This window comes from Camelina sativa, chromosome 17, assembly GCF_030686135.1.
Source record: "Camelina sativa cultivar CO46 ecotype springtype chromosome 17, ASM3068613v1".
In the NCBI taxonomy this organism is placed as follows: Eukaryota; Viridiplantae; Streptophyta; class Magnoliopsida; order Brassicales; family Brassicaceae; genus Camelina; species Camelina sativa.
In genome coordinates, this window is record NC_141896.1 from 25505095 (window position 1) to 25575164 (window position 70070).

The 70070-nt window shown below is 32.7% G+C and overlaps 13 protein-coding genes across 13 annotated transcripts in view; 2 read left to right on the plus strand and 11 right to left on the minus strand.

The window, feature by feature from the left end:
• Nucleotides 1–2796: 2796 nt before the first annotated feature.
• On the plus strand, nucleotides 2797–3990 carry LOC147924313 (uncharacterized). Its single transcript, XM_087494345.1, has one exon. The coding sequence runs from the start codon at nucleotides 2797–2799 to the stop codon at nucleotides 3988–3990; it is 1194 nt and encodes a 397-aa protein (XP_087350471.1).
• Nucleotides 3991–5553: 1563 nt separating this feature from the next.
• Nucleotides 5554–7484, minus strand: LOC147924314 (uncharacterized). Its single transcript, XM_087496715.1, has one exon. It carries the CDS (start codon nucleotides 6982–6984, stop codon nucleotides 5554–5556), a length of 1431 nt encoding a protein of 476 aa, XP_087352841.1. The 5' UTR covers nucleotides 6985–7484.
• Nucleotides 7485–9117: 1633 nt separating this feature from the next.
• On the minus strand, nucleotides 9118–10311 carry LOC147924315 (uncharacterized). The gene has a single exon (XM_087494127.1). It carries the CDS (start codon nucleotides 10309–10311, stop codon nucleotides 9118–9120), a length of 1194 nt encoding a protein of 397 aa, XP_087350253.1.
• Nucleotides 10312–16749: 6438 nt separating this feature from the next.
• LOC147924316 (uncharacterized) lies at nucleotides 16750–17943 on the minus strand. Its single transcript, XM_087494128.1, has one exon. The coding sequence runs from the start codon at nucleotides 17941–17943 to the stop codon at nucleotides 16750–16752; it is 1194 nt and encodes a 397-aa protein (XP_087350254.1).
• A 2103-nt stretch (nucleotides 17944–20046) lies between these two features.
• Nucleotides 20047–22135, minus strand: LOC147924317 (uncharacterized). The gene is made up of 2 exons (XM_087496716.1): nucleotides 20240–22135; nucleotides 20047–20079 (listed from the first exon to the last, which is right to left on the minus strand). The coding sequence occupies exons 1-2, from the start codon at nucleotides 22133–22135 to the stop codon at nucleotides 20047–20049; spliced, it is 1929 nt and encodes a 642-aa protein (XP_087352842.1).
• A 799-nt stretch (nucleotides 22136–22934) lies between these two features.
• Nucleotides 22935–24128, minus strand: LOC147924318 (uncharacterized). Its single transcript, XM_087494120.1, has one exon. It carries the CDS (start codon nucleotides 24126–24128, stop codon nucleotides 22935–22937), a length of 1194 nt encoding a protein of 397 aa, XP_087350246.1.
• A 2103-nt stretch (nucleotides 24129–26231) lies between these two features.
• Nucleotides 26232–28820, minus strand: LOC147924319 (uncharacterized). The gene is made up of 2 exons (XM_087496717.1): nucleotides 26425–28820; nucleotides 26232–26264 (listed from the first exon to the last, which is right to left on the minus strand). Exons 1-2 carry the CDS (start codon nucleotides 28318–28320, stop codon nucleotides 26232–26234), a joined length of 1929 nt encoding a protein of 642 aa, XP_087352843.1. The 5' UTR covers nucleotides 28321–28820.
• Nucleotides 28821–30397: 1577 nt separating this feature from the next.
• Nucleotides 30398–31591, minus strand: LOC147924320 (uncharacterized). The gene has a single exon (XM_087496718.1). The coding sequence runs from the start codon at nucleotides 31589–31591 to the stop codon at nucleotides 30398–30400; it is 1194 nt and encodes a 397-aa protein (XP_087352844.1).
• Nucleotides 31592–33694: 2103 nt separating this feature from the next.
• On the minus strand, nucleotides 33695–35862 carry LOC147924321 (uncharacterized). The gene is made up of 2 exons (XM_087496719.1): nucleotides 33888–35862; nucleotides 33695–33727 (listed from the first exon to the last, which is right to left on the minus strand). The coding sequence occupies exons 1-2, from the start codon at nucleotides 35781–35783 to the stop codon at nucleotides 33695–33697; spliced, it is 1929 nt and encodes a 642-aa protein (XP_087352845.1). The 5' UTR covers nucleotides 35784–35862.
• Nucleotides 35863–37955: 2093 nt separating this feature from the next.
• Nucleotides 37956–39149, minus strand: LOC147924322 (uncharacterized). Its single transcript, XM_087493603.1, has one exon. It carries the CDS (start codon nucleotides 39147–39149, stop codon nucleotides 37956–37958), a length of 1194 nt encoding a protein of 397 aa, XP_087349729.1.
• A 5484-nt stretch (nucleotides 39150–44633) lies between these two features.
• Nucleotides 44634–45827, minus strand: LOC147924323 (uncharacterized). The gene has a single exon (XM_087493604.1). It carries the CDS (start codon nucleotides 45825–45827, stop codon nucleotides 44634–44636), a length of 1194 nt encoding a protein of 397 aa, XP_087349730.1.
• Nucleotides 45828–47930: 2103 nt separating this feature from the next.
• On the minus strand, nucleotides 47931–50519 carry LOC147924324 (uncharacterized). The gene is made up of 2 exons (XM_087496720.1): nucleotides 48124–50519; nucleotides 47931–47963 (listed from the first exon to the last, which is right to left on the minus strand). The coding sequence occupies exons 1-2, from the start codon at nucleotides 50017–50019 to the stop codon at nucleotides 47931–47933; spliced, it is 1929 nt and encodes a 642-aa protein (XP_087352846.1). The 5' UTR covers nucleotides 50020–50519.
• A 16815-nt stretch (nucleotides 50520–67334) lies between these two features.
• The window catches only part of LOC147924325 (uncharacterized), a 4700-nt gene continuing 1964 nt past the window's right edge, over nucleotides 67335–70070 (plus strand). Inside the window, exon 1 of the mRNA XM_087496721.1 lies at nucleotides 67335–69730. Coding sequence (XP_087352847.1) covers nucleotides 67835–69730 — 1896 coding nt within the window. The 5' untranslated portion in view covers nucleotides 67335–67834. The remainder of the gene's footprint in view (nucleotides 69731–70070) is intronic.

Consider the following 70070-nt stretch of genomic DNA (forward strand, 5'->3'; position numbering starts at 1 on the left):
CTTCTAGAGAAAGAAGAAAACTACGCAAACAAAATAAAACTTTTTATCCACAACCTTATAATAAAAGTAAAAGATTTACAAAGAAATTTTTTAACTCATACTATACAAAAAACAAAAATCCCAGAGAACCATCTAAAAAAGAAAGAATTATATGCTGGAACTGTAAACGGCCAGGACATAAATCTACAGATTGTAAAATGAAAAGAAAAATCAATGAAATATTTCACGATCAACAAGACATTAAAGAAAAATTAGAAAAATTACTTCTTTCAGAAACTGAAAATTCAGAAGAACTCAGTAGCGACCCTTCTCTAGACATAATAGAAGATGAAAGTGATACATCCTCTCAAAATTCTGAAAATATCTCAGATGGCATATGCAATTGTAAAACAATAAACGTAATTACAAAAGACATTGACAAACAATTTTTAATAGATATTATAGATAAAATAGATGATCACGAAACCAAAAAGGAATATTTATTAAAATTAAAAGATTTAGTGCAACGAGAAAATCAATTATTAACTCCACAACCTTTTAGTCTTAACAAAATAATAGAAAAATATCCCTCTCCAACACTTTTTAAACAAGTAACCACTGGTGAATTACAAGGAGAAGTTAAAAATTTAAAAACACAAATAAAAGAATTACAACAAATAGTTCACCAACATCAACTTCATCAATTGCAAGTAGACGCTAGATTAGCCCTTATAGAACCAAAAGTCCATGAATCTCCACCCACAACAATGGACAAACCCTCCACAAGCAACCCTGAAAACCATAAACAAACAAAAGAAGAAGAAGAATATATCCAGATAATAAACAAAACAAACTATCAAAAATGGTATACAAAAATCACAATACACATAGGGTATGATTTTAAACTAGAAACAATAGCACTTCTAGATACAGGAGCTGACTATAATTGTATTAGAGAAGGAATAGTTCCTACAAAATTCTATGAAAAAACATATGAAAAACTTAGTGGTGCAAACGGAAGTAGTTTGAAGGTCAACTACAAATTACCTAAAGCAAAAATCTGTAACAAAAATTATTGTTTTAAAACTCAATTTATCCTTGTAAAAAACTTAAGCCAAGAAGTTATACTAGGAACACCATTTTTTACACAAATTTATCCGTTTAAAGTTACAGAACTAGGGATTACCACAAAAATTGTAGGAGAGAAAATAATGTTTGAATTTCTATCCCCAATGAAAACAAAAGAAATCTTAGCCTTACAAAATTCAACAATAGAAAAATCTATAAATTTAATAGACGGGAAACAAAAACATATACAATATTTACAACAAGAAATAAAATACCAACATATAGAACAACAACTAAGTGATCCACAAGTGACAAATAAAATAAAAACTTTAGAAGTTGAACTACTACACCAAATATGTTCTGAACTCCCAAATGCCTTTTGGGAAAGAAAAAAACATATTGTTGAAATACCCTACGAAAAAGATTTTAACGAAAAAAATATTCCAACTAAAGCTAGACCTATTCAAATGAATCAAGAACTTTTAGAATATTGCAAAAAAGAAATACAAGAATTACTAGATAAGAACTTAATAAGAAAATCTAAATCTCCTTGGAGTTGTTCAGCATTTTATGTTAACAACCAAGCTGAAAAAGAAAGAGGAGTACCACGCTTAGTAATCAACTATAAACCCTTAAACAATGTAATACAATGGATAAGATACCCAATACCAAACAAAAGAGATCTATTAAAACGATTATATGACGCCTGTATATTCTCTAAATTTGACATGAAAAGTGGATTTTGGCAAATACAAATTGCCGAGAAGGATAAATATAAAACAGCATTCACAGTGCCTTTTGGGCATTACGAATGGAATGTTATGCCTTTCGGTTTAAAAAACGCACCATCCGAATTTCAAAATATAATGAACGAAATATTTAACCCTTACTCCACCTTCTCTATTGTATACATAGATGATGTGTTAATATATTCAAAATCCATCGACCAACACTTTAAACATCTATACACCTTTTTAAACATTGTTAAAAAGCATGGACTAGTAGTATCCGCAAAAAAGATGCAAATATTTCAAACAAAAATACGTTTTCTAGGCCACAACATATATCAAGGTACTATAACACCTATATCTAGATCTATAGAATTTGCAAATAAATTTCCAGATGAAATAAAAGAAAAATCACAATTACAAAGATTTTTAGGTTGCCTAAACTACATATCTGATTTTCTACCTAATCTACGAAAAACTATTCAACCATTGTTTCAAAGATTACAAAAGAACCCCATACCATGGTCAAGTCTGCATACTAGTCTAGTCCAGGATATCAAGAAAAAGGTTATAACACTACCATGTCTAGTCATCCCACACCCCAATGCATTCATGATAGTAGAGACAGATGCATCAGAAATAGGTTACGGGGGGATCCTTAAACAGAAAATGCCAGAGTCAACCCAAGAGTCTATAGTTCGTTTCCACTCAGGAGTATGGCTTGGACCACAAAAGAATTACTCTACAGTTAAAAAAGAAGTTTTATCTATAGTAAACTGTATTTCTAAATTTCAAGATGATTTAATAAACAAAAAGTTTTTACTACGTGTCGATTGCAAATCGGCGAAAGAGATTTTACAAAAGGATGTTAAAAACTTAGTCTCTAAACAAATATTTGCTAGATGGCAAGCTATTTTATCTGTTTTTGATTTTGATATACAATATATAAAAGGGGAAAATAATTCTTTACCTGATTTTCTAACAAGGGAGTACTTACAGGGAAAATCTCAGGATCACCAAAATGAGTGAAACACAAAAGAAACCAATGAGTGCATCAGACTACGTCAAGAATCAACCACATTTACAAGGAAAGCAATTAACCACTAGCAACCAATTCTCTGCCTTGGCGGAATTTCCTCCTTTATCCTACGCAAAAGCCGTCAACCCCCAGCCACAAAAAATATCCAATCCATCCTCCTCACAAAAAACCATAGATCAAAAATCGTCCTACTTCCTTAAACCACAACGCCAACACCTTATTACAACCTCATTTACCAAACCAATATCCCTTAAAGATCTAACCCAATATACCAACCGCATATTTTACGAAGAAAGTCAATACCTTACCGATAACCTTACCAAAAACCGCACATTCTACGAATTCATTCTCGTAGACACCAAATCAGTAGAAATAACCCACCATACCGACAAGAATGACCCAAACCTTATTTCCTACTCCACCTGCAAAATCCTCAAAGTATGCAATCCCCAAGATCTCGGATTCATAAACCTGCACACCGCAAAAGAATTCTCCATCCCGGGGTTCCATATTCCAAGATTTACCTACATAGATTACCAGAAGGCCTTTTTCCACACCCTTTACTTACGAACCTATGATCACTCCTGGTTCCTTTCCTTTGACTTTCATTGCCCCAAGACAATACCAGGATGGTTCTACGAATGGTGGTACTGGTTTGGCCCAACCGATGACATATATCCACCCCAAATACCCAAGGTTTCACTACCCTACTACACTAAACACGAAAAACACCAACTCATCGGCCCTTTACCAAAGATAGCCTTCCACATAGATATGGGAATACCCTGGATACTATCTTGGCACTACAACCTTCTACCCTTCTTACCAGAGATGCCATATTCACTAGTCCGCGAATTCAGAATCAAATGGTGGGACAAATATAACCTCGACCGCTGCTCTTTATCCAACTTGGAGAAATGGATCCAGACACATCAACAAATAAAGCAATCCATAGCTACAGTATCCCGAGCATTACCACCTATTCAAACAAAAAATTCGCCACACAAACCACCAAGTCCTACAGAATCAACAACTTCGTCCTCCGGATCCAAGAAAAGTAAAGGCAAAGAAAAACTCAAGAAACTCCTCGAGACAATAGCTATGCAAATATCCTCCTCAGACGACGAAGATGATATAACACAAGACAACAATACGCAAGACGACGATCCATTCTAAAAAAAAAAAAAAAAAAAAAAAAAAAAAAAAAAAAAAAAAAAAAAAAAAAAAAAAAAAACGTGAAAGTATCATGGTAGCAGAGCCAAAAGAATTTCGGCTTATAGTATGATATATGTTTTTCTTAAAACATCCAAGCCAAACGACGACATGTTTATTATAAACCTAAGCCTAGTGTTAAAAACCAACCTACCAGAACCTTGTCGGGAGCGTTGATAGCGTAGGTGTTCCAGGCCGTAAGACCAGAAGGCAGTGAGTCCGTTGGTAAGCCCATGCGTCTTTCGTCATCGATAAGAGTGGTTAGTTTGCATTTTTAGCATTAGATTAAGTATAATTTAAACATGGCATCTACGGTTAGGAAGTTGTTTAAGTCTAAGCATGCATCATCTTCTACATCTCAAAAAACAATTAATTCAAGAGAAATTATGTCAAAAATCACAACCTTTAATCAAGAAATATCAAAAGATCAACTACCGCATGTTAATCCACAAAATATATATCAAATAGGAACTTTTGATTTTAGAACTGCATATTCAATTAAAGAACATGAACAAACTTTATCATTACAAAATGAATTTGAAGAAATTAAACTACTTTCTTCTATGGCTTTAGAAAACTATAAAAGAAAAAACTTTAATTATATTCATTTTGGCCTAATACAATTAGCAATCAAACCTTTATCTAGAACAGGGATTGATTCCCCAATACTCATGTTATTAAGAGATAAAACACTTTTAAAATTTGAAGACTCCTTATTAGGGGCAGTACAATCAAATTTATGCAACGGAGCTATATATTTTAATTGTGCACCAAATTTTCAAGTAAGCTTACATGACCCTACAATATTTAATACTTTAGTTTTAAACGTACACTTGCCTGAAATTAAATTTCAGCAAGAAAGACATGGCTATTTGTTGTTGTATCGTCTTTACTTTAAGCAATCTACATCTGAGTTCAACCCACGATGTTTATTGCAAGATGATAAAGGCGAAACAACAATATTGGCTGCACATGGTAAAGACACACCAACCTCTACATATACACCTAAACAATTAAAATGGACAGAAATTACAATTCCTGATCAATGGAAAATTAATATTACTCAACCACCAAGAAATTTTGAACAAAGAACTATTACGAGTATAACAGAACAATATGATGGAAAAATATTATTAAACTTCGGTTCTTTCAGAGATCCACCATCATTAAAATTTAGTTCATTCCACCCACGTTCATCTTTCTCTGAGTACAGAACTGGCCAAGCTAGCACTGAATCAGAGGAAAGTGTAGAACAAATTTTAACAAAAAGCCAAGGGAAAAAACCTATTATTTTTCAAGCACCAATAGCTGAACCAGTTCAACAGTCAGAAGTGGGATCGTCTAACTTTCCTACTTCCCCAACAACTTCAGATTTTAAATCAATAAATGTTATCATAAAAACATTTACAATAGACAAAGATTACCTTAAAGAAGAATTCTTATCAGATAAAAACAAGGATAAAAGAAAATGGTACTTTCAAGCTTTTAATAAAGAAAAACTTACAATCTAGAAATAATCTATATATTTTAAACCCAGGATAGTTTTCTTCTTTCTCTAGAAGGTGGAGTGAGACGATTGTAACCATATTGTTCACAAAATGAACCCATAGTTTCTGCAAATTTAAATTTGTTACTTTGCTTTTTATCTTTGTGTTCTTGACATATTTGTAGACCTTCCTTTTTAATAAAGGCAAACAATTGACCATAGGTTATGGTATCCCATGGGATTGGTTGTCCTCCAGAATAATCTTTTAGTTTATTAATTAATCGTTCTGCGAAAAATGATGGTAATCCTGCGATGAACCGTTCTTTCCAGAAGGGTTGGTTGCAGTCGTGTCTTTGAAATATGTTGGTTACAAATATATCTTTATACCATTTAAAGTCCCCTAGTGTTGGACATCTAAGATTTGTTAAAATAAGTTTTTTACTTGTTAGTTCTTCCGAAGGGTTTCCTACAAAGTGCATGGTCATGGTGTGGAGTAATACTTCTACAGCATTTTGAACTTGGTCTTCTTCATAAAAACCATCTTCTCCTTCTACTCTTCTAGTTTCAGTATGGTTTAGAATAGAATTTTGAGTTTCTACGCCTAAAGCATTATCCCACCAAAATTTCAGGGCTCCATTGAAGCCCGAGATTAGCATGACACATGCTTGGTGGTCTGACATTCCTTTAGCTTTATAGGATAGGGTTGCCATCCCCATTTCTTGAAATAAATTCATCATTTCATATTCGGATCTACCATCTATATTCCATTCATATATGCCTTCTCCGTTGTAAAAGTTCGTTGAGGGAAATTTATGATGTTCTTCAAATAATAAGTCGGGTGGTGAGTGCCTTGGATAATATGGTTTTTTGGATGGTTGAAAGTTTCTTTTTATTCTATTTATTTCTATATCGGTTTCAGATCGAATGTTTTCGTCAATATTATTTATCCCCTTGGCTTTATCTAGTCTATCCAGTCTAGTTGAAATTGATTTTAAAATTTCATTTTCAGGAAATTTAATGGATTTTGTTAATGGTTTGAAGAGAGGTGGTGAGATTGCAGTAAAGGGTGAAGATAACGGCTGAGAGTTTGTTGTTATGTTTTTTTCGTCCTTTTCTAGTTTGTTATCAAGATTATCTATTTGTCGTGAAATAGTATGTAATATTTGACTTTGATAATTATTTTGTTCATATACTATCTTAATGTCTGCCATATATATTGAATCTTTATCATCTCGGTTTGCCCCGGTTCTAAAAGGTGTAGCGATTACTTGTCTTTGGGGAGTGTGAATTTTGATGTCTTTCAAAGGTGGATGAACTGATTTGTGTATTTCTCCGTTAGTCATTTCCCATGTGTGGTACAATGTGGAACTAGTGTTTATTGATTCATTTTTATATGGGTAGCATATGTTATTTTCTAAAGCATATGTTTCAAACCATGTGAAAAATGGAATATTTACTTCTATATTTTCCATGTAGTTATACCATATTTCTCTAAAAGTTGTAAGTTTTTCTTTATTAAAAGCTTGAAAGTACCATTTTCTTTTATCCTTGTTTTTATCTGATAAGAATTCTTCTTTAAGGTAATCTTTGTCTATTGTAAATGTTTTTATGATAACATTTATTGATTTAAAATCTGAAGTTGTTGGGGAAGTAGGAAAGTTAGACGATCCCACTTCTGACTGTTGAACTGGTTCAGCTATTGGTGCTTGAAAAATAATAGGTTTTTTCCCTTGGCTTTTTGTTAAAATTTGTTCTACACTTTCCTCTGATTCAGTGCTAGCTTGGCCAGTTCTGTACTCAGAGAAAGATGAACGTGGGTGGAATGAACTAAATTTTAATGATGGTGGATCTCTGAAAGAACCGAAGTTTAATAATATTTTTCCATCATATTGTTCTGTTATACTCGTAATAGTTCTTTGTTCAAAATTTCTTGGTGGTTGAGTAATATTAATTTTCCATTGATCAGGAATTGTAATTTCTGTCCATTTTAATTGTTTAGGTGTATATGTAGAGGTTGGTGTGTCTTTACCATGTGCAGCCAATATTGTTGTTTCGCCTTTATCATCTTGCAATAAACATCGTGGGTTGAACTCAGATGTAGATTGCTTAAAGTAAATACGATACAACAACAAATAGCCATGTCTTTCTTGCTGAAATTTAATTTCAGGCAAGTGTACGTTTAAAACTAAAGTATTAAATATTGTAGGGTCATGTAAGCTTACTTGAAAATTTGGTGCACAATTAAAATATATAGCTCCGTTGCATAAATTTGATTGTACTGCCCCTAATAAGGAGTCTTCAAATTTTAAAAGTGTTTTATCTCTTAATAACATGAGTATTGGGGAATCAATCCCTGTTCTAGATAAAGGTTTGATTGCTAATTGTATTAGGCCAAAATGAATATAATTAAAGTTTTTTCTTTTATAGTTTTCTAAAGCCATAGAAGAAAGTAGTTTAATTTCTTCAAATTCATTTTGTAATGATAAAGTTTGTTCATGTTCTTTAATTGAATATGCAGTTCTAAAATCAAAAGTTCCTATTTGATATATATTTTGTGGATTAACATGCGGTAGTTGATCTTTTGATATTTCTTGATTAAAGGTTGTGATTTTTGACATAATTTCTCTTGAATTAATTGTTTTTTGAGATGTAGAAGATGATGCATGCTTAGACTTAAACAACTTCCTAACCGTAGATGCCATGTTTAAATTATACTTAATCTAATGCTAAAAATGCAAACTAACCACTCTTATCGATGACGAAAGACGCATGGGCTTACCAACGGACTCACTGCCTTCTGGTCTTACGGCCTGGAACACCTACGCTATCAACGCTCCCGACAAGGTTCTGGTAGGTTGGTTTTTAACACTAGGCTTAGGTTTATAATAAACATGTCGTCGTTTGGCTTGGATGTTTTAAGAAAAACATATATCATACTATAAGCCGAAATTCTTTTGGCTCTGCTACCATACGTTCTTTAACAAAACCCAGGATAAAATATATAGATTATTTTTTCTAGATTGTAATATAACTAGAGTAAAACCAGTGTATAAATAAGCAAATTAACTTAAAATATAGATAAGAGGGATGATTAAACTTACTTTATTTAAACTTGGTTAAAATACAAGAGTAAAGATACAAACTTTGAAAACAAACTTATGAAAATTGGAGAGTAGGATGTATAGGGAATTTGTGAATGATCGCTAAAAACACTCTGCCCTCTCCTATTCCTCTCACTTCCTTATTTATACAAAGCTGTGTGAAGTTGCGTAAGTTGTTGTCGACGTGTCCTATTTTTGACATTGCGAGAGATGAGTAATCCTTTGTTGATTGAAGTCTTTGTCTTGTTATAATACTGAAGTCTTCATTTCTTGGTCTTGAAGTCTTGTATTGATAGTTGAGCTGTTGCATAATTGTCTTTTTGTCTTCATCTTGTCTTGAAAATTGGAGTGTTGATGGAGTCGGTGGAAGAGGTAGCTTCTACAAAACTATATACTGAATATATATGTATTTATATTACAAGCACATAACTTAAAGATATAATAAAAGAGCTCTACCATGATACTTTCACGTTTTTTTTTTTTTTTTTTTTTTTTTTTTTTTTTTTAGAATGGATCGTCGTCTTGCGTATTGTTGTCTTGTGTTATATCATCTTCGTCGTCTGAGGAGGATATTTGCATAGCTATTGTCTCGAGGAGTTTCTTGAGTTTTTCTTTGCCTTTACTTTTCTTGGATCCGGAGGACGAAGTTGTTGATTCTGTAGGACTTGGTGGTTTGTGTGGCGAATTTTTTGTTTGAATAGGTGGTAATGCTCGGGATACTGTAGCTATGGATTGCTTTATTTGTTGATGTGTCTGGATCCATTTCTCCAAGTTGGATAAAGAGCAGCGGTCGAGGTTATATTTGTCCCACCATTTGATTCTGAATTCGCGGACTAGTGAATATGGCATCTCTGGTAAGAAGGGTAGAAGGTTGTAGTGCCAAGATAGTATCCAGGGTATTCCCATATCTATGTGGAAGGCTATCTTTGGTAAAGGGCCGATGAGTTGGTGTTTTTCGTGTTTAGTGTAGTAGGGTAGTGAAACCTTGGGTATTTGGGGTGGATATATGTCATCGGTTGGGCCAAACCAGTACCACCATTCGTAGAACCATCCTGGTATTGTCTTGGGGCAATGAAAGTCAAAGGAAAGGAACCAGGAGTGATCATAGGTTCGTAAGTAAAGGGTGTGGAAAAAGGCCTTCTGGTAATCTATGTAGGTAAATCTTGGAATATGGAACCCCGGGATGGAGAATTCTTTTGCGGTGTGCAGGTTTATGAATCCGAGATCTTGGGGATTGCATACTTTGAGGATTTTGCAGGTGGAGTAGGAAATAAGGTTTGGGTCATTCTTGTCGGTATGGTGGGTTATTTCTACTGATTTGGTGTCTACGAGAATGAATTCGTAGAATGTGCGGTTTTTGGTAAGGTTATCGGTAAGGTATTGACTTTCTTCGTAAAATATGCGGTTGGTATATTGGGTTAGATCTTTAAGGGATATTGGTTTGGTAAATGAGGTTGTAATAAGGTGTTGGCGTTGTGGTTTAAGGAAGTAGGACGATTTTTGATCTATGGTTTTTTGTGAGGAGGATGGATTGGATATTTTTTGTGGCTGGGGGTTGACGGCTTTTGCGTAGGATAAAGGAGGAAATTCCGCCAAGGCAGAGAATTGGTTGCTAGTGGTTAATTGCTTTCCTTGTAAATGTGGTTGATTCTTGACGTAGTCTGATGCACTCATTGGTTTCTTTTGTGTTTCACTCATTTTGGTGATCCTGAGATTTTCCCTGTAAGTACTCCCTTGTTAGAAAATCAGGTAAAGAATTATTTTCCCCTTTTATATATTGTATATCAAAATCAAAAACAGATAAAATAGCTTGCCATCTAGCAAATATTTGTTTAGAGACTAAGTTTTTAACATCCTTTTGTAAAATCTCTTTCGCCGATTTGCAATCGACACGTAGTAAAAACTTTTTGTTTATTAAATCATCTTGAAATTTAGAAATACAGTTTACTATAGATAAAACTTCTTTTTTAACTGTAGAGTAATTCTTTTGTGGTCCAAGCCATACTCCTGAGTGGAAACGAACTATAGACTCTTGGGTTGACTCTGGCATTTTCTGTTTAAGGATCCCCCCGTAACCTATTTCTGATGCATCTGTCTCTACTATCATGAATGCATTGGGGTGTGGGATGACTAGACATGGTAGTGTTATAACCTTTTTCTTGATATCCTGGACTAGACTAGTATGCAGACTTGACCATGGTATGGGGTTCTTTTGTAATCTTTGAAACAATGGTTGAATAGTTTTTCGTAGATTAGGTAGAAAATCAGATATGTAGTTTAGGCAACCTAAAAATCTTTGTAATTGTGATTTTTCTTTTATTTCATCTGGAAATTTATTTGCAAATTCTATAGATCTAGATATAGGTGTTATAGTACCTTGATATATGTTGTGGCCTAGAAAACGTATTTTTGTTTGAAATATTTGCATCTTTTTTGCGGATACTACTAGTCCATGCTTTTTAACAATGTTTAAAAAGGTGTATAGATGTTTAAAGTGTTGGTCGATGGATTTTGAATATATTAACACATCATCTATGTATACAATAGAGAAGGTGGAGTAAGGGTTAAATATTTCGTTCATTATATTTTGAAATTCGGATGGTGCGTTTTTTAAACCGAAAGGCATAACATTCCATTCGTAATGCCCAAAAGGCACTGTGAATGCTGTTTTATATTTATCCTTCTCGGCAATTTGTATTTGCCAAAATCCACTTTTCATGTCAAATTTAGAGAATATACAGGCGTCATATAATCGTTTTAATAGATCTCTTTTGTTTGGTATTGGGTATCTTATCCATTGTATTACATTGTTTAAGGGTTTATAGTTGATTACTAAGCGTGGTACTCCTCTTTCTTTTTCAGCTTGGTTGTTAACATAAAATGCTGAACAACTCCAAGGAGATTTAGATTTTCTTATTAAGTTCTTATCTAGTAATTCTTGTATTTCTTTTTTGCAATATTCTAAAAGTTCTTGATTCATTTGAATAGGTCTAGCTTTAGTTGGAATATTTTTTTCGTTAAAATCTTTTTCGTAGGGTATTTCAACAATATGTTTTTTTCTTTCCCAAAAGGCATTTGGGAGTTCAGAACATATTTGGTGTAGTAGTTCAACTTCTAAAGTTTTTATTTTATTTGTCACTTGTGGATCACTTAGTTGTTGTTCTATATGTTGGTATTTTATTTCTTGTTGTAAATATTGTATATGTTTTTGTTTCCCGTCTATTAAATTTATAGATTTTTCTATTGTTGAATTTTGTAAGGCTAAGATTTCTTTTGTTTTCATTGGGGATAGAAATTCAAACATTATTTTCTCTCCTACAATTTTTGTGGTAATCCCTAGTTCTGTAACTTTAAACGGATAAATTTGTGTAAAAAATGGTGTTCCTAGTATAACTTCTTGGCTTAAGTTTTTTACAAGGATAAATTGAGTTTTAAAACAATAATTTTTGTTACAGATTTTTGCTTTAGGTAATTTGTAGTTGACCTTCAAACTACTTCCGTTTGCACCACTAAGTTTTTCATATGTTTTTTCATAGAATTTTGTAGGAACTATTCCTTCTCTAATACAATTATAGTCAGCTCCTGTATCTAGAAGTGCTATTGTTTCTAGTTTAAAATCATACCCTATGTGTATTGTGATTTTTGTATACCATTTTTGATAGTTTATTTTGTTTATTATCTGGATATATTCTTCTTCTTCTTTTGTTTGTTTATGGTTTTCAGGGTTGCTTGTGGAGGGTTTGTCCATTGTTGTGGGTGGAGATTCATGGACTTTTGGTTCTATAAGGGCTAATCTAGCGTCTACTTGCAATTGATGAAGTTGATGTTGGTGAACTATTTGTTGTAATTCTTTTATTTGTGTTTTTAAATTTTTAACTTCTCCTTGTAATTCACCAGTGGTTACTTGTTTAAAAAGTGTTGGAGAGGGATATTTTTCTATTATTTTGTTAAGACTAAAAGGTTGTGGAGTTAATAATTGATTTTCTCGTTGCACTAAATCTTTTAATTTTAATAAATATTCCTTTTTGGTTTCGTGATCATCTATTTTATCTATAATATCTATTAAAAATTGTTTGTCAATGTCTTTTGTAATTACGTTTATTGTTTTACAATTGCATATGCCATCTGAGATATTTTCAGAATTTTGAGAGGATGTATCACTTTCATCTTCTATTATGTCTAGAGAAGGGTCGCTACTGAGTTCTTCTGAATTTTCAGTTTCTGAAAGAAGTAATTTTTCTAATTTTTCTTTAATGTCTTGTTGATCGTGAAATATTTCATTGATTTTTCTTTTCATTTTACAATCTGTAGATTTATGTCCTGGCCGTTTACAGTTCCAGCATATAATTCTTTCTTTTTTAGATGGTTCTCTGGGATTTTTGTTTTTTGTATAGTATGAGTTAAAAAATTTCTTTGTAAATCTTTTACTTTTATTATAAGGTTGTGGATAAAAAGTTTTATTTTGTTTGCGTAGTTTTCTTCTTTCTCTAGAAGGTGGAGTGAGACGATTGTAACCATATTGTTCACAAAATGAACCCATAGTTTCTGCAAATTTAAATTTGTTACTTTGCTTTTTATCTTTGTGTTCTTGACATATTTGTAGACCTTCCTTTTTAATAAAGGCAAACAATTGACCATAGGTTATGGTATCCCATGGGATTGGTTGTCCTCCAGAATAATCTTTTAGTTTATTAATTAATCGTTCTGCGAAAAATGATGGTAATCCTGCGATGAACCGTTCTTTCCAGAAGGGTTGGTTGCAGTCGTGTCTTTGAAATATGTTGGTTACAAATATATCTTTATACCATTTAAAGTCCCCTAGTGTTGGACATCTAAGATTTGTTAAAATAAGTTTTTTACTTGTTAGTTCTTCCGAAGGGTTTCCTACAAAGTGCATGGTCATGGTGTGGAGTAATACTTCTACAGCATTTTGAACTTGGTCTTCTTCATAAAAACCATCTTCTCCTTCTACTCTTCTAGTTTCAGTATGGTTTAGAATAGAATTTTGAGTTTCTACGCCTAAAGCATTATCCCACCAAAATTTCAGGGCTCCATTGAAGCCCGAGATTAGCATGACACATGCTTGGTGGTCTGACATTCCTTTAGCTTTATAGGATAGGGTTGCCATCCCCATTTCTTGAAATAAATTCATCATTTCATATTCGGATCTACCATCTATATTCCATTCATATATGCCTTCTTCGTTGTAAAAGTTCGTTGAGGGAAATTTATGATGTTCTTCAAATAATAAGTCGGGTGGTGAGTGCCTTGGATAATATGGTTTTTTGGATGGTTGAAAGTTTCTTTTTATTCTATTTATTTCTATATCGGTTTCAGATCGAATGTTTTCGTCAATATTATTTATCCCCTTGGCTTTATCTAGTCTATCCAGTCTAGTTGAAATTGATTTTAAAATTTCATTTTCAGGAAATTTAATGGATTTTGTTAATGGTTTGAAGAGAGGTGGTGAGATTGCAGTAAAGGGTGAAGATAACGGCTGAGAGTTTGTTGTTATGTTTTTTTCGTCCTTTTCTAGTTTGTTATCAAGATTATCTATTTGTCGTGAAATAGTATGTAATATTTGACTTTGATAATTATTTTGTTCATATACTATCTTAATGTCTGCCATATATATTGAATCTTTATCATCTCGGTTTGCCCCGGTTCTAAAAGGTGTAGCGATTACTTGTCTTTGGGGAGTGTGAATTTTGATGTCTTTCAAAGGTGGATGAACTGATTTGTGTATTTCTCCGTTAGTCATTTCCCATGTGTGGTACAATGTGGAACTAGTGTTTATTGATTCATTTTTATATGGGTAGCATATGTTATTTTCTAAAGCATATGTTTCAAACCATGTGAAAAATGGAATATTTACTTCTATATTTTCCATGTAGTTATACCATATTTCTCTAAAAGTTGTAAGTTTTTCTTTATTAAAAGCTTGAAAGTACCATTTTCTTTTATCCTTGTTTTTATCTGATAAGAATTCTTCTTTAAGGTAATCTTTGTCTATTGTAAATGTTTTTATGATAACATTTATTGATTTAAAATCTGAAGTTGTTGGGGAAGTAGGAAAGTTAGACGATCCCACTTCTGACTGTTGAACTGGTTCAGCTATTGGTGCTTGAAAAATAATAGGTTTTTTCCCTTGGCTTTTTGTTAAAATTTGTTCTACACTTTCCTCTGATTCAGTGCTAGCTTGGCCAGTTCTGTACTCAGAGAAAGATGAACGTGGGTGGAATGAACTAAATTTTAATGATGGTGGATCTCTGAAAGAACCGAAGTTTAATAATATTTTTCCATCATATTGTTCTGTTATACTCGTAATAGTTCTTTGTTCAAAATTTCTTGGTGGTTGAGTAATATTAATTTTCCATTGATCAGGAATTGTAATTTCTGTCCATTTTAATTGTTTAGGTGTATATGTAGAGGTTGGTGTGTCTTTACCATGTGCAGCCAATATTGTTGTTTCGCCTTTATCATCTTGCAATAAACATCGTGGGTTGAACTCAGATGTAGATTGCTTAAAGTAAATACGATACAACAACAAATAGCCATGTCTTTCTTGCTGAAATTTAATTTCAGGCAAGTGTACGTTTAAAACTAAAGTATTAAATATTGTAGGGTCATGTAAGCTTACTTGAAAATTTGGTGCACAATTAAAATATATAGCTCCGTTGCATAAATTTGATTGTACTGCCCCTAATAAGGAGTCTTCAAATTTTAAAAGTGTTTTATCTCTTAATAACATGAGTATTGGGGAATCAATCCCTGTTCTAGATAAAGGTTTGATTGCTAATTGTATTAGGCCAAAATGAATATAATTAAAGTTTTTTCTTTTATAGTTTTCTAAAGCCATAGAAGAAAGTAGTTTAATTTCTTCAAATTCATTTTGTAATGATAAAGTTTGTTCATGTTCTTTAATTGAATATGCAGTTCTAAAATCAAAAGTTCCTATTTGATATATATTTTGTGGATTAACATGCGGTAGTTGATCTTTTGATATTTCTTGATTAAAGGTTGTGATTTTTGACATAATTTCTCTTGAATTAATTGTTTTTTGAGATGTAGAAGATGATGCATGCTTAGACTTAAACAACTTCCTAACCGTAGATGCCATGTTTAAATTATACTTAATCTAATGCTAAAAATGCAAACTAACCACTCTTATCGATGACGAAAGACGCATGGGCTTACCAACGGACTCACTGCCTTCTGGTCTTACGGCCTGGAACACCTACGCTATCAACGCTCCCGACAAGGTTCTGGTAGGTTGGTTTTTAACACTAGGCTTAGGTTTATAATAAACATGTCGTCGTTTGGCTTGGATGTTTTAAGAAAAACATATATCATACTATAAGCCGAAATTCTTTTGGCTCTGATACCATACGTTCTTTTTTTTTCTCGGTTTTAGCCTGTTTCGGGACAAAATGGGTATAAGTGTTGTCTAAACACTCCTAATTCAACCCGAACTCCTATAATTAGTCAAATGCATTGGATTGCAACATATTTTGAACCCAGGATAAAATATATAGATTATTTTTTCTAGATTGTAATATAACTAGAGTAAAACCAGTGTATAAATAAGCAAATTAACTTAAAATATAGATAAGAGGGATGATTAAACTTACTTTATTTAAACTTGGTTAAAATACAAGAGTAAAGATACAAACTTTGAAAACAAACTTATGAAAATTGGAGAGTAGGATGTATAGGGAATTTGTGAATGATCGCTAAAAACACTCTGCCCTCTCCTATTCCTCTCACTTCCTTATTTATACAAAGCTGTGTGAAGTTGCGTAAGTTGTTGTCGACGTGTCCTATTTTTGACATTGCGAGAGATGAGTAATCCTTTGTTGATTGAAGTCTTTGTCTTGTTATAATACTGAAGTCTTCATTTCTTGGTCTTGAAGTCTTGTATTGATAGTTGAGCTGTTGCATAATTGTCTTTTTGTCTTCATCTTGTCTTGAAAATTGGAGTGTTGATGGAGTCGGTGGAAGAGGTAGCTTCTACAAAACTATATACTGAATATATATGTATTTATATTACAAGCACATAACTTAAAGATATAATAAAAGAGCTCTACCATGATACTTTCACGTTTTTTTTTTTTTTTTTTTTTTTTTTTTTTTTTTTTAGAATGGATCGTCGTCTTGCGTATTGTTGTCTTGTGTTATATCATCTTCGTCGTCTGAGGAGGATATTTGCATAGCTATTGTCTCGAGGAGTTTCTTGAGTTTTTCTTTGCCTTTACTTTTCTTGGATCCGGAGGACGAAGTTGTTGATTCTGTAGGACTTGGTGGTTTGTGTGGCGAATTTTTTGTTTGAATAGGTGGTAATGCTCGGGATACTGTAGCTATGGATTGCTTTATTTGTTGATGTGTCTGGATCCATTTCTCCAAGTTGGATAAAGAGCAGCGGTCGAGGTTATATTTGTCCCACCATTTGATTCTGAATTCGCGGACTAGTGAATATGGCATCTCTGGTAAGAAGGGTAGAAGGTTGTAGTGCCAAGATAGTATCCAGGGTATTCCCATATCTATGTGGAAGGCTATCTTTGGTAAAGGGCCGATGAGTTGGTGTTTTTCGTGTTTAGTGTAGTAGGGTAGTGAAACCTTGGGTATTTGGGGTGGATATATGTCATCGGTTGGGCCAAACCAGTACCACCATTCGTAGAACCATCCTGGTATTGTCTTGGGGCAATGAAAGTCAAAGGAAAGGAACCAGGAGTGATCATAGGTTCGTAAGTAAAGGGTGTGGAAAAAGGCCTTCTGGTAATCTATGTAGGTAAATCTTGGAATATGGAACCCCGGGATGGAGAATTCTTTTGCGGTGTGCAGGTTTATGAATCCGAGATCTTGGGGATTGCATACTTTGAGGATTTTGCAGGTGGAGTAGGAAATAAGGTTTGGGTCATTCTTGTCGGTATGGTGGGTTATTTCTACTGATTTGGTGTCTACGAGAATGAATTCGTAGAATGTGCGGTTTTTGGTAAGGTTATCGGTAAGGTATTGACTTTCTTCGTAAAATATGCGGTTGGTATATTGGGTTAGATCTTTAAGGGATATTGGTTTGGTAAATGAGGTTGTAATAAGGTGTTGGCGTTGTGGTTTAAGGAAGTAGGACGATTTTTGATCTATGGTTTTTTGTGAGGAGGATGGATTGGATATTTTTTGTGGCTGGGGGTTGACGGCTTTTGCGTAGGATAAAGGAGGAAATTCCGCCAAGGCAGAGAATTGGTTGCTAGTGGTTAATTGCTTTCCTTGTAAATGTGGTTGATTCTTGACGTAGTCTGATGCACTCATTGGTTTCTTTTGTGTTTCACTCATTTTGGTGATCCTGAGATTTTCCCTGTAAGTACTCCCTTGTTAGAAAATCAGGTAAAGAATTATTTTCCCCTTTTATATATTGTATATCAAAATCAAAAACAGATAAAATAGCTTGCCATCTAGCAAATATTTGTTTAGAGACTAAGTTTTTAACATCCTTTTGTAAAATCTCTTTCGCCGATTTGCAATCGACACGTAGTAAAAACTTTTTGTTTATTAAATCATCTTGAAATTTAGAAATACAGTTTACTATAGATAAAACTTCTTTTTTAACTGTAGAGTAATTCTTTTGTGGTCCAAGCCATACTCCTGAGTGGAAACGAACTATAGACTCTTGGGTTGACTCTGGCATTTTCTGTTTAAGGATCCCCCCGTAACCTATTTCTGATGCATCTGTCTCTACTATCATGAATGCATTGGGGTGTGGGATGACTAGACATGGTAGTGTTATAACCTTTTTCTTGATATCCTGGACTAGACTAGTATGCAGACTTGACCATGGTATGGGGTTCTTTTGTAATCCTTGAAACAATGGTTGAATAGTTTTTCGTAGATTAGGTAGAAAATCAGATATGTAGTTTAGGCAACCTAAAAATCTTTGTAATTGTGATTTTTCTTTTATTTCATCTGGAAATTTATTTGCAAATTCTATAGATCTAGATATAGGTGTTATAGTACCTTGATATATGTTGTGGCCTAGAAAACGTATTTTTGTTTGAAATATTTGCATCTTTTTTGCGGATACTACTAGTCCATGCTTTTTAACAATGTTTAAAAAGGTGTATAGATGTTTAAAGTGTTGGTCGATGGATTTTGAATATATTAACACATCATCTATGTATACAATAGAGAAGGTGGAGTAAGGGTTAAATATTTCGTTCATTATATTTTGAAATTCGGATGGTGCGTTTTTTAAACCGAAAGGCATAACATTCCATTCGTAATGCCCAAAAGGCACTGTGAATGCTGTTTTATATTTATCCTTCTCGGCAATTTGTATTTGCCAAAATCCACTTTTCATGTCAAATTTAGAGAATATACAGGCGTCATATAATCGTTTTAATAGATCTCTTTTGTTTGGTATTGGGTATCTTATCCATTGTATTACATTGTTTAAGGGTTTATAGTTGATTACTAAGCGTGGTACTCCTCTTTCTTTTTCAGCTTGGTTGTTAACATAAAATGCTGAACAACTCCAAGGAGATTTAGATTTTCTTATTAAGTTCTTATCTAGTAATTCTTGTATTTCTTTTTTGCAATATTCTAAAAGTTCTTGATTCATTTGAATAGGTCTAGCTTTAGTTGGAATATTTTTTTCGTTAAAATCTTTTTCGTAGGGTATTTCAACAATATGTTTTTTTCTTTCCCAAAAGGCATTTGGGAGTTCAGAACATATTTGGTGTAGTAGTTCAACTTCTAAAGTTTTTATTTTATTTGTCACTTGTGGATCACTTAGTTGTTGTTCTATATGTTGGTATTTTATTTCTTGTTGTAAATATTGTATATGTTTTTGTTTCCCGTCTATTAAATTTATAGATTTTTCTATTGTTGAATTTTGTAAGGCTAAGATTTCTTTTGTTTTCATTGGGGATAGAAATTCAAACATTATTTTCTCTCCTACAATTTTTGTGGTAATCCCTAGTTCTGTAACTTTAAACGGATAAATTTGTGTAAAAAATGGTGTTCCTAGTATAACTTCTTGGCTTAAGTTTTTTACAAGGATAAATTGAGTTTTAAAACAATAATTTTTGTTACAGATTTTTGCTTTAGGTAATTTGTAGTTGACCTTCAAACTACTTCCGTTTGCACCACTAAGTTTTTCATATGTTTTTTCATAGAATTTTGTAGGAACTATTCCTTCTCTAATACAATTATAGTCAGCTCCTGTATCTAGAAGTGCTATTGTTTCTAGTTTAAAATCATACCCTATGTGTATTGTGATTTTTGTATACCATTTTTGATAGTTTATTTTGTTTATTATCTGGATATATTCTTCTTCTTCTTTTGTTTGTTTATGGTTTTCAGGGTTGCTTGTGGAGGGTTTGTCCATTGTTGTGGGTGGAGATTCATGGACTTTTGGTTCTATAAGGGCTAATCTAGCGTCTACTTGCAATTGATGAAGTTGATGTTGGTGAACTATTTGTTGTAATTCTTTTATTTGTGTTTTTAAATTTTTAACTTCTCCTTGTAATTCACCAGTGGTTACTTGTTTAAAAAGTGTTGGAGAGGGATATTTTTCTATTATTTTGTTAAGACTAAAAGGTTGTGGAGTTAATAATTGATTTTCTCGTTGCACTAAATCTTTTAATTTTAATAAATATTCCTTTTTGGTTTCGTGATCATCTATTTTATCTATAATATCTATTAAAAATTGTTTGTCAATGTCTTTTGTAATTACGTTTATTGTTTTACAATTGCATATGCCATCTGAGATATTTTCAGAATTTTGAGAGGATGTATCACTTTCATCTTCTATTATGTCTAGAGAAGGGTCGCTACTGAGTTCTTCTGAATTTTCAGTTTCTGAAAGAAGTAATTTTTCTAATTTTTCTTTAATGTCTTGTTGATCGTGAAATATTTCATTGATTTTTCTTTTCATTTTACAATCTGTAGATTTATGTCCTGGCCGTTTACAGTTCCAGCATATAATTCTTTCTTTTTTAGATGGTTCTCTGGGATTTTTGTTTTTTGTATAGTATGAGTTAAAAAATTTCTTTGTAAATCTTTTACTTTTATTATAAGGTTGTGGATAAAAAGTTTTATTTTGTTTGCGTAGTTTTCTTCTTTCTCTAGAAGGTGGAGTGAGACGATTGTAACCATATTGTTCACAAAATGAACCCATAGTTTCTGCAAATTTAAATTTGTTACTTTGCTTTTTATCTTTGTGTTCTTGACATATTTGTAGACCTTCCTTTTTAATAAAGGCAAACAATTGACCATAGGTTATGGTATCCCATGGGATTGGTTGTCCTCCAGAATAATCTTTTAGTTTATTAATTAATCGTTCTGCGAAAAATGATGGTAATCCTGCGATGAACCGTTCTTTCCAGAAGGGTTGGTTGCAGTCGTGTCTTTGAAATATGTTGGTTACAAATATATCTTTATACCATTTAAAGTCCCCTAGTGTTGGACATCTAAGATTTGTTAAAATAAGTTTTTTACTTGTTAGTTCTTCCGAAGGGTTTCCTACAAAGTGCATGGTCATGGTGTGGAGTAATACTTCTACAGCATTTTGAACTTGGTCTTCTTCATAAAAACCATCTTCTCCTTCTACTCTTCTAGTTTCAGTATGGTTTAGAATAGAATTTTGAGTTTCTACGCCTAAAGCATTATCCCACCAAAATTTCAGGGCTCCATTGAAGCCCGAGATTAGCATGACACATGCTTGGTGGTCTGACATTCCTTTAGCTTTATAGGATAGGGTTGCCATCCCCATTTCTTGAAATAAATTCATCATTTCATATTCGGATCTACCATCTATATTCCATTCATATATGCCTTCTCCGTTGTAAAAGTTCGTTGAGGGAAATTTATGATGTTCTTCAAATAATAAGTCGGGTGGTGAGTGCCTTGGATAATATGGTTTTTTGGATGGTTGAAAGTTTCTTTTTATTCTATTTATTTCTATATCGGTTTCAGATCGAATGTTTTCGTCAATATTATTTATCCCCTTGGCTTTATCTAGTCTATCCAGTCTAGTTGAAATTGATTTTAAAATTTCATTTTCAGGAAATTTAATGGATTTTGTTAATGGTTTGAAGAGAGGTGGTGAGATTGCAGTAAAGGGTGAAGATAACGGCTGAGAGTTTGTTGTTATGTTTTTTTCGTCCTTTTCTAGTTTGTTATCAAGATTATCTATTTGTCGTGAAATAGTATGTAATATTTGACTTTGATAATTATTTTGTTCATATACTATCTTAATGTCTGCCATATATATTGAATCTTTATCATCTCGGTTTGCCCCGGTTCTAAAAGGTGTAGCGATTACTTGTCTTTGGGGAGTGTGAATTTTGATGTCTTTCAAAGGTGGATGAACTGATTTGTGTATTTCTCCGTTAGTCATTTCCCATGTGTGGTACAATGTGGAACTAGTGTTTATTGATTCATTTTTATATGGGTAGCATATGTTATTTTCTAAAGCATATGTTTCAAACCATGTGAAAAATGGAATATTTACTTCTATATTTTCCATGTAGTTATACCATATTTCTCTAAAAGTTGTAAGTTTTTCTTTATTAAAAGCTTGAAAGTACCATTTTCTTTTATCCTACGCAAAAGCCGTGAAAGAAAAACATATATCATACTATAAGCCGAAATTCTTTTGGCTCTGATACCATACGTTCTTTAACAAAACCCAGGATAAAATATATAGATTATTTTTTCTAGATTGTAATATAACTAGAGTAAAACCAGTGTATAAATAAGCAAATTAACTTAAAATATAGATAAGAGGGATGATTAAACTTACTTTATTTAAACTTGGTTAAAATACAAGAGTAAAGATACAAACTTTGAAAACAAACTTATGAAAATTGGAGAGTAGGATGTATAGGGAATTTGTGAATGATCGCTAAAAACACTCTGCCCTCTCCTATTCCTCTCACTTCCTTATTTATACAAAGCTGTGTGAAGTTGCGTAAGTTGTTGTCGACGTGTCCTATTTTTGACATTGCGAGAGATGAGTAATCCTTTGTTGATTGAAGTCTTTGTCTTGTTATAATACTGAAGTCTTCATTTCTTGGTCTTGAAGTCTTGTATTGATAGTTGAGCTGTTGCATAATTGTCTTTTTGTCTTCATCTTGTCTTGAAAATTGGAGTGTTGATGGAGTCGGTGGAAGAGGTAGCTTCTACAAAACTATATACTGAATACATATGTATTTATATTACAAGCACATAACTTAAAGATATAATAAAAGAGCTCTACCATGATACTTTCACGTTTTTTTTTTTTTTTTTTTTTTTTTTTTTTTTTTTTTTTTTTTTTTTTTTTTTTAGAATGGATCGTCGTCTTGCGTATTGTTGTCTTGTGTTATATCATCTTCGTCGTCTGAGGAGGATATTTGCATAGCTATTGTCTCGAGGAGTTTCTTGAGTTTTTCTTTGCCTTTACTTTTCTTGGATCCGGAGGACGAAGTTGTTGATTCTGTAGGACTTGGTGGTTTGTGTGGCGAATTTTTTGTTTGAATAGGTGGTAATGCTCGGGATACTGTAGCTATGGATTGCTTTATTTGTTGATGTGTCTGGATCCATTTCTCCAAGTTGGATAAAGAGCAGCGGTCGAGGTTATATTTGTCCCACCATTTGATTCTGAATTCGCGGACTAGTGAATATGGCATCTCTGGTAAGAAGGGTAGAAGGTTGTAGTGCCAAGATAGTATCCAGGGTATTCCCATATCTATGTGGAAGGCTATCTTTGGTAAAGGGCCGATGAGTTGGTGTTTTTCGTGTTTAGTGTAGTAGGGTAGTGAAACCTTGGGTATTTGGGGTGGATATATGTCATCGGTTGGGCCAAACCAGTACCACCATTCGTAGAACCATCCTGGTATTGTCTTGGGGCAATGAAAGTCAAAGGAAAGGAACCAGGAGTGATCATAGGTTCGTAAGTAAAGGGTGTGGAAAAAGGCCTTCTGGTAATCTATGTAGGTAAATCTTGGAATATGGAACCCCGGGATGGAGAATTCTTTTGCGGTGTGCAGGTTTATGAATCCGAGATCTTGGGGATTGCATACTTTGAGGATTTTGCAGGTGGAGTAGGAAATAAGGTTTGGGTCATTCTTGTCGGTATGGTGGGTTATTTCTACTGATTTGGTGTCTACGAGAATGAATTCGTAGAATGTGCGGTTTTTGGTAAGGTTATCGGTAAGGTATTGACTTTCTTCGTAAAATATGCGGTTGGTATATTGGGTTAGATCTTTAAGGGATATTGGTTTGGTAAATGAGGTTGTAATAAGGTGTTGGCGTTGTGGTTTAAGGAAGTAGGACGATTTTTGATCTATGGTTTTTTGTGAGGAGGATGGATTGGATATTTTTTGTGGCTGGGGGTTGACGGCTTTTGCGTAGGATAAAGGAGGAAATTCCGCCAAGGCAGAGAATTGGTTGCTAGTGGTTAATTGCTTTCCTTGTAAATGTGGTTGATTCTTGACGTAGTCTGATGCACTCATTGGTTTCTTTTGTGTTTCACTCATTTTGGTGATCCTGAGATTTTCCCTGTAAGTACTCCCTTGTTAGAAAATCAGGTAAAGAATTATTTTCCCCTTTTATATATTGTATATCAAAATCAAAAACAGATAAAATAGCTTGCCATCTAGCAAATATTTGTTTAGAGACTAAGTTTTTAACATCCTTTTGTAAAATCTCTTTCGCCGATTTGCAATCGACACGTAGTAAAAACTTTTTGTTTATTAAATCATCTTGAAATTTAGAAATACAGTTTACTATAGATAAAACTTCTTTTTTAACTGTAGAGTAATTCTTTTGTGGTCCAAGCCATACTCCTGAGTGGAAACGAACTATAGACTCTTGGGTTGACTCTGGCATTTTCTGTTTAAGGATCCCCCCGTAACCTATTTCTGATGCATCTGTCTCTACTATCATGAATGCATTGGGGTGTGGGATGACTAGACATGGTAGTGTTATAACCTTTTTCTTGATATCCTGGACTAGACTAGTATGCAGACTTGACCATGGTATGGGGTTCTTTTGTAATCTTTGAAACAATGGTTGAATAGTTTTTCGTAGATTAGGTAGAAAATCAGATATGTAGTTTAGGCAACCTAAAAATCTTTGTAATTGTGATTTTTCTTTTATTTCATCTGGAAATTTATTTGCAAATTCTATAGATCTAGATATAGGTGTTATAGTACCTTGATATATGTTGTGGCCTAGAAAACGTATTTTTGTTTGAAATATTTGCATCTTTTTTGCGGATACTACTAGTCCATGCTTTTTAACAATGTTTAAAAAGGTGTATAGATGTTTAAAGTGTTGGTCGATGGATTTTGAATATATTAACACATCATCTATGTATACAATAGAGAAGGTGGAGTAAGGGTTAAATATTTCGTTCATTATATTTTGAAATTCGGATGGTGCGTTTTTTAAACCGAAAGGCATAACATTCCATTCGTAATGCCCAAAAGGCACTGTGAATGCTGTTTTATATTTATCCTTCTCGGCAATTTGTATTTGCCAAAATCCACTTTTCATGTCAAATTTAGAGAATATACAGGCGTCATATAATCGTTTTAATAGATCTCTTTTGTTTGGTATTGGGTATCTTATCCATTGTATTACATTGTTTAAGAGTTTATAGTTGATTACTAAGCGTGGTACTCCTCTTTCTTTTTCAGCTTGGTTGTTAACATAAAATGCTGAACAACTCCAAGGAGATTTAGATTTTCTTATTAAGTTCTTATCTAGTAATTCTTGTATTTCTTTTTTGCAATATTCTAAAAGTTCTTGATTCATTTGAATAGGTCTAGCTTTAGTTGGAATATTTTTTTCGTTAAAATCTTTTTCGTAGGGTATTTCAACAATATGTTTTTTTCTTTCCCAAAAGGCATTTGGGAGTTCAGAACATATTTGGTGTAGTAGTTCAACTTCTAAAGTTTTTATTTTATTTGTCACTTGTGGATCACTTAGTTGTTGTTCTATATGTTGGTATTTTATTTCTTGTTGTAAATATTGTATATGTTTTTGTTTCCCGTCTATTAAATTTATAGATTTTTCTATTGTTGAATTTTGTAAGGCTAAGATTTCTTTTGTTTTCATTGGGGATAGAAATTCAAACATTATTTTCTCTCCTACAATTTTTGTGGTAATCCCTAGTTCTGTAACTTTAAACGGATAAATTTGTGTAAAAAATGGTGTTCCTAGTATAACTTCTTGGCTTAAGTTTTTTACAAGGATAAATTGAGTTTTAAAACAATAATTTTTGTTACAGATTTTTGCTTTAGGTAATTTGTAGTTGACCTTCAAACTACTTCCGTTTGCACCACTAAGTTTTTCATATGTTTTTTCATAGAATTTTGTAGGAACTATTCCTTCTCTAATACAATTATAGTCAGCTCCTGTATCTAGAAGTGCTATTGTTTCTAGTTTAAAATCATACCCTATGTGTATTGTGATTTTTGTATACCATTTTTGATAGTTTATTTTGTTTATTATCTGGATATATTCTTCTTCTTCTTTTGTTTGTTTATGGTTTTCAGGGTTGCTTGTGGAGGGTTTGTCCATTGTTGTGGGTGGAGATTCATGGACTTTTGGTTCTATAAGGGCTAATCTAGCGTCTACTTGCAATTGATGAAGTTGATGTTGGTGAACTATTTGTTGTAATTCTTTTATTTGTGTTTTTAAATTTTTAACTTCTCCTTGTAATTCACCAGTGGTTACTTGTTTAAAAAGTGTTGGAGAGGGATATTTTTCTATTATTTTGTTAAGACTAAAAGGTTGTGGAGTTAATAATTGATTTTCTCGTTGCACTAAATCTTTTAATTTTAATAAATATTCCTTTTTGGTTTCGTGATCATCTATTTTATCTATAATATCTATTAAAAATTGTTTGTCAATGTCTTTTGTAATTACGTTTATTGTTTTACAATTGCATATGCCATCTGAGATATTTTCAGAATTTTGAGAGGATGTATCACTTTCATCTTCTATTATGTCTAGAGAAGGGTCGCTACTGAGTTCTTCTGAATTTTCAGTTTCTGAAAGAAGTAATTTTTCTAATTTTTCTTTAATGTCTTGTTGATCGTGAAATATTTCATTGATTTTTCTTTTCATTTTACAATCTGTAGATTTATGTCCTGGCCGTTTACAGTTCCAGCATATAATTCTTTCTTTTTTAGATGGTTCTCTGGGATTTTTGTTTTTTGTATAGTATGAGTTAAAAAATTTCTTTGTAAATCTTTTACTTTTATTATAAGGTTGTGGATAAAAAGTTTTATTTTGTTTGCGTAGTTTTCTTCTTTCTCTAGAAGGTGGAGTGAGACGATTGTAACCATATTGTTCACAAAATGAACCCATAGTTTCTGCAAATTTAAATTTGTTACTTTGCTTTTTATCTTTGTGTTCTTGACATATTTGTAGACCTTCCTTTTTAATAAAGGCAAACAATTGACCATAGGTTATGGTATCCCATGGGATTGGTTGTCCTCCAGAATAATCTTTTAGTTTATTAATTAATCGTTCTGCGAAAAATGATGGTAATCCTGCGATGAACCGTTCTTTCCAGAAGGGTTGGTTGCAGTCGTGTCTTTGAAATATGTTGGTTACAAATATATCTTTATACCATTTAAAGTCCCCTAGTGTTGGACATCTAAGATTTGTTAAAATAAGTTTTTTACTTGTTAGTTCTTCCGAAGGGTTTCCTACAAAGTGCATGGTCATGGTGTGGAGTAATACTTCTACAGCATTTTGAACTTGGTCTTCTTCATAAAAACCATCTTCTCCTTCTACTCTTCTAGTTTCAGTATGGTTTAGAATAGAATTTTGAGTTTCTACGCCTAAAGCATTATCCCACCAAAATTTCAGGGCTCCATTGAAGCCCGAGATTAGCATGACACATGCTTGGTGGTCTGACATTCCTTTAGCTTTATAGGATAGGGTTGCCATCCCCATTTCTTGAAATAAATTCATCATTTCATATTCGGATCTACCATCTATATTCCATTCATATATGCCTTCTCCGTTGTAAAAGTTCGTTGAGGGAAATTTATGATGTTCTTCAAATAATAAGTCGGGTGGTGAGTGCCTTGGATAATATGGTTTTTTGGATGGTTGAAAGTTTCTTTTTATTCTATTTATTTCTATATCGGTTTCAGATCGAATGTTTTCGTCAATATTATTTATCCCCTTGGCTTTATCTAGTCTATCCAGTCTAGTTGAAATTGATTTTAAAATTTCATTTTCAGGAAATTTAATGGATTTTGTTAATGGTTTGAAGAGAGGTGGTGAGATTGCAGTAAAGGGTGAAGATAACGGCTGAGAGTTTGTTGTTATGTTTTTTTCGTCCTTTTCTAGTTTGTTATCAAGATTATCTATTTGTCGTGAAATAGTATGTAATATTTGACTTTGATAATTATTTTGTTCATATACTATCTTAATGTCTGCCATATATATTGAATCTTTATCATCTCGGTTTGCCCCGGTTCTAAAAGGTGTAGCGATTACTTGTCTTTGGGGAGTGTGAATTTTGATGTCTTTCAAAGGTGGATGAACTGATTTGTGTATTTCTCCGTTAGTCATTTCCCATGTGTGGTACAATGTGGAACTAGTGTTTATTGATTCATTTTTATATGGGTAGCATATGTTATTTTCTAAAGCATATGTTTCAAACCATGTGAAAAATGGAATATTTACTTCTATATTTTCCATGTAGTTATACCATATTTCTCTAAAAGTTGTAAGTTTTTCTTTATTAAAAGCTTGAAAGTACCATTTTCTTTTATCCTTGTTTTTATCTGATAAGAATTCTTCTTTAAGGTAATCTTTGTCTATTGTAAATGTTTTTATGATAACATTTATTGATTTAAAATCTGAAGTTGTTGGGGAAGTAGGAAAGTTAGACGATCCCACTTCTGACTGTTGAACTGGTTCAGCTATTGGTGCTTGAAAAATAATAGGTTTTTTCCCTTGGCTTTTTGTTAAAATTTGTTCTACACTTTCCTCTGATTCAGTGCTAGCTTGGCCAGTTCTGTACTCAGAGAAAGATGAACGTGGGTGGAATGAACTAAATTTTAATGATGGTGGATCTCTGAAAGAACCGAAGTTTAATAATATTTTTCCATCATATTGTTCTGTTATACTCGTAATAGTTCTTTGTTCAAAATTTCTTGGTGGTTGAGTAATATTAATTTTCCATTGATCAGGAATTGTAATTTCTGTCCATTTTAATTGTTTAGGTGTATATGTAGAGGTTGGTGTGTCTTTACCATGTGCAGCCAATATTGTTGTTTCGCCTTTATCATCTTGCAATAAACATCGTGGGTTGAACTCAGATGTAGATTGCTTAAAGTAAATACGATACAACAACAAATAGCCATGTCTTTCTTGCTGAAATTTAATTTCAGGCAAGTGTACGTTTAAAACTAAAGTATTAAATATTGTAGGGTCATGTAAGCTTACTTGAAAATTTGGTGCACAATTAAAATATATAGCTCCGTTGCATAAATTTGATTGTACTGCCCCTAATAAGGAGTCTTCAAATTTTAAAAGTGTTTTATCTCTTAATAACATGAGTATTGGGGAATCAATCCCTGTTCTAGATAAAGGTTTGATTGCTAATTGTATTAGGCCAAAATGAATATAATTAAAGTTTTTTCTTTTATAGTTTTCTAAAGCCATAGAAGAAAGTAGTTTAATTTCTTCAAATTCATTTTGTAATGATAAAGTTTGTTCATGTTCTTTAATTGAATATGCAGTTCTAAAATCAAAAGTTCCTATTTGATATATATTTTGTGGATTAACATGCGGTAGTTGATCTTTTGATATTTCTTGATTAAAGGTTGTGATTTTTGACATAATTTCTCTTGAATTAATTGTTTTTTGAGATGTAGAAGATGATGCATGCTTAGACTTAAACAACTTCCTAACCGTAGATGCCATGTTTAAATTATACTTAATCTAATGCTAAAAATGCAAACTAACCACTCTTATCGATGACGAAAGACGCATGGGCTTACCAACGGACTCACTGCCTTCTGGTCTTACGGCCTGGAACACCTACGCTATCAACGCTCCCGACAAGGTTCTGGTAGGTTGGTTTTTAACCCACCATACCGACAAGAGTAAAACCAGTGTATAAATAAGCAAAACCCAGGATAAAATATATAGATTATTTTTTCTAGATTGTAATATAACTAGAGTAAAACCAGTGTATAAATAAGCAAATTAACTTAAAATATAGATAAGAGGGATGATTAAACTTACTTTATTTAAACTTGGTTAAAATACAAGAGTAAAGATACAAACTTTGAAAACAAACTTATGAAAATTGGAGAGTAGGATGTATAGGGAATTTGTGAATGATCGCTAAAAACACTCTGCCCTCTCCTATTCCTCTCACTTCCTTATTTATACAAAGCTGTGTGAAGTTGCGTAAGTTGTTGTCGACGTGTCCTATTTTTGACATTGCGAGAGATGAGTAATCCTTTGTTGATTGAAGTCTTTGTCTTGTTATAATACTGAAGTCTTCATTTCTTGGTCTTGAAGTCTTGTATTGATAGTTGAGCTGTTGCATAATTGTCTTTTTGTCTTCATCTTGTCTTGAAAATTGGAGTGTTGATGGAGTCGGTGGAAGAGGTAGCTTCTACAAAACTATATACTGAATATATATGTATTTATATTACAAGCACATAACTTAAAGATATAATAAAAGAGCTCTACCATGATACTTTCACGTTTTTTTTTTTTTTTTTTTTTTTTTTTTTTTTTTTTTTTTTTTTTTTTTTTTTTAAAATGGATCGTCGTCTTGCGTATTGTTGTCTTGTGTTATATCATCTTCGTCGTCTGAGGAGGATATTTGCATAGCTATTGTCTCGAGGAGTTTCTTGAGTTTTTCTTTGCCTTTACTTTTCTTGGATCCGGAGGACGAAGTTGTTGATTCTGTAGGACTTGGTGGTTTGTGTGGCGAATTTTTTGTTTGAATAGGTGGTAATGCTCGGGATACTGTAGCTATGGATTGCTTTATTTGTTGATGTGTCTGGATCCATTTCTCCAAGTTGGATAAAGAGCAGCGGTCGAGGTTATATTTGTCCCACCATTTGATTCTGAATTCGCGGACTAGTGAATATGGCATCTCTGGTAAGAAGGGTAGAAGGTTGTAGTGCCAAGATAGTATCCAGGGTATTCCCATATCTATGTGGAAGGCTATCTTTGGTAAAGGGCCGATGAGTTGGTGTTTTTCGTGTTTAGTGTAGTAGGGTAGTGAAACCTTGGGTATTTGGGGTGGATATATGTCATCGGTTGGGCCAAACCAGTACCACCATTCGTAGAACCATCCTGGTATTGTCTTGGGGCAATGAAAGTCAAAGGAAAGGAACCAGGAGTGATCATAGGTTCGTAAGTAAAGGGTGTGGAAAAAGGCCTTCTGGTAATCTATGTAGGTAAATCTTGGAATATGGAACCCCGGGATGGAGAATTCTTTTGCGGTGTGCAGGTTTATGAATCCGAGATCTTGGGGATTGCATACTTTGAGGATTTTGCAGGTGGAGTAGGAAATAAGGTTTGGGTCATTCTTGTCGGTATGGTGGGTTATTTCTACTGATTTGGTGTCTACGAGAATGAATTCGTAGAATGTGCGGTTTTTGGTAAGGTTATCGGTAAGGTATTGACTTTCTTCGTAAAATATGCGGTTGGTATATTGGGTTAGATCTTTAAGGGATATTGGTTTGGTAAATGAGGTTGTAATAAGGTGTTGGCGTTGTGGTTTAAGGAAGTAGGACGATTTTTGATCTATGGTTTTTTGTGAGGAGGATGGATTGGATATTTTTTGTGGCTGGGGGTTGACGGCTTTTGCGTAGGATAAAGGAGGAAATTCCGCCAAGGCAGAGAATTGGTTGCTAGTGGTTAATTGCTTTCCTTGTAAATGTGGTTGATTCTTGACGTAGTCTGATGCACTCATTGGTTTCTTTTGTGTTTCACTCATTTTGGTGATCCTGAGATTTTCCCTGTAAGTACTCCCTTGTTAGAAAATCAGGTAAAGAATTATTTTCCCCTTTTATATATTGTATATCAAAATCAAAAACAGATAAAATAGCTTGCCATCTAGCAAATATTTGTTTAGAGACTAAGTTTTTAACATCCTTTTGTAAAATCTCTTTCGCCGATTTGCAATCGACACGTAGTAAAAACTTTTTGTTTATTAAATCATCTTGAAATTTAGAAATACAGTTTACTATAGATAAAACTTCTTTTTTAACTGTAGAGTAATTCTTTTGTGGTCCAAGCCATACTCCTGAGTGGAAACGAACTATAGACTCTTGGGTTGACTCTGGCATTTTCTGTTTAAGGATCCCCCCGTAACCTATTTCTGATGCATCTGTCTCTACTATCATGAATGCATTGGGGTGTGGGATGACTAGACATGGTAGTGTTATAACCTTTTTCTTGATATCCTGGACTAGACTAGTATGCAGACTTGACCATGGTATGGGGTTCTTTTGTAATCTTTGAAACAATGGTTGAATAGTTTTTCGTAGATTAGGTAGAAAATCAGATATGTAGTTTAGGCAACCTAAAAATCTTTGTAATTGTGATTTTTCTTTTATTTCATCTGGAAATTTATTTGCAAATTCTATAGATCTAGATATAGGTGTTATAGTACCTTGATATATGTTGTGGCCTAGAAAACGTATTTTTGTTTGAAATATTTGCATCTTTTTTGCGGATACTACTAGTCCATGCTTTTTAACAATGTTTAAAAAGGTGTATAGATGTTTAAAGTGTTGGTCGATGGATTTTGAATATATTAACACATCATCTATGTATACAATAGAGAAGGTGGAGTAAGGGTTAAATATTTCGTTCATTATATTTTGAAATTCGGATGGTGCGTTTTTTAAACCGAAAGGCATAACATTCCATTCGTAATGCCCAAAAGGCACTGTGAATGCTGTTTTATATTTATCCTTCTCGGCAATTTGTATTTGCCAAAATCCACTTTTCATGTCAAATTTAGAGAATATACAGGCGTCATATAATCGTTTTAATAGATCTCTTTTGTTTGGTATTGGGTATCTTATCCATTGTATTACATTGTTTAAGGGTTTATAGTTGATTACTAAGCGTGGTACTCCTCTTTCTTTTTCAGCTTGGTTGTTAACATAAAATGCTGAACAACTCCAAGGAGATTTAGATTTTCTTATTAAGTTCTTATCTAGTAATTCTTGTATTTCTTTTTTGCAATATTCTAAAAGTTCTTGATTCATTTGAATAGGTCTAGCTTTAGTTGGAATATTTTTTTCGTTAAAATCTTTTTCGTAGGGTATTTCAACAATATGTTTTTTTCTTTCCCAAAAGGCATTTGGGAGTTCAGAACATATTTGGTGTAGTAGTTCAACTTCTAAAGTTTTTATTTTATTTGTCACTTGTGGATCACTTAGTTGTTGTTCTATATGTTGGTATTTTATTTCTTGTTGTAAATATTGTATATGTTTTTGTTTCCCGTCTATTAAATTTATAGATTTTTCTATTGTTGAATTTTGTAAGGCTAAGATTTCTTTTGTTTTCATTGGGGATAGAAATTCAAACATTATTTTCTCTCCTACAATTTTTGTGGTAATCCCTAGTTCTGTAACTTTAAACGGATAAATTTGTGTAAAAAATGGTGTTCCTAGTATAACTTCTTGGCTTAAGTTTTTTACAAGGATAAATTGAGTTTTAAAACAATAATTTTTGTTACAGATTTTTGCTTTAGGTAATTTGTAGTTGACCTTCAAACTACTTCCGTTTGCACCACTAAGTTTTTCATATGTTTTTTCATAGAATTTTGTAGGAACTATTCCTTCTCTAATACAATTATAGTCAGCTCCTGTATCTAGAAGTGCTATTGTTTCTAGTTTAAAATCATACCCTATGTGTATTGTGATTTTTGTATACCATTTTTGATAGTTTATTTTGTTTATTATCTGGATATATTCTTCTTCTTCTTTTGTTTGTTTATGGTTTTCAGGGTTGCTTGTGGAGGGTTTGTCCATTGTTGTGGGTGGAGATTCATGGACTTTTGGTTCTATAAGGGCTAATCTAGCGTCTACTTGCAATTGATGAAGTTGATGTTGGTGAACTATTTGTTGTAATTCTTTTATTTGTGTTTTTAAATTTTTAACTTCTCCTTGTAATTCACCAGTGGTTACTTGTTTAAAAAGTGTTGGAGAGGGATATTTTTCTATTATTTTGTTAAGACTAAAAGGTTGTGGAGTTAATAATTGATTTTCTCGTTGCACTAAATCTTTTAATTTTAATAAATATTCCTTTTTGGTTTCGTGATCATCTATTTTATCTATAATATCTATTAAAAATTGTTTGTCAATGTCTTTTGTAATTACGTTTATTGTTTTACAATTGCATATGCCATCTGAGATATTTTCAGAATTTTGAGAGGATGTATCACTTTCATCTTCTATTATGTCTAGAGAAGGGTCGCTACTGAGTTCTTCTGAATTTTCAGTTTCTGAAAGAAGTAATTTTTCTAATTTTTCTTTAATGTCTTGTTGATCGTGAAATATTTCATTGATTTTTCTTTTCATTTTACAATCTGTAGATTTATGTCCTGGCCGTTTACAGTTCCAGCATATAATTCTTTCTTTTTTAGATGGTTCTCTGGGATTTTTGTTTTTTGTATAGTATGAGTTAAAAAATTTCTTTGTAAATCTTTTACTTTTATTATAAGGTTGTGGATAAAAAGTTTTATTTTGTTTGCGTAGTTTTCTTCTTTCTCTAGAAGGTGGAGTGAGACGATTGTAACCATATTGTTCACAAAATGAACCCATAGTTTCTGCAAATTTAAATTTGTTACTTTGCTTTTTATCTTTGTGTTCTTGACATATTTGTAGACCTTCCTTTTTAATAAAGGCAAACAATTGACCATAGGTTATGGTATCCCATGGGATTGGTTGTCCTCCAGAATAATCTTTTAGTTTATTAATTAATCGTTCTGCGAAAAATGATGGTAATCCTGCGATGAACCGTTCTTTCCAGAAGGGTTGGTTGCAGTCGTGTCTTTGAAATATGTTGGTTACAAATATATCTTTATACCATTTAAAGTCCCCTAGTGTTGGACATCTAAGATTTGTTAAAATAAGTTTTTTACTTGTTAGTTCTTCCGAAGGGTTTCCTACAAAGTGCATGGTCATGGTGTGGAGTAATACTTCTACAGCATTTTGAACTTGGTCTTCTTCATAAAAACCATCTTCTCCTTCTACTCTTCTAGTTTCAGTATGGTTTAGAATAGAATTTTGAGTTTCTACGCCTAAAGCATTATCCCACCAAAATTTCAGGGCTCCATTGAAGCCCGAGATTAGCATGACACATGCTTGGTGGTCTGACATTCCTTTAGCTTTATAGGATAGGGTTGCCATCCCCATTTCTTGAAATAAATTCATCATTTCATATTCGGATCTACCATCTATATTCCATTCATATATGCCTTCTCCGTTGTAAAAGTTCGTTGAGGGAAATTTATGATGTTCTTCAAATAATAAGTCGGGTGGTGAGTGCCTTGGATAATATGGTTTTTTGGATGGTTGAAAGTTTCTTTTTATTCTATTTATTTCTATATCGGTTTCAGATCGAATGTTTTCGTCAATATTATTTATCCCCTTGGCTTTATCTAGTCTATCCAGTCTAGTTGAAATTGATTTTAAAATTTCATTTTCAGGAAATTTAATGGATTTTGTTAATGGTTTGAAGAGAGGTGGTGAGATTGCAGTAAAGGGTGAAGATAACGGCTGAGAGTTTGTTGTTATGTTTTTTTCGTCCTTTTCTAGTTTGTTATCAAGATTATCTATTTGTCGTGAAATAGTATGTAATATTTGACTTTGATAATTATTTTGTTCATATACTATCTTAATGTCTGCCATATATATTGAATCTTTATCATCTCGGTTTGCCCCGGTTCTAAAAGGTGTAGCGATTACTTGTCTTTGGGGAGTGTGAATTTTGATGTCTTTCAAAGGTGGATGAACTGATTTGTGTATTTCTCCGTTAGTCATTTCCCATGTGTGGTACAATGTGGAACTAGTGTTTATTGATTCATTTTTATATGGGTAGCATATGTTATTTTCTAAAGCATATGTTTCAAACCATGTGAAAAATGGAATATTTACTTCTATATTTTCCATGTAGTTATACCATATTTCTCTAAAAGTTGTAAGTTTTTCTTTATTAAAAGCTTGAAAGTACCATTTTCTTTTATCCTTGTTTTTATCTGATAAGAATTCTTCTTTAAGGTAATCTTTGTCTATTGTAAATGTTTTTATGATAACATTTATTGATTTAAAATCTGAAGTTGTTGGGGAAGTAGGAAAGTTAGACGATCCCACTTCTGACTGTCGAACTGGTTCAGCTATTGGTGCTTGAAAAATAATAGGTTTTTTCCCTTGGCTTTTTGTTAAAATTTGTTCTACACTTTCCTCTGATTCAGTGCTAGCTTGGCCAGTTCTGTACTCAGAGAAAGATGAACGTGGGTGGAATGAACTAAATTTTAATGATGGTGGATCTCTGAAAGAACCGAAGTTTAATAATATTTTTCCATCATATTGTTCTGTTATACTCGTAATAGTTCTTTGTTCAAAATTTCTTGGTGGTTGAGTAATATTAATTTTCCATTGATCAGGAATTGTAATTTCTGTCCATTTTAATTGTTTAGGTGTATATGTAGAGGTTGGTGTGTCTTTACCATGTGCAGCCAATATTGTTGTTTCGCCTTTATCATCTTGCAATAAACATCGTGGGTTGAACTCAGATGTAGATTGCTTAAAGTAAATACGATACAACAACAAATAGCCATGTCTTTCTTGCTGAAATTTAATTTCAGGCAAGTGTACGTTTAAAACTAAAGTATTAAATATTGTAGGGTCATGTAAGCTTACTTGAAAATTTGGTGCACAATTAAAATATATAGCTCCGTTGCATAAATTTGATTGTACTGCCCCTAATAAGGAGTCTTCAAATTTTAAAAGTGTTTTATCTCTTAATAACATGAGTATTGGGGAATCAATCCCTGTTCTAGATAAAGGTTTGATTGCTAATTGTATTAGGCCAAAATGAATATAATTAAAGTTTTTTCTTTTATAGTTTTCTAAAGCCATAGAAGAAAGTAGTTTAATTTCTTCAAATTCATTTTGTAATGATAAAGTTTGTTCATGTTCTTTAATTGAATATGCAGTTCTAAAATCAAAAGTTCCTATTTGATATATATTTTGTGGATTAACATGCGGTAGTTGATCTTTTGATATTTCTTGATTAAAGGTTGTGATTTTTGACATAATTTCTCTTGAATTAATTGTTTTTTGAGATGTAGAAGATGATGCATGCTTAGACTTAAACAACTTCCTAACCGTAGATGCCATGTTTAAATTATACTTAATCTAATGCTAAAAATGCAAACTAACCACTCTTATCGATGACGAAAGACGCATGGGCTTACCAACGGACTCACTGCCTTCTGGTCTTACGGCCTGGAACACCTACGCTATCAACGCTCCCGACAAGGTTCTGGTAGGTTGGTTTTTAACACTAGGCTTAGGTTTATAATAAACATGTCGTCGTTTGGCTTGGATGTTTTAAGAAAAACATATATCATACTATAAGCCGAAATTCTTTTGGCTCTGATACCATACGTTCTTTAACAAAACCCAGGATAAAATATATAGATTATTTTTTCTAGATTGTAATATAACTAGAGTAAAACCAGTGTATAAATAAGCAAATTAACTTAAAATATAGATAAGAGGGATGATTAAACTTACTTTATTTAAACTTGGTTAAAATACAAGAGTAAAGATACAAACTTTGAAAACAAACTTATGAAAATTGGAGAGTAGGATGTATAGGGAATTTGTGAATGATCGCTAAAAACACTCTGCCCTCTCCTATTCCTCTCACTTCCTTATTTATACAAAGCTGTGTGAAGTTGCGTAAGTTGTTGTCGACGTGTCCTATTTTTGACATTGCGAGAGATGAGTAATCCTTTGTTGATTGAAGTCTTTGTCTTGTTATAATACTGAAGTCTTCATTTCTTGGTCTTGAAGTCTTGTATTGATAGTTGAGCTGTTGCATAATTGTCTTTTTGTCTTCATCTTGTCTTGAAAATTGGAGTGTTGATGGAGTCGGTGGAAGAGGTAGCTTCTACAAAACTATATACTGAATATATATGTATTTATATTACAAGCACATAACTTAAAGATATAATAAAAGAGCTCTACCATGATACTTTCACGTTTTTTTTTTTTTTTTTTTTTTTTTTTTTTTTTTTTTTTTTTTTTTTTTTTTTTTTTTTTTTTTTTTTTTTTTTAGAATGGATCGTCGTCTTGCGTATTGTTGTCTTGTGTTATATCATCTTCGTCGTCTGAGGAGGATATTTGCATAGCTATTGTCTCGAGGAGTTTCTTGAGTTTTTCTTTGCCTTTACTTTTCTTGGATCCGGAGGACGAAGTTGTTGATTCTGTAGGACTTGGTGGTTTGTGTGGCGAATTTTTTGTTTGAATAGGTGGTAATGCTCGGGATACTGTAGCTATGGATTGCTTTATTTGTTGATGTGTCTGGATCCATTTCTCCAAGTTGGATAAAGAGCAGCGGTCGAGGTTATATTTGTCCCACCATTTGATTCTGAATTCGCGGACTAGTGAATATGGCATCTCTGGTAAGAAGGGTAGAAGGTTGTAGTGCCAAGATAGTATCCAGGGTATTCCCATATCTATGTGGAAGGCTATCTTTGGTAAAGGGCCGATGAGTTGGTGTTTTTCGTGTTTAGTGTAGTAGGGTAGTGAAACCTTGGGTATTTGGGGTGGATATATGTCATCGGTTGGGCCAAACCAGTACCACCATTCGTAGAACCATCCTGGTATTGTCTTGGGGCAATGAAAGTCAAAGGAAAGGAACCAGGAGTGATCATAGGTTCGTAAGTAAAGGGTGTGGAAAAAGGCCTTCTGGTAATCTATGTAGGTAAATCTTGGAATATGGAACCCCGGGATGGAGAATTCTTTTGCGGTGTGCAGGTTTATGAATCCGAGATCTTGGGGATTGCATACTTTGAGGATTTTGCAGGTGGAGTAGGAAATAAGGTTTGGGTCATTCTTGTCGGTATGGTGGGTTATTTCTACTGATTTGGTGTCTACGAGAATGAATTCGTAGAATGTGCGGTTTTTGGTAAGGTTATCGGTAAGGTATTGACTTTCTTCGTAAAATATGCGGTTGGTATATTGGGTTAGATCTTTAAGGGATATTGGTTTGGTAAATGAGGTTGTAATAAGGTGTTGGCGTTGTGGTTTAAGGAAGTAGGACGATTTTTGATCTATGGTTTTTTGTGAGGAGGATGGATTGGATATTTTTTGTGGCTGGGGGTTGACGGCTTTTGCGTAGGATAAAGGAGGAAATTCCGCCAAGGCAGAGAATTGGTTGCTAGTGGTTAATTGCTTTCCTTGTAAATGTGGTTGATTCTTGACGTAGTCTGATGCACTCATTGGTTTCTTTTGTGTTTCACTCATTTTGGTGATCCTGAGATTTTCCCTGTAAGTACTCCCTTGTTAGAAAATCAGGTAAAGAATTATTTTCCCCTTTTATATATTGTATATCAAAATCAAAAACAGATAAAATAGCTTGCCATCTAGCAAATATTTGTTTAGAGACTAAGTTTTTAACATCCTTTTGTAAAATCTCTTTCGCCGATTTGCAATCGACACGTAGTAAAAACTTTTTGTTTATTAAATCATCTTGAAATTTAGAAATACAGTTTACTATAGATAAAACTTCTTTTTTAACTGTAGAGTAATTCTTTTGTGGTCCAAGCCATACTCCTGAGTGGAAACGAACTATAGACTCTTGGGTTGACTCTGGCATTTTCTGTTTAAGGATCCCCCCGTAACCTATTTCTGATGCATCTGTCTCTACTATCATGAATGCATTGGGGTGTGGGATGACTAGACATGGTAGTGTTATAACCTTTTTCTTGATATCCTGGACTAGACTAGTATGCAGACTTGACCATGGTATGGGGTTCTTTTGTAATCTTTGAAACAATGGTTGAATAGTTTTTCGTAGATTAGGTAGAAAATCAGATATGTAGTTTAGGCAACCTAAAAATCTTTGTAATTGTGATTTTTCTTTTATTTCATCTGGAAATTTATTTGCAAATTCTATAGATCTAGATATAGGTGTTATAGTACCTTGATATATGTTGTGGCCTAGAAAACGTATTTTTGTTTGAAATATTTGCATCTTTTTTGCGGATACTACTAGTCCATGCTTTTTAACAATGTTTAAAAAGGTGTATAGATGTTTAAAGTGTTGGTCGATGGATTTTGAATATATTAACACATCATCTATGTATACAATAGAGAAGGTGGAGTAAGGGTTAAATATTTCGTTCATTATATTTTGAAATTCGGATGGTGCGTTTTTTAAACCGAAAGGCATAACATTCCATTCGTAATGCCCAAAAGGCACTGTGAATGCTGTTTTATATTTATCCTTCTCGGCAATTTGTATTTGCCAAAATCCACTTTTCATGTCAAATTTAGAGAATATACAGGCGTCATATAATCGTTTTAATAGATCTCTTTTGTTTGGTATTGGGTATCTTATCCATTGTATTACATTGTTTAAGGGTTTATAGTTGATTACTAAGCGTGGTACTCCTCTTTCTTTTTCAGCTTGGTTGTTAACATAAAATGCTGAACAACTCCAAGGAGATTTAGATTTTCTTATTAAGTTCTTATCTAGTAATTCTTGTATTTCTTTTTTGCAATATTCTAAAAGTTCTTGATTCATTTGAATAGGTCTAGCTTTAGTTGGAATATTTTTTTCGTTAAAATCTTTTTCGTAGGGTATTTCAACAATATGTTTTTTTCTTTCCCAAAAGGCATTTGGGAGTTCAGAACATATTTGGTGTAGTAGTTCAACTTCTAAAGTTTTTATTTTATTTGTCACTTGTGGATCACTTAGTTGTTGTTCTATATGTTGGTATTTTATTTCTTGTTGTAAATATTGTATATGTTTTTGTTTCCCGTCTATTAAATTTATAGATTTTTCTATTGTTGAATTTTGTAAGGCTAAGATTTCTTTTGTTTTCATTGGGGATAGAAATTCAAACATTATTTTCTCTCCTACAATTTTTGTGGTAATCCCTAGTTCTGTAACTTTAAACGGATAAATTTGTGTAAAAAATGGTGTTCCTAGTATAACTTCTTGGCTTAAGTTTTTTACAAGGATAAATTGAGTTTTAAAACAATAATTTTTGTTACAGATTTTTGCTTTAGGTAATTTGTAGTTGACCTTCAAACTACTTCCGTTTGCACCACTAAGTTTTTCATATGTTTTTTCATAGAATTTTGTAGGAACTATTCCTTCTCTAATACAATTATAGTCAGCTCCTGTATCTAGAAGTGCTATTGTTTCTAGTTTAAAATCATACCCTATGTGTATTGTGATTTTTGTATACCATTTTTGATAGTTTATTTTGTTTATTATCTGGATATATTCTTCTTCTTCTTTTGTTTGTTTATGGTTTTCAGGGTTGCTTGTGGAGGGTTTGTCCATTGTTGTGGGTGGAGATTCATGGACTTTTGGTTCTATAAGGGCTAATCTAGCGTCTACTTGCAATTGATGAAGTTGATGTTGGTGAACTATTTGTTGTAATTCTTTTATTTGTGTTTTTAAATTTTTAACTTCTCCTTGTAATTCACCAGTGGTTACTTGTTTAAAAAGTGTTGGAGAGGGATATTTTTCTATTATTTTGTTAAGACTAAAAGGTTGTGGAGTTAATAATTGATTTTCTCGTTGCACTAAATCTTTTAATTTTAATAAATATTCCTTTTTGGTTTCGTGATCATCTATTTTATCTATAATATCTATTAAAAATTGTTTGTCAATGTCTTTTGTAATTACGTTTATTGTTTTACAATTGCATATGCCATCTGAGATATTTTCAGAATTTTGAGAGGATGTATCACTTTCATCTTCTATTATGTCTAGAGAAGGGTCGCTACTGAGTTCTTCTGAATTTTCAGTTTCTGAAAGAAGTAATTTTTCTAATTTTTCTTTAATGTCTTGTTGATCGTGAAATATTTCATTGATTTTTCTTTTCATTTTACAATCTGTAGATTTATGTCCTGGCCGTTTACAGTTCCAGCATATAATTCTTTCTTTTTTAGATGGTTCTCTGGGATTTTTGTTTTTTGTATAGTATGAGTTAAAAAATTTCTTTGTAAATCTTTTACTTTTATTATAAGGTTGTGGATAAAAAGTTTTATTTTGTTTGCGTAGTTTTCTTCTTTCTCTAGAAGGTGGAGTGAGACGATTGTAACCATATTGTTCACAAAATGAACCCATAGTTTCTGCAAATTTAAATTTGTTACTTTGCTTTTTATCTTTGTGTTCTTGACATATTTGTAGACCTTCCTTTTTAATAAAGGCAAACAATTGACCATAGGTTATGGTATCCCATGGGATTGGTTGTCCTCCAGAATAATCTTTTAGTTTATTAATTAATCGTTCTGCGAAAAATGATGGTAATCCTGCGATGAACCGTTCTTTCCAGAAGGGTTGGTTGCAGTCGTGTCTTTGAAATATGTTGGTTACAAATATATCTTTATACCATTTAAAGTCCCCTAGTGTTGGACATCTAAGATTTGTTAAAATAAGTTTTTTACTTGTTAGTTCTTCCGAAGGGTTTCCTACAAAGTGCATGGTCATGGTGTGGAGTAATACTTCTACAGCATTTTGAACTTGGTCTTCTTCATAAAAACCATCTTCTCCTTCTACTCTTCTAGTTTCAGTATGGTTTAGAATAGAATTTTGAGTTTCTACGCCTAAAGCATTATCCCACCAAAATTTCAGGGCTCCATTGAAGCCCGAGATTAGCATGACACATGCTTGGTGGTCTGACATTCCTTTAGCTTTATAGGATAGGGTTGCCATCCCCATTTCTTGAAATAAATTCATCATTTCATATTCGGATCTACCATCTATATTCCATTCATATATGCCTTCTCCGTTGTAAAAGTTCGTTGAGGGAAATTTATGATGTTCTTCAAATAATAAGTCGGGTGGTGAGTGCCTTGGATAATATGGTTTTTTGGATGGTTGAAAGTTTCTTTTTATTCTATTTATTTCTATATCGGTTTCAGATCGAATGTTTTCGTCAATATTATTTATCCCCTTGGCTTTATCTAGTCTATCCAGTCTAGTTGAAATTGATTTTAAAATTTCATTTTCAGGAAATTTAATGGATTTTGTTAATGGTTTGAAGAGAGGTGGTGAGATTGCAGTAAAGGGTGAAGATAACGGCTGAGAGTTTGTTGTTATGTTTTTTTCGTCCTTTTCTAGTTTGTTATCAAGATTATCTATTTGTCGTGAAATAGTATGTAATATTTGACTTTGATAATTATTTTGTTCATATACTATCTTAATGTCTGCCATATATATTGAAACTTTATCATTACAAAATGAATTTGAAGAAATTAAACTACTTTCTTCTATGGCTTTAGAAAACTATAAAAGAAAAAACTTTAATTATATTCATTTTGGCCTAATACAATTAGCAATCAAACCTTTATCTAGAACAGGGATTGATTCCCCAATACTCATGTTATTAAGAGATAAAACACTTTTAAAATTTGAAGACTCCTTATTAGGGGCAGTACAATCAAATTTATGCAACGGAGCTATATATTTTAATTGTGCACCAAATTTTCAAGTAAGCTTACATGACCCTACAATATTTAATACTTTAGTTTTAAACGTACACTTGCCTGAAATTAAATTTCAGCAAGAAAGACATGGCTATTTGTTGTTGTATCGTATTTACTTTAAGCAATCTACATCTGAGTTCAACCCACGATGTTTATTGCAAGATGATAAAGGCGAAACAACAATATTGGCTGCACATGGTAAAGACACACCAACCTCTACATATACACCTAAACAATTAAAATGGACAGAAATTACAATTCCTGATCAATGGAAAATTAATATTACTCAACCACCAAGAAATTTTGAACAAAGAACTATTACGAGTATAACAGAACAATATGATGGAAAAATATTATTAAACTTCGGTTCTTTCAGAGATCCACCATCATTAAAATTTAGTTCATTCCACCCACGTTCATCTTTCTCTGAGTACAGAACTGGCCAAGCTAGCACTGAATCAGAGGAAAGTGTAGAACAAATTTTAACAAAAAGCCAAGGGAAAAAACCTATTATTTTTCAAGCACCAATAGCTGAACCAGTTCAACAGTCAGAAGTGGGATCGTCTAACTTTCCTACTTCCCCAACAACTTCAGATTTTAAATCAATAAATGATACCATACGTTCTTTAACAAAACCCAGGATAAAATATATAGATTATTTTTTCTAGATTGTAATATAACTAGAGTAAAACCAGTGTATAAATAAGCAAATTAACTTAAAATATAGATAAGAGGGATGATTAAACTTACTTTATTTAAACTTGGTTAAAATACAAGAGTAAAGATACAAACTTTGAAAACAAACTTATGAAAATTGGAGAGTAGGATGTATAGGGAATTTGTGAATGATCGCTAAAAACACTCTGCCCTCTCCTATTCCTCTCACTTCCTTATTTATACAAAGCTGTGTGAAGTTGCGTAAGTTGTTGTCGACGTGTCCTATTTTTGACATTGCGAGAGATGAGTAATCCTTTGTTGATTGAAGTCTTTGTCTTGTTATAATACTGAAGTCTTCATTTCTTGGTCTTGAAGTCTTGTATTGATAGTTGAGCTGTTGCATAATTGTCTTTTTGTCTTCATCTTGTCTTGAAAATTGGAGTGTTGATGGAGTCGGTGGAAGAGGTAGCTTCTACAAAACTATATACTGAATATATATGTATTTATATTACAAGCACATAACTTAAAGATATAATAAAAGAGCTCTACCATGATACTTTCACGTTTTTTTTTTTTTTTTTTTTTTTTTTTTTTTTTTTTTTTTTTTTTTTTTTTTTTTTTTTTTTAGAATGGATCGTCGTCTTGCGTATTGTTGTCTTGTGTTATATCATCTTCGTCGTCTGAGGAGGATATTTGCATAGCTATTGTCTCGAGGAGTTTCTTGAGTTTTTCTTTGCCTTTACTTTTCTTGGATCCGGAGGACGAAGTTGTTGATTCTGTAGGACTTGGTGGTTTGTGTGGCGAATTTTTTGTTTGAATAGGTGGTAATGCTCGGGATACTGTAGCTATGGATTGCTTTATTTGTTGATGTGTCTGGATCCATTTCTCCAAGTTGGATAAAGAGCAGCGGTCGAGGTTATATTTGTCCCACCATTTGATTCTGAATTCGCGGACTAGTGAATATGGCATCTCTGGTAAGAAGGGTAGAAGGTTGTAGTGCCAAGATAGTATCCAGGGTATTCCCATATCTATGTGGAAGGCTATCTTTGGTAAAGGGCCGATGAGTTGGTGTTTTTCGTGTTTAGTGTAGTAGGGTAGTGAAACCTTGGGTATTTGGGGTGGATATATGTCATCGGTTGGGCCAAACCAGTACCACCATTCGTAGAACCATCCTGGTATTGTCTTGGGGCAATGAAAGTCAAAGGAAAGGAACCAGGAGTGATCATAGGTTCGTAAGTAAAGGGTGTGGAAAAAGGCCTTCTGGTAATCTATGTAGGTAAATCTTGGAATATGGAACCCCGGGATGGAGAATTCTTTTGCGGTGTGCAGGTTTATGAATCCGAGATCTTGGGGATTGCATACTTTGAGGATTTTGCAGGTGGAGTAGGAAATAAGGTTTGGGTCATTCTTGTCGGTATGGTGGGTTATTTCTACTGATTTGGTGTCTACGAGAATGAATTCGTAGAATGTGCGGTTTTTGGTAAGGTTATCGGTAAGGTATTGACTTTCTTCGTAAAATATGCGGTTGGTATATTGGGTTAGATCTTTAAGGGATATTGGTTTGGTAAATGAGGTTGTAATAAGGTGTTGGCGTTGTGGTTTAAGGAAGTAGGACGATTTTTGATCTATGGTTTTTTGTGAGGAGGATGGATTGGATATTTTTTGTGGCTGGGGGTTGACGGCTTTTGCGTAGGATAAAGGAGGAAATTCCGCCAAGGCAGAGAATTGGTTGCTAGTGGTTAATTGCTTTCCTTGTAAATGTGGTTGATTCTTGACGTAGTCTGATGCACTCATTGGTTTCTTTTGTGTTTCACTCATTTTGGTGATCCTGAGATTTTCCCTGTAAGTACTCCCTTGTTAGAAAATCAGGTAAAGAATTATTTTCCCCTTTTATATATTGTATATCAAAATCAAAAACAGATAAAATAGCTTGCCATCTAGCAAATATTTGTTTAGAGACTAAGTTTTTAACATCCTTTTGTAAAATCTCTTTCGCCGATTTGCAATCGACACGTAGTAAAAACTTTTTGTTTATTAAATCATCTTGAAATTTAGAAATACAGTTTACTATAGATAAAACTTCTTTTTTAACTGTAGAGTAATTCTTTTGTGGTCCAAGCCATACTCCTGAGTGGAAACGAACTATAGACTCTTGGGTTGACTCTGGCATTTTCTGTTTAAGGATCCCCCCGTAACCTATTTCTGATGCATCTGTCTCTACTATCATGAATGCATTGGGGTGTGGGATGACTAGACATGGTAGTGTTATAACCTTTTTCTTGATATCCTGGACTAGACTAGTATGCAGACTTGACCATGGTATGGGGTTCTTTTGTAATCTTTGAAACAATGGTTGAATAGTTTTTCGTAGATTAGGTAGAAAATCAGATATGTAGTTTAGGCAACCTAAAAATCTTTGTAATTGTGATTTTTCTTTTATTTCATCTGGAAATTTATTTGCAAATTCTATAGATCTAGATATAGGTGTTATAGTACCTTGATATATGTTGTGGCCTAGAAAACGTATTTTTGTTTGAAATATTTGCATCTTTTTTGCGGATACTACTAGTCCATGCTTTTTAACAATGTTTAAAAAGGTGTATAGATGTTTAAAGTGTTGGTCGATGGATTTTGAATATATTAACACATCATCTATGTATACAATAGAGAAGGTGGAGTAAGGGTTAAATATTTCGTTCATTATATTTTGAAATTCGGATGGTGCGTTTTTTAAACCGAAAGGCATAACATTCCATTCGTAATGCCCAAAAGGCACTGTGAATGCTGTTTTATATTTATCCTTCTCGGCAATTTGTATTTGCCAAAATCCACTTTTCATGTCAAATTTAGAGAATATACAGGCGTCATATAATCGTTTTAATAGATCTCTTTTGTTTGGTATTGGGTATCTTATCCATTGTATTACATTGTTTAAGGGTTTATAGTTGATTACTAAGCGTGGTACTCCTCTTTCTTTTTCAGCTTGGTTGTTAACATAAAATGCTGAACAACTCCAAGGAGATTTAGATTTTCTTATTAAGTTCTTATCTAGTAATTCTTGTATTTCTTTTTTGCAATATTCTAAAAGTTCTTGATTCATTTGAATAGGTCTAGCTTTAGTTGGAATATTTTTTTCGTTAAAATCTTTTTCGTAGGGTATTTCAACAATATGTTTTTTTCTTTCCCAAAAGGCATTTGGGAGTTCAGAACATATTTGGTGTAGTAGTTCAACTTCTAAAGTTTTTATTTTATTTGTCACTTGTGGATCACTTAGTTGTTGTTCTATATGTTGGTATTTTATTTCTTGTTGTAAATATTGTATATGTTTTTGTTTCCCGTCTATTAAATTTATAGATTTTTCTATTGTTGAATTTTGTAAGGCTAAGATTTCTTTTGTTTTCATTGGGGATAGAAATTCAAACATTATTTTCTCTCCTACAATTTTTGTGGTAATCCCTAGTTCTGTAACTTTAAACGGATAAATTTGTGTAAAAAATGGTGTTCCTAGTATAACTTCTTGGCTTAAGTTTTTTACAAGGATAAATTGAGTTTTAAAACAATAATTTTTGTTACAGATTTTTGCTTTAGGTAATTTGTAGTTGACCTTCAAACTACTTCCGTTTGCACCACTAAGTTTTTCATATGTTTTTTCATAGAATTTTGTAGGAACTATTCCTTCTCTAATACAATTATAGTCAGCTCCTGTATCTAGAAGTGCTATTGTTTCTAGTTTAAAATCATACCCTATGTGTATTGTGATTTTTGTATACCATTTTTGATAGTTTATTTTGTTTATTATCTGGATATATTCTTCTTCTTCTTTTGTTTGTTTATGGTTTTCAGGGTTGCTTGTGGAGGGTTTGTCCATTGTTGTGGGTGGAGATTCATGGACTTTTGGTTCTATAAGGGCTAATCTAGCGTCTACTTGCAATTGATGAAGTTGATGTTGGTGAACTATTTGTTGTAATTCTTTTATTTGTGTTTTTAAATTTTTAACTTCTCCTTGTAATTCACCAGTGGTTACTTGTTTAAAAAGTGTTGGAGAGGGATATTTTTCTATTATTTTGTTAAGACTAAAAGGTTGTGGAGTTAATAATTGATTTTCTCGTTGCACTAAATCTTTTAATTTTAATAAATATTCCTTTTTGGTTTCGTGATCATCTATTTTATCTATAATATCTATTAAAAATTGTTTGTCAATGTCTTTTGTAATTACGTTTATTGTTTTACAATTGCATATGCCATCTGAGATATTTTCAGAATTTTGAGAGGATGTATCACTTTCATCTTCTATTATGTCTAGAGAAGGGTCGCTACTGAGTTCTTCTGAATTTTCAGTTTCTGAAAGAAGTAATTTTTCTAATTTTTCTTTAATGTCTTGTTGATCGTGAAATATTTCATTGATTTTTCTTTTCATTTTACAATCTGTAGATTTATGTCCTGGCCGTTTACAGTTCCAGCATATAATTCTTTCTTTTTTAGATGGTTCTCTGGGATTTTTGTTTTTTGTATAGTATGAGTTAAAAAATTTCTTTGTAAATCTTTTACTTTTATTATAAGGTTGTGGATAAAAAGTTTTATTTTGTTTGCGTAGTTTTCTTCTTTCTCTAGAAGGTGGAGTGAGACGATTGTAACCATATTGTTCACAAAATGAACCCATAGTTTCTGCAAATTTAAATTTGTTACTTTGCTTTTTATCTTTGTGTTCTTGACATATTTGTAGACCTTCCTTTTTAATAAAGGCAAACAATTGACCATAGGTTATGGTATCCCATGGGATTGGTTGTCCTCCAGAATAATCTTTTAGTTTATTAATTAATCGTTCTGCGAAAAATGATGGTAATCCTGCGATGAACCGTTCTTTCCAGAAGGGTTGGTTGCAGTCGTGTCTTTGAAATATGTTGGTTACAAATATATCTTTATACCATTTAAAGTCCCCTAGTGTTGGACATCTAAGATTTGTTAAAATAAGTTTTTTACTTGTTAGTTCTTCCGAAGGGTTTCCTACAAAGTGCATGGTCATGGTGTGGAGTAATACTTCTACAGCATTTTGAACTTGGTCTTCTTCATAAAAACCATCTTCTCCTTCTACTCTTCTAGTTTCAGTATGGTTTAGAATAGAATTTTGAGTTTCTACGCCTAAAGCATTATCCCACCAAAATTTCAGGGCTCCATTGAAGCCCGAGATTAGCATGACACATGCTTGGTGGTCTGACATTCCTTTAGCTTTATAGGATAGGGTTGCCATCCCCATTTCTTGAAATAAATTCATCATTTCATATTCGGATCTACCATCTATATTCCATTCATATATGCCTTCTCCGTTGTAAAAGTTCGTTGAGGGAAATTTATGATGTTCTTCAAATAATAAGTCGGGTGGTGAGTGCCTTGGATAATATGGTTTTTTGGATGGTTGAAAGTTTCTTTTTATTCTATTTATTTCTATATCGGTTTCAGATCGAATGTTTTCGTCAATATTATTTATCCCCTTGGCTTTATCTAGTCTATCCAGTCTAGTTGAAATTGATTTTAAAATTTCATTTTCAGGAAATTTAATGGATTTTGTTAATGGTTTGAAGAGAGGTGGTGAGATTGCAGTAAAGGGTGAAGATAACGGCTGAGAGTTTGTTGTTATGTTTTTTTCGTCCTTTTCTAGTTTGTTATCAAGATTATCTATTTGTCGTGAAATAGTATGTAATATTTGACTTTGATAATTATTTTGTTCATATACTATCTTAATGTCTGCCATATATATTGAATCTTTATCATCTCGGTTTGCCCCGGTTCTAAAAGGTGTAGCGATTACTTGTCTTTGGGGAGTGTGAATTTTGATGTCTTTCAAAGGTGGATGAACTGATTTGTGTATTTCTCCGTTAGTCATTTCCCATGTGTGGTACAATGTGGAACTAGTGTTTATTGATTCATTTTTATATGGGTAGCATATGTTATTTTCTAAAGCATATGTTTCAAACCATGTGAAAAATGGAATATTTACTTCTATATTTTCCATGTAGTTATACCATATTTCTCTAAAAGTTGTAAGTTTTTCTTTATTAAAAGCTTGAAAGTACCATTTTCTTTTATCCTTGTTTTTATCTGATAAGAATTCTTCTTTAAGGTAATCTTTGTCTATTGTAAATGTTTTTATGATAACATTTATTGATTTAAAATCTGAAGTTGTTGGGGAAGTAGGAAAGTTAGACGATCCCACTTCTGACTGTTGAACTGGTTCAGCTATTGGTGCTTGAAAAATAATAGGTTTTTTCCCTTGGCTTTTTGTTAAAATTTGTTCTACACTTTCCTCTGATTCAGTGCTAGCTTGGCCAGTTCTGTACTCAGAGAAAGATGAACGTGGGTGGAATGAACTAAATTTTAATGATGGTGGATCTCTGAAAGAACCGAAGTTTAATAATATTTTTCCATCATATTGTTCTGTTATACTCGTAATAGTTCTTTGTTCAAAATTTCTTGGTGGTTGAGTAATATTAATTTTCCATTGATCAGGAATTGTAATTTCTGTCCATTTTAATTGTTTAGGTGTATATGTAGAGGTTGGTGTGTCTTTACCATGTGCAGCCAATATTGTTGTTTCGCCTTTATCATCTTGCAATAAACATCGTGGGTTGAACTCAGATGTAGATTGCTTAAAGTAAATACGATACAACAACAAATAGCCATGTCTTTCTTGCTGAAATTTAATTTCAGGCAAGTGTACGTTTAAAACTAAAGTATTAAATATTGTAGGGTCATGTAAGCTTACTTGAAAATTTGGTGCACAATTAAAATATATAGCTCCGTTGCATAAATTTGATTGTACTGCCCCTAATAAGGAGTCTTCAAATTTTAAAAGTGTTTTATCTCTTAATAACATGAGTATTGGGGAATCAATCCCTGTTCTAGATAAAGGTTTGATTGCTAATTGTATTAGGCCAAAATGAATATAATTAAAGTTTTTTCTTTTATAGTTTTCTAAAGCCATAGAAGAAAGTAGTTTAATTTCTTCAAATTCATTTTGTAATGATAAAGTTTGTTCATGTTCTTTAATTGAATATGCAGTTCTAAAATCAAAAGTTCCTATTTGATATATATTTTGTGGATTAACATGCGGTAGTTGATCTTTTGATATTTCTTGATTAAAGGTTGTGATTTTTGACATAATTTCTCTTGAATTAATTGTTTTTTGAGATGTAGAAGATGATGCATGCTTAGACTTAAACAACTTCCTAACCGTAGATGCCATGTTTAAATTATACTTAATCTAATGCTAAAAATGCAAACTAACCACTCTTATCGATGACGAAAGACGCATGGGCTTACCAACGGACTCACTGCCTTCTGGTCTTACGGCCTGGAACACCTACGCTATCAACGCTCCCGACAAGGTTCTGGTAGGTTGGTTTTTAACACTAGGCTTAGGTTTATAATAAACATGTCGTCGTTTGGCTTGGATGTTTTAAGAAAAACATATATCATACTATAAGCCGAAATTCTTTTGGCTCTGCTACCATACGTTCTTTAACAAAACCCAGGATAAAATATATAGAGTGTTTTTAGCGATCATTCACAAATTCCCTATACATCCTACTCTCCAATTTTCATAAGTTTGTTTTCAAAGTTTGTATCTTTACTCTTGTATTTTAACCAAGTTTAAATAAAGTAAGTTTAATCATCCCTCTTATCTATATTTTAAGTTAATTTGCTTATTTATACACTGGTTTTACTCTAGTTATATTACAATCTAGAAAAAATAATCTATATATTTTATCCTGGGTTTTGTTAAAGAACGTATGTGGCGCCGTCTGTGGGGATCGAACCCACGGCCATGGTATGGGGCAGCATACCATGCGTTCTTTAACAAAACCCAGGATAAAATATATAGATTATTTTTTCTAGATTGTAATATAACTAGAGTAAAACCAGTGTATAAATAAGCAAATTAACTTAAAATATAGATAAGAGGGATGATTAAACTTACTTTATTTAAACTTGGTTAAAATACAAGAGTAAAGATACAAACTTTGAAAACAAACTTATGAAAATTGGAGAGTAGGATGTATAGGGAATTTGTGAATGATCGCTAAAAACACTCTGCCCTCTCCTATTCCTCTCACTTCCTTATTTATACAAAGCTGTGTGAAGTTGCGTAAGTTGTTGTCGACGTGTCCTATTTTTGACATTGCGAGAGATGAGTAATCCTTTGTTGATTGAAGTCTTTGTCTTGTTATAATACTGAAGTCTTCATTTCTTGGTCTTGAAGTCTTGTATTGATAGTTGAGCTGTTGCATAATTGTCTTTTTGTCTTCATCTTGTCTTGAAAATTGGAGTGTTGATGGAGTCGGTGGAAGAGGTAGCTTCTACAAAACTATATACTGAATATATATGTATTTATATTACAAGCACATAACTTAAAGATATAATAAAAGAGCTCTACCATGATACTTTCACGTTTTTTTTTTTTTTTTTTTTTTTTTTTTTTTTTTTTTTTTTTTTTTTTTTTTTAGAATGGATCGTCGTCTTGCGTATTGTTGTCTTGTGTTATATCATCTTCGTCGTCTGAGGAGGATATTTGCATAGCTATTGTCTCGAGGAGTTTCTTGAGTTTTTCTTTGCCTTTACTTTTCTTGGATCCGGAGGACGAAGTTGTTGATTCTGTAGGACTTGGTGGTTTGTGTGGCGAATTTTTTGTTTGAATAGGTGGTAATGCTCGGGATACTGTAGCTATGGATTGCTTTATTTGTTGATGTGTCTGGATCCATTTCTCCAAGTTGGATAAAGAGCAGCGGTCGAGGTTATATTTGTCCCACCATTTGATTCTGAATTCGCGGACTAGTGAATATGGCATCTCTGGTAAGAAGGGTAGAAGGTTGTAGTGCCAAGATAGTATCCAGGGTATTCCCATATCTATGTGGAAGGCTATCTTTGGTAAAGGGCCGATGAGTTGGTGTTTTTCGTGTTTAGTGTAGTAGGGTAGTGAAACCTTGGGTATTTGGGGTGGATATATGTCATCGGTTGGGCCAAACCAGTACCACCATTCGTAGAACCATCCTGGTATTGTCTTGGGGCAATGAAAGTCAAAGGAAAGGAACCAGGAGTGATCATAGGTTCGTAAGTAAAGGGTGTGGAAAAAGGCCTTCTGGTAATCTATGTAGGTAAATCTTGGAATATGGAACCCCGGGATGGAGAATTCTTTTGCGGTGTGCAGGTTTATGAATCCGAGATCTTGGGGATTGCATACTTTGAGGATTTTGCAGGTGGAGTAGGAAATAAGGTTTGGGTCATTCTTGTCGGTATGGTGGGTTATTTCTACTGATTTGGTGTCTACGAGAATGAATTCGTAGAATGTGCGGTTTTTGGTAAGGTTATCGGTAAGGTATTGACTTTCTTCGTAAAATATGCGGTTGGTATATTGGGTTAGATCTTTAAGGGATATTGGTTTGGTAAATGAGGTTGTAATAAGGTGTTGGCGTTGTGGTTTAAGGAAGTAGGACGATTTTTGATCTATGGTTTTTTGTGAGGAGGATGGATTGGATATTTTTTGTGGCTGGGGGTTGACGGCTTTTGCGTAGGATAAAGGAGGAAATTCCGCCAAGGCAGAGAATTGGTTGCTAGTGGTTAATTGCTTTCCTTGTAAATGTGGTTGATTCTTGACGTAGTCTGATGCACTCATTGGTTTCTTTTGTGTTTCACTCATTTTGGTGATCCTGAGATTTTCCCTGTAAGTACTCCCTTGTTAGAAAATCAGGTAAAGAATTATTTTCCCCTTTTATATATTGTATATCAAAATCAAAAACAGATAAAATAGCTTGCCATCTAGCAAATATTTGTTTAGAGACTAAGTTTTTAACATCCTTTTGTAAAATCTCTTTCGCCGATTTGCAATCGACACGTAGTAAAAACTTTTTGTTTATTAAATCATCTTGAAATTTAGAAATACAGTTTACTATAGATAAAACTTCTTTTTTAACTGTAGAGTAATTCTTTTGTGGTCCAAGCCATACTCCTGAGTGGAAACGAACTATAGACTCTTGGGTTGACTCTGGCATTTTCTGTTTAAGGATCCCCCCGTAACCTATTTCTGATGCATCTGTCTCTACTATCATGAATGCATTGGGGTGTGGGATGACTAGACATGGTAGTGTTATAACCTTTTTCTTGATATCCTGGACTAGACTAGTATGCAGACTTGACCATGGTATGGGGTTCTTTTGTAATCTTTGAAACAATGGTTGAATAGTTTTTCGTAGATTAGGTAGAAAATCAGATATGTAGTTTAGGCAACCTAAAAATCTTTGTAATTGTGATTTTTCTTTTATTTCATCTGGAAATTTATTTGCAAATTCTATAGATCTAGATATAGGTGTTATAGTACCTTGATATATGTTGTGGCCTAGAAAACGTATTTTTGTTTGAAATATTTGCATCTTTTTTGCGGATACTACTAGTCCATGCTTTTTAACAATGTTTAAAAAGGTGTATAGATGTTTAAAGTGTTGGTCGATGGATTTTGAATATATTAACACATCATCTATGTATACAATAGAGAAGGTGGAGTAAGGGTTAAATATTTCGTTCATTATATTTTGAAATTCGGATGGTGCGTTTTTTAAACCGAAAGGCATAACATTCCATTCGTAATGCCCAAAAGGCACTGTGAATGCTGTTTTATATTTATCCTTCTCGGCAATTTGTATTTGCCAAAATCCACTTTTCATGTCAAATTTAGAGAATATACAGGCGTCATATAATCGTTTTAATAGATCTCTTTTGTTTGGTATTGGGTATCTTATCCATTGTATTACATTGTTTAAGGGTTTATAGTTGATTACTAAGCGTGGTACTCCTCTTTCTTTTTCAGCTTGGTTGTTAACATAAAATGCTGAACAACTCCAAGGAGATTTAGATTTTCTTATTAAGTTCTTATCTAGTAATTCTTGTATTTCTTTTTTGCAATATTCTAAAAGTTCTTGATTCATTTGAATAGGTCTAGCTTTAGTTGGAATATTTTTTTCGTTAAAATCTTTTTCGTAGGGTATTTCAACAATATGTTTTTTTCTTTCCCAAAAGGCATTTGGGAGTTCAGAACATATTTGGTGTAGTAGTTCAACTTCTAAAGTTTTTATTTTATTTGTCACTTGTGGATCACTTAGTTGTTGTTCTATATGTTGGTATTTTATTTCTTGTTGTAAATATTGTATATGTTTTTGTTTCCCGTCTATTAAATTTATAGATTTTTCTATTGTTGAATTTTGTAAGGCTAAGATTTCTTTTGTTTTCATTGGGGATAGAAATTCAAACATTATTTTCTCTCCTACAATTTTTGTGGTAATCCCTAGTTCTGTAACTTTAAACGGATAAATTTGTGTAAAAAATGGTGTTCCTAGTATAACTTCTTGGCTTAAGTTTTTTACAAGGATAAATTGAGTTTTAAAACAATAATTTTTGTTACAGATTTTTGCTTTAGGTAATTTGTAGTTGACCTTCAAACTACTTCCGTTTGCACCACTAAGTTTTTCATATGTTTTTTCATAGAATTTTGTAGGAACTATTCCTTCTCTAATACAATTATAGTCAGCTCCTGTATCTAGAAGTGCTATTGTTTCTAGTTTAAAATCATACCCTATGTGTATTGTGATTTTTGTATACCATTTTTGATAGTTTATTTTGTTTATTATCTGGATATATTCTTCTTCTTCTTTTGTTTGTTTATGGTTTTCAGGGTTGCTTGTGGAGGGTTTGTCCATTGTTGTGGGTGGAGATTCATGGACTTTTGGTTCTATAAGGGCTAATCTAGCGTCTACTTGCAATTGATGAAGTTGATGTTGGTGAACTATTTGTTGTAATTCTTTTATTTGTGTTTTTAAATTTTTAACTTCTCCTTGTAATTCACCAGTGGTTACTTGTTTAAAAAGTGTTGGAGAGGGATATTTTTCTATTATTTTGTTAAGACTAAAAGGTTGTGGAGTTAATAATTGATTTTCTCGTTGCACTAAATCTTTTAATTTTAATAAATATTCCTTTTTGGTTTCGTGATCATCTATTTTATCTATAATATCTATTAAAAATTGTTTGTCAATGTCTTTTGTAATTACGTTTATTGTTTTACAATTGCATATGCCATCTGAGATATTTTCAGAATTTTGAGAGGATGTATCACTTTCATCTTCTATTATGTCTAGAGAAGGGTCGCTACTGAGTTCTTCTGAATTTTCAGTTTCTGAAAGAAGTAATTTTTCTAATTTTTCTTTAATGTCTTGTTGATCGTGAAATATTTCATTGATTTTTCTTTTCATTTTACAATCTGTAGATTTATGTCCTGGCCGTTTACAGTTCCAGCATATAATTCTTTCTTTTTTAGATGGTTCTCTGGGATTTTTGTTTTTTGTATAGTATGAGTTAAAAAATTTCTTTGTAAATCTTTTACTTTTATTATAAGGTTGTGGATAAAAAGTTTTATTTTGTTTGCGTAGTTTTCTTCTTTCTCTAGAAGGTGGAGTGAGACGATTGTAACCATATTGTTCACAAAATGAACCCATAGTTTCTGCAAATTTAAATTTGTTACTTTGCTTTTTATCTTTGTGTTCTTGACATATTTGTAGACCTTCCTTTTTAATAAAGGCAAACAATTGACCATAGGTTATGGTATCCCATGGGATTGGTTGTCCTCCAGAATAATCTTTTAGTTTATTAATTAATCGTTCTGCGAAAAATGATGGTAATCCTGCGATGAACCGTTCTTTCCAGAAGGGTTGGTTGCAGTCGTGTCTTTGAAATATGTTGGTTACAAATATATCTTTATACCATTTAAAGTCCCCTAGTGTTGGACATCTAAGATTTGTTAAAATAAGTTTTTTACTTGTTAGTTCTTCCGAAGGGTTTCCTACAAAGTGCATGGTCATGGTGTGGAGTAATACTTCTACAGCATTTTGAACTTGGTCTTCTTCATAAAAACCATCTTCTCCTTCTACTCTTCTAGTTTCAGTATGGTTTAGAATAGAATTTTGAGTTTCTACGCCTAAAGCATTATCCCACCAAAATTTCAGGGCTCCATTGAAGCCCGAGATTAGCATGACACATGCTTGGTGGTCTGACATTCCTTTAGCTTTATAGGATAGGGTTGCCATCCCCATTTCTTGAAATAAATTCATCATTTCATATTCGGATCTACCATCTATATTCCATTCATATATGCCTTCTCCGTTGTAAAAGTTCGTTGAGGGAAATTTATGATGTTCTTCAAATAATAAGTCGGGTGGTGAGTGCCTTGGATAATATGGTTTTTTGGATGGTTGAAAGTTTCTTTTTATTCTATTTATTTCTATATCGGTTTCAGATCGAATGTTTTCGTCAATATTATTTATCCCCTTGGCTTTATCTAGTCTATCCAGTCTAGTTGAAATTGATTTTAAAATTTCATTTTCAGGAAATTTAATGGATTTTGTTAATGGTTTGAAGAGAGGTGGTGAGATTGCAGTAAAGGGTGAAGATAACGGCTGAGAGTTTGTTGTTATGTTTTTTTCGTCCTTTTCTAGTTTGTTATCAAGATTATCTATTTGTCGTGAAATAGTATGTAATATTTGACTTTGATAATTATTTTGTTCATATACTATCTTAATGTCTGCCATATATATTGAATCTTTATCATCTCGGTTTGCCCCGGTTCTAAAAGGTGTAGCGATTACTTTTCTTTGGGGAGTGTGAATTTTGATGTCTTTCAAAGGTGGATGAACTGATTTGTGTATTTCTCCGTTAGTCATTTCCCATGTGTGGTACAATGTGGAACTAGTGTTTATTGATTCATTTTTATATGGGTAGCATATGTTATTTTCTAAAGCATATGTTTCAAACCATGTGAAAAATGGAATATTTACTTCTATATTTTCCATGTAGTTATACCATATTTCTCTAAAAGTTGTAAGTTTTTCTTTATTAAAAGCTTGAAAGTACCATTTTCTTTTATCCTTGTTTTTATCTGATAAGAATTCTTCTTTAAGGTAATCTTTGTCTATTGTAAATGTTTTTATGATAACATTTATTGATTTAAAATCTGAAGTTGTTGGGGAAGTAGGAAAGTTAGACGATCCCACTTCTGACTGTTGAACTGGTTCAGCTATTGGTGCTTGAAAAATAATAGGTTTTTTCCCTTGGCTTTTTGTTAAAATTTGTTCTACACTTTCCTCTGATTCAGTGCTAGCTTGGCCAGTTCTGTACTCAGAGAAAGATGAACGTGGGTGGAATGAACTAAATTTTAATGATGGTGGATCTCTGAAAGAACCGAAGTTTAATAATATTTTTCCATCATATTGTTCTGTTATACTCGTAATAGTTCTTTGTTCAAAATTTCTTGGTGGTTGAGTAATATTAATTTTCCATTGATCAGGAATTGTAATTTCTGTCCATTTTAATTGTTTAGGTGTATATGTAGAGGTTGGTGTGTCTTTACCATGTGCAGCCAATATTGTTGTTTCGCCTTTATCATCTTGCAATAAACATCGTGGGTTGAACTCAGATGTAGATTGCTTAAAGTAAATACGATACAACAACAAATAGCCATGTCTTTCTTGCTGAAATTTAATTTCAGGCAAGTGTACGTTTAAAACTAAAGTATTAAATATTGTAGGGTCATGTAAGCTTACTTGAAAATTTGGTGCACAATTAAAATATATAGCTCCGTTGCATAAATTTGATTGTACTGCCCCTAATAAGGAGTCTTCAAATTTTAAAAGTGTTTTATCTCTTAATAACATGAGTATTGGGGAATCAATCCCTGTTCTAGATAAAGGTTTGATTGCTAATTGTATTAGGCCAAAATGAATATAATTAAAGTTTTTTCTTTTATAGTTTTCTAAAGCCATAGAAGAAAGTAGTTTAATTTCTTCAAATTCATTTTGTAATGATAAAGTTTGTTCATGTTCTTTAATTGAATATGCAGTTCTAAAATCAAAAGTTCCTATTTGATATATATTTTGTGGATTAACATGCGGTAGTTGATCTTTTGATATTTCTTGATTAAAGGTTGTGATTTTTGACATAATTTCTCTTGAATTAATTGTTTTTTGAGATGTAGAAGATGATGCATGCTTAGACTTAAACAACTTCCTAACCGTAGATGCCAGGTTGGTTTTTAACACTAGGCTTAGGTTTATAATAAACATGTCGTCGTTTGGCTTGGATGTTTTAAGAAAAACATATATCATACTATAAGCCGAAATTCTTTTGGCTCTGATACCATACGTTCTTTAATCAAGAAATATCAAAAGATCAACTACCGCATGTTAATCCACAAAATATATATCAAATAGGAACTTTTGATTTTAGAACTGCATATTCAATTAAAGAACATGAACAAACTTTATCATTACAAAATGAATTTGAAGAAATTAAACTACTTTCTTCTATGGCTTTAGAAAACTATAAAAGAAAAAACTTTAATTATATTCATTTTGGCCTAAACAATTAAAATGGACAGAAATTACAATTCCTGATCAATGGAAAATTAATATTACTCAACCACCAAGAAATTTTGAACAAAGAACTATTACGAGTATAACAGAACAATATGATGGAAAAATATTATTAAACTTCGGTTCTTTCAGAGATCCACCATCATTAAAATTTAGTTCATTCCACCCACGTTCATCTTTCTCTGAGTACAGAACTGGCCAAGCTAGCACTGAATCAGAGGAAAGTGTAGAACAAATTTTAACAAAAAGCCAAGGGAAAAAACCTATTATTTTTCAAGCACCAATAGCTGAACCAGTTCAACAGTCAGAAGTGGGATCGTCTAACTTTCCTACTTCCCCAACAACTTCAGATTTTAAATCAATAAATGTTATCATAAAAACATTTACAATAGACAAAGATTACCTTAAAGAAGAATTCTTATCAGATAAAAACAAGGATAAAAGAAAATGGTACTTTCAAGCTTTTAATAAAGAAAAACTTACAACTTTTAGAGAAATATGGTATAACTACATGGAAAATATAGAAGTAAATATTCCATTTTTCACATGGTTTGAAACATATGCTTTAGAAAATAACATATGCTACCCATATAAAAATGAATCAATAAACACTAGTTCCACATTGTACCACACATGGGAAATGACTAACAGAGAAATACACAAATCAGTTCATCCACCTTTGAAAGACATCAAAATTCACACTCCCCAAAGACAAGTAATCGCTACACCTTTTAGAACCGGGGCAAACCGAGATGATAAAGATTCAATATATATGGCAGACATTAAGATAGTATATGAACAAAATAATTATCAAAGTCAAATATTACATACTATTTCACGACAAATAGATAATCTTGATAACAAACTAGAAAAGGACGAAAAAAACATAACAACAAACTCTCAGCCGTTATCTTCACCCTTTACTGCAATCTCACCACCTCTCTTCAAACCATTAACAAAATCCATTAAATTTCCTGAAAATGAAATTTTAAAATCAATTTCAACTAGACTGGATAGACTAGATAAAGCCAAGGGGATAAATAATATTGACGAAAACATTCGATCTGAAACCGATATAGAAATAAATAGAATAAAAAGAAACTTTCAACCATCCAAAAAACCATATTATCCAAGGCACTCACCACCCGACTTATTATTTGAAGAACATCATAAATTTCCCTCAACGAACTTTTACAACGGAGAAGGCATATATGAATGGAATATAGATGGTAGATCCGAATATGAAATGATGAATTTATTTCAAGAAATGGGGATGGCAACCCTATTCAGACCACCAAGCATGTGTCATGCTAATCTCGGGCTTCAATGGAGCCCTGAAATTTTGGTGGGATAATGCTTTAGGCGTAGAAACTCAAAATTCTATTCTAAACCATACTGAAACTAGAAGAGTAGAAGGAGAAGATGGTTTTTATGAAGAAGACCAAGTTCAAAATGCTGTAGAAGTATTACTCCACACCATGACCATGCACTTTGTAGGAAACCCTTCGGAAGAACTAACAAGTAAAAAACTTATTTTAACAAATCTTAGATGTCCAACACTAGGGGACTTTAAATGGTATAAAGATATATTTGTAACCAACATATTTCAAAGACACGACTGCAACCAACCCTTCTGGAAAGAACGGTTCATCGCAGGATTACCATCATTTTTCGCAGAACGATTAATTAATAAACTAAAAGATTATTCTGGAGGACAACCAATCCCATGGGATACCATAACCTATGGTCAATTGTTTGCCTTTATTAAAAAGGAAGGTCTACAAATATGTCAAGAACACAAAGATAAAAAGCAAAGTAACAAATTTAAATTTGCAGAAACTATGGGTTCATTTTGTGAACAATATGGTTACAATCGTCTCACTCCACCTTCTAGAGAAAGAAGAAAACTACGCAAACAAAATAAAACTTTTTATCCACAACCTTATAATAAAAGTAAAAGATTTACAAAGAAATTTTTTAACTCATACTATACAAAAAACAAAAATCCCAGAGAACCATCTAAAAAAGAAAGAATTATATGCTGGAACTGTAAACGGCCAGGACATAAATCTACAGATTGTAAAATGAAAAGAAAAATCAATGAAATATTTCACGATCAACAAGACATTAAAGAAAAATTAGAAAAATTACTTCTTTCAGAAACTGAAAATTCAGAAGAACTCAGTAGCGACCCTTCTCTAGACATAATAGAAGATGAAAGTGATACATCCTCTCAAAATTCTGAAAATATCTCAGATGGCATATGCAATTGTAAAACAATAAACGTAATTACAAAAGACATTGACAAACAATTTTTAATAGATATTATAGATAAAATAGATGATCACGAAACCAAAAAGGAATATTTATTAAAATTAAAAGATTTAGTGCAACGAGAAAATCAATTATTAACTCCACAACCTTTTAGTCTTAACAAAATAATAGAAAAATATCCCTCTCCAACACTTTTTAAACAAGTAACCACTGGTGAATTACAAGGAGAAGTTAAAAATTTAAAAACACAAATAAAAGAATTACAACAAATAGTTCACCAACATCAACTTCATCAATTGCAAGTAGACGCTAGATTAGCCCTTATAGAACCAAAAGTCCATGAATCTCCACCCACAACAATGGACAAACCCTCCACAAGCAACCCTGAAAACCATAAACAAACAAAAGAAGAAGAAGAATATATCCAGATAATAAACAAAATAAACTATCAAAAATGGTATACAAAAATCACAATACACATAGGGTATGATTTTAAACTAGAAACAATAGCACTTCTAGATACAGGAGCTGACTATAATTGTATTAGAGAAGGAATAGTTCCTACAAAATTCTATGAAAAAACATATGAAAAACTTAGTGGTGCAAACGGAAGTAGTTTGAAGGTCAACTACAAATTACCTAAAGCAAAAATCTGTAACAAAAATTATTGTTTTAAAACTCAATTTATCCTTGTAAAAAACTTAAGCCAAGAAGTTATACTAGGAACACCATTTTTTACACAAATTTATCCGTTTAAAGTTACAGAACTAGGGATTACCACAAAAATTGTAGGAGAGAAAATAATGTTTGAATTTCTATCCCCAATGAAAACAAAAGAAATCTTAGCCTTACAAAATTCAACAATAGAAAAATCTATAAATTTAATAGACGGGAAACAAAAACATATACAATATTTACAACAAGAAATAAAATACCAACATATAGAACAACAACTAAGTGATCCACAAGTGACAAATAAAATAAAAACTTTAGAAGTTGAACTACTACACCAAATATGTTCTGAACTCCCAAATGCCTTTTGGGAAAGAAAAAAACATATTGTTGAAATACCCTACGAAAAAGATTTTAACGAAAAAAATATTCCAACTAAAGCTAGACCTATTCAAATGAATCAAGAACTTTTAGAATATTGCAAAAAAGAAATACAAGAATTACTAGATAAGAACTTAATAAGAAAATCTAAATCTCCTTGGAGTTGTTCAGCATTTTATGTTAACAACCAAGCTGAAAAAGAAAGAGGAGTACCACGCTTAGTAATCAACTATAAACCCTTAAACAATGTAATACAATGGATAAGATACCCAATACCAAACAAAAGAGATCTATTAAAACGATTATATGACGCCTGTATATTCTCTAAATTTGACATGAAAAGTGGATTTTGGCAAATACAAATTGCCGAGAAGGATAAATATAAAACAGCATTCACAGTGCCTTTTGGGCATTACGAATGGAATGTTATGCCTTTCGGTTTAAAAAACGCACCATCCGAATTTCAAAATATAATGAACGAAATATTTAACCCTTACTCCACCTTCTCTATTGTATACATAGATGATGTGTTAATATATTCAAAATCCATCGACCAACACTTTAAACATCTATACACCTTTTTAAACATTGTTAAAAAGCATGGACTAGTAGTATCCGCAAAAAAGATGCAAATATTTCAAACAAAAATACGTTTTCTAGGCCACAACATATATCAAGGTACTATAACACCTATATCTAGATCTATAGAATTTGCAAATAAATTTCCAGATGAAATAAAAGAAAAATCACAATTACAAAGATTTTTAGGTTGCCTAAACTACATATCTGATTTTCTACCTAATCTACGAAAAACTATTCAACCATTGTTTCAAAGATTACAAAAGAACCCCATACCATGGTCAAGTCTGCATACTAGTCTAGTCCAGGATATCAAGAAAAAGGTTATAACACTACCATGTCTAGTCATCCCACACCCCAATGCATTCATGATAGTAGAGACAGATGCATCAGAAATAGGTTACGGGGGGATCCTTAAACAGAAAATGCCAGAGTCAACCCAAGAGTCTATAGTTCGTTTCCACTCAGGAGTATGGCTTGGACCACAAAAGAATTACTCTACAGTTAAAAAAGAAGTTTTATCTATAGTAAACTGTATTTCTAAATTTCAAGATGATTTAATAAACAAAAAGTTTTTACTACGTGTCGATTGCAAATCGGCGAAAGAGATTTTACAAAAGGATGTTAAAAACTTAGTCTCTAAACAAATATTTGCTAGATGGCAAGCTATTTTATCTGTTTTTGATTTTGATATACAATATATAAAAGGGGAAAATAATTCTTTACCTGATTTTCTAACAAGGGAGTACTTACAGGGAAAATCTCAGGATCACCAAAATGAGTGAAACACAAAAGAAACCAATGAGTGCATCAGACTACGTCAAGAATCAACCACATTTACAAGGAAAGCAATTAACCACTAGCAACCAATTCTCTGCCTTGGCGGAATTTCCTCCTTTATCCTACGCAAAAGCCGTCAACCCCCAGCCACAAAAAATATCCAATCCATCCTCCTCACAAAAAACCATAGATCAAAAATCGTCCTACTTCCTTAAACCACAACGCCAACACCTTATTACAACCTCATTTACCAAACCAATATCCCTTAAAGATCTAACCCAATATACCAACCGCATATTTTACGAAGAAAGTCAATACCTTACCGATAACCTTACCAAAAACCGCACATTCTACGAATTCATTCTCGTAGACACCAAATCAGTAGAAATAACCCACCATACCGACAAGAATGACCCAAACCTTATTTCCTACTCCACCTGCAAAATCCTCAAAGTATGCAATCCCCAAGATCTCGGATTCATAAACCTGCACACCGCAAAAGAATTCTCCATCCCGGGGTTCCATATTCCAAGATTTACCTACATAGATTACCAGAAGGCCTTTTTCCACACCCTTTACTTACGAACCTATGATCACTCCTGGTTCCTTTCCTTTGACTTTCATTGCCCCAAGACAATACCAGGATGGTTCTACGAATGGTGGTACTGGTTTGGCCCAACCGATGACATATATCCACCCCAAATACCCAAGGTTTCACTACCCTACTACACTAAACACGAAAAACACCAACTCATCGGCCCTTTACCAAAGATAGCCTTCCACATAGATATGGGAATACCCTGGATACTATCTTGGCACTACAACCTTCTACCCTTCTTACCAGAGATGCCATATTCACTAGTCCGCGAATTCAGAATCAAATGGTGGGACAAATATAACCTCGACCGCTGCTCTTTATCCAACTTGGAGAAATGGATCCAGACACATCAACAAATAAAGCAATCCATAGCTACAGTATCCCGAGCATTACCACCTATTCAAACAAAAAATTCGCCACACAAACCACCAAGTCCTACAGAATCAACAACTTCGTCCTCCGGATCCAAGAAAAGTAAAGGCAAAGAAAAACTCAAGAAACTCCTCGAGACAATAGCTATGCAAATATCCTCCTCAGACGACGAAGATGATATAACACAAGACAACAATACGCAAGACGACGATCCATTCTAAAAAAAAAAAAAAAAAAAAAAAAAAAAAAAAAAAAAAAAAAAAAAAAAAAAACGTGAAAGTATCATGGTAGAGCTCTTTTATTATATCTTTAAGTTATGTGCTTGTAATATAAATACATATATATTCAGTATATAGTTTTGTAGAAGCTACCTCTTCCACCGACTCCATCAACACTCCAATTTTCAAGACAAGATGAAGACAAAAAGACAATTATGCAACAGCTCAACTATCAATACAAGACTTCAAGACCAAGAAATGAAGACTTCAGTATTATAACAAGACAAAGACTTCAATCAACAAAGGATTACTCATCTCTCGCAATGTCAAAAATAGGACACGTCGACAACAACTTACGCAACTTCACACAGCTTTGTATAAATAAGGAAGTGAGAGGAATAGGAGAGGGCAGAGTGTTTTTAGCGATCATTCACAAATTCCCTATACATCCTACTCTCCAATTTTCATAAGTTTGTTTTCAAAGTTTGTATCTTTACTCTTGTATTTTAACCAAGTTTAAATAAAGTAAGTTTAATCATCCCTCTTATCTATATTTTAAGTTAATTTGCTTATTTATACACTGGTTTTACTCTAGTTATATTACAATCTAGAAAAAATAATCTATATATTTTATCCTGGGTTTTGTTAAAGAACGCATGGTATGCTGCCCCATACCATGGCCGTGGGTTCGATCCCCACAGACGGCGCCACATACGTTCTTTAACAAAACCCAGGATAAAATATATAGATTATTTTTTCTAGATTGTAATATAACTAGAGTAAAACCAGTGTATAAATAAGCAAATTAACTTAAAATATAGATAAGAGGGATGATTAAACTTACTTTATTTAAACTTGGTTAAAATACAAGAGTAAAGATACAAACTTTGAAAACAAACTTATGAAAATTGGAGAGTAGGATGTATAGGGAATTTGTGAATGATCGCTAAAAACACTCTATATATTTTATCCTGGGTTTTGTTAAAGAACGTATGGTAGCAGAGCCAAAAGAATTTCGGCTTATAGTATGATATATGTTTTTCTTAAAACATCCAAGCCAAACGACGACATGTTTATTATAAACCTAAGCCTAGTGTTAAAAACCAACCTACCAGAACCTTGTCGGGAGCGTTGATAGCGTAGGTGTTCCAGGCCGTAAGACCAGAAGGCAGTGAGTCCGTTGGTAAGCCCATGCGTCTTTCGTCATCGATAAGAGTGGTTAGTTTGCATTTTTAGCATTAGATTAAGTATAATTTAAACATGGCATCTACGGTTAGGAAGTTGTTTAAGTCTAAGCATGCATCATCTTCTACATCTCAAAAAACAATTAATTCAAGAGAAATTATGTCAAAAATCACAACCTTTAATCAAGAAATATCAAAAGATCAACTACCGCATGTTAATCCACAAAATATATATCAAATAGGAACTTTTGATTTTAGAACTGCATATTCAATTAAAGAACATGAACAAACTTTATCATTACAAAATGAATTTGAAGAAATTAAACTACTTTCTTCTATGGCTTTAGAAAACTATAAAAGAAAAAACTTTAATTATATTCATTTTGGCCTAATACAATTAGCAATCAAACCTTTATCTAGAACAGGGATTGATTCCCCAATACTCATGTTATTAAGAGATAAAACACTTTTAAAATTTGAAGACTCCTTATTAGGGGCAGTACAATCAAATTTATGCAACGGAGCTATATATTTTAATTGTGCACCAAATTTTCAAGTAAGCTTACATGACCCTACAATATTTAATACTTTAGTTTTAAACGTACACTTGCCTGAAATTAAATTTCAGCAAGAAAGACATGGCTATTTGTTGTTGTATCGTATTTACTTTAAGCAATCTACATCTGAGTTCAACCCACGATGTTTATTGCAAGATGATAAAGGCGAAACAACAATATTGGCTGCACATGGTAAAGACACACCAACCTCTACATATACACCTAAACAATTAAAATGGACAGAAATTACAATTCCTGATCAATGGAAAATTAATATTACTCAACCACCAAGAAATTTTGAACAAAGAACTATTACGAGTATAACAGAACAATATGATGGAAAAATATTATTAAACTTCGGTTCTTTCAGAGATCCACCATCATTAAAATTTAGTTCATTCCACCCACGTTCATCTTTCTCTGAGTACAGAACTGGCCAAGCTAGCACTGAATCAGAGGAAAGTGTAGAACAAATTTTAACAAAAAGCCAAGGGAAAAAACCTATTATTTTTCAAGCACCAATAGCTGAACCAGTTCAACAGTCAGAAGTGGGATCGTCTAACTTTCCTACTTCCCCAACAACTTCAGATTTTAAATCAATAAATGTTATCATAAAAACATTTACAATAGACAAAGATTACCTTAAAGAAGAATTCTTATCAGATAAAAACAAGGATAAAAGAAAATGGTACTTTCAAGCTTTTAATAAAGAAAAACTTACAACTTTTAGAGAAATATGGTATAACTACATGGAAAATATAGAAGTAAATATTCCATTTTTCACATGGTTTGAAACATATGCTTTAGAAAATAACATATGCTACCCATATAAAAATGAATCAATAAACACTAGTTCCACATTGTACCACACATGGGAAATGACTAACGGAGAAATACACAAATCAGTTCATCCACCTTTGAAAGACATCAAAATTCACACTCCCCAAAGACAAGTAATCGCTACACCTTTTAGAACCGGGGCAAACCGAGATGATAAAGATTCAATATATATGGCAGACATTAAGATAGTATATGAACAAAATAATTATCAAAGTCAAATATTACATACTATTTCACGACAAATAGATAATCTTGATAACAAACTAGAAAAGGACGAAAAAAACATAACAACAAACTCTCAGCCGTTATCTTCACCCTTTACTGCAATCTCACCACCTCTCTTCAAACCATTAACAAAATCCATTAAATTTCCTGAAAATGAAATTTTAAAATCAATTTCAACTAGACTGGATAGACTAGATAAAGCCAAGGGGATAAATAATATTGACGAAAACATTCGATCTGAAACCGATATAGAAATAAATAGAATAAAAAGAAACTTTCAACCATCCAAAAAACCATATTATCCAAGGCACTCACCACCCGACTTATTATTTGAAGAACATCATAAATTTCCCTCAACGAACTTTTACAACGGAGAAGGCATATATGAATGGAATATAGATGGTAGATCCGAATATGAAATGATGAATTTATTTCAAGAAATGGGGATGGCAACCCTATCCTATAAAGCTAAAGGAATGTCAGACCACCAAGCATGTGTCATGCTAATCTCGGGCTTCAATGGAGCCCTGAAATTTTGGTGGGATAATGCTTTAGGCGTAGAAACTCAAAATTCTATTCTAAACCATACTGAAACTAGAAGAGTAGAAGGAGAAGATGGTTTTTATGAAGAAGACCAAGTTCAAAATGCTGTAGAAGTATTACTCCACACCATGACCATGCACTTTGTAGGAAACCCTTCGGAAGAACTAACAAGTAAAAAACTTATTTTAACAAATCTTAGATGTCCAACACTAGGGGACTTTAAATGGTATAAAGATATATTTGTAACCAACATATTTCAAAGACACGACTGCAACCAACCCTTCTGGAAAGAACGGTTCATCGCAGGATTACCATCATTTTTCGCAGAACGATTAATTAATAAACTAAAAGATTATTCTGGAGGACAACCAATCCCATGGGATACCATAACCTATGGTCAATTGTTTGCCTTTATTAAAAAGGAAGGTCTACAAATATGTCAAGAACACAAAGATAAAAAGCAAAGTAACAAATTTAAATTTGCAGAAACTATGGGTTCATTTTGTGAACAATATGGTTACAATCGTCTCACTCCACCTTCTAGAGAAAGAAGAAAACTACGCAAACAAAATAAAACTTTTTATCCACAACCTTATAATAAAAGTAAAAGATTTACAAAGAAATTTTTTAACTCATACTATACAAAAAACAAAAATCCCAGAGAACCATCTAAAAAAGAAAGAATTATATGCTGGAACTGTAAACGGCCAGGACATAAATCTACAGATTGTAAAATGAAAAGAAAAATCAATGAAATATTTCACGATCAACAAGACATTAAAGAAAAATTAGAAAAATTACTTCTTTCAGAAACTGAAAATTCAGAAGAACTCAGTAGCGACCCTTCTCTAGACATAATAGAAGATGAAAGTGATACATCCTCTCAAAATTCTGAAAATATCTCAGATGGCATATGCAATTGTAAAACAATAAACGTAATTACAAAAGACATTGACAAACAATTTTTAATAGATATTATAGATAAAATAGATGATCACGAAACCAAAAAGGAATATTTATTAAAATTAAAAGATTTAGTGCAACGAGAAAATCAATTATTAACTCCACAACCTTTTAGTCTTAACAAAATAATAGAAAAATATCCCTCTCCAACACTTTTTAAACAAGTAACCACTGGTGAATTACAAGGAGAAGTTAAAAATTTAAAAACACAAATAAAAGAATTACAACAAATAGTTCACCAACATCAACTTCATCAATTGCAAGTAGACGCTAGATTAGCCCTTATAGAACCAAAAGTCCATGAATCTCCACCCACAACAATGGACAAACCCTCCACAAGCAACCCTGAAAACCATAAACAAACAAAAGAAGAAGAAGAATATATCCAGATAATAAACAAAATAAACTATCAAA

What these genes read in the sequence shown, in the direction of transcription:
- LOC147924313 (XM_087494345.1), top strand. Translation starts at nt 2,797, where the DNA reads ATGAGTGAAACACAAAAGAAACCAATGAGTGCATCAGACTACGTCAAG.
- LOC147924314 (XM_087496715.1), bottom strand. Translation starts at nt 6,984, where the DNA reads ATGGAAAATATAGAAGTAAATATTCCATTTTTCACATGGTTTGAAACA.
- LOC147924315 (XM_087494127.1), bottom strand. Translation starts at nt 10,311, where the DNA reads ATGAGTGAAACACAAAAGAAACCAATGAGTGCATCAGACTACGTCAAG.
- LOC147924316 (XM_087494128.1), bottom strand. Translation starts at nt 17,943, where the DNA reads ATGAGTGAAACACAAAAGAAACCAATGAGTGCATCAGACTACGTCAAG.
- LOC147924317 (XM_087496716.1), bottom strand. Translation starts at nt 22,135, where the DNA reads ATGGAAAATATAGAAGTAAATATTCCATTTTTCACATGGTTTGAAACA. An exon ending in TATTAAAATTAAAAGATTTA is followed by an intron (nt 20,080 to 20,239) that starts GTGCAACGAGAA and finishes TACAACAAATAG; the next exon opens with TTCACCAACATCAACTTCAT.
- LOC147924318 (XM_087494120.1), bottom strand. Translation starts at nt 24,128, where the DNA reads ATGAGTGAAACACAAAAGAAACCAATGAGTGCATCAGACTACGTCAAG.
- LOC147924319 (XM_087496717.1), bottom strand. Translation starts at nt 28,320, where the DNA reads ATGGAAAATATAGAAGTAAATATTCCATTTTTCACATGGTTTGAAACA. An exon ending in TATTAAAATTAAAAGATTTA is followed by an intron (nt 26,265 to 26,424) that starts GTGCAACGAGAA and finishes TACAACAAATAG; the next exon opens with TTCACCAACATCAACTTCAT.
- LOC147924320 (XM_087496718.1), bottom strand. Translation starts at nt 31,591, where the DNA reads ATGAGTGAAACACAAAAGAAACCAATGAGTGCATCAGACTACGTCAAG.
- LOC147924321 (XM_087496719.1), bottom strand. Translation starts at nt 35,783, where the DNA reads ATGGAAAATATAGAAGTAAATATTCCATTTTTCACATGGTTTGAAACA. An exon ending in TATTAAAATTAAAAGATTTA is followed by an intron (nt 33,728 to 33,887) that starts GTGCAACGAGAA and finishes TACAACAAATAG; the next exon opens with TTCACCAACATCAACTTCAT.
- LOC147924322 (XM_087493603.1), bottom strand. Translation starts at nt 39,149, where the DNA reads ATGAGTGAAACACAAAAGAAACCAATGAGTGCATCAGACTACGTCAAG.
- LOC147924323 (XM_087493604.1), bottom strand. Translation starts at nt 45,827, where the DNA reads ATGAGTGAAACACAAAAGAAACCAATGAGTGCATCAGACTACGTCAAG.
- LOC147924324 (XM_087496720.1), bottom strand. Translation starts at nt 50,019, where the DNA reads ATGGAAAATATAGAAGTAAATATTCCATTTTTCACATGGTTTGAAACA. An exon ending in TATTAAAATTAAAAGATTTA is followed by an intron (nt 47,964 to 48,123) that starts GTGCAACGAGAA and finishes TACAACAAATAG; the next exon opens with TTCACCAACATCAACTTCAT.